Here is a 72089-nt window from a genome sequence, read left to right on the forward strand (position 1 = left end):
TTTCATGTCGGCTCTAAGTATCATCATTAGTTTCAAGGGCACACAAAAGAGTATAAAAAATAAGGATTTCTAAAGAAATTTGATTACATTTGCCTCAGAAACATCGTAATAATAGTCTTGAGATTTTATTGTAAATATTTACACAGAAATATTGAAAACGACGTTGAGGGTAGTAATTTATGTGTTAATTAGCTACTTCTGTACAATTTTGCTCAGATAAAAAATAAATGAAATTTACAAGAGATACTTTTTCTGGTTTTGCAGCCTCATTGTACCACTTCAGTCAATAATATTCTGGTCATCTTCTTCAATAGGATTTCTTTCCGAACTTCCCGGTATCTTCTCATCAGCTTTTTTGTTATATATTTCACTTTCTTTGAATGTTCTGTTTTGTTTTACAAATTGTCAGTGTCTAAATACAGTTTTTTCATATCCTCCCCAATTTCCTTTTCCATCCTACTTGTTGCTCCATGTTCCCAAGTTCCTGTATTCTTTGTCTTGTTAATCTCTGTTCTGGTGACCTCATAATGCGGCAAAAGTAGAAATCCTTGTGTTCCGGTTAACATTTGTAATGGGATCCAGCTTGCTGTAGATCACTTCATTTGGCACTATCTGTCATTGTCGTCTTTTTGATACCTCTTATTTACCTATTCTTCTCTCTAGTCTTAGGGTTTTGTGAAGTCTGTTTTTCTGTGTGACTTTGACAAGAGTATCACTTCTGTATGTCACCTCTGACTGAACCACCGTCTTGTTAAGTCACTATGAGCGATTATTAAATATTTTTAATCATTTATGTGACATGCTGTCACTGACTGGAAAATCATTTTTAACGCCTAAGGCTTTTCCACATAACGGTATAGGAAGATTAGAATTAACTTTTCCGTTGACTATGAGGTCAAAACTGAAGCAGCAGCTCATTTGGGAAACCACAATAATATATTAGAAAGAACCGCCCCACTATTCAGAACAAGAATATTTGTGAATGATAAAATTACGCTATCTGATCAAAAGTATTCGGAGACCGATATGAAGTGCAGAATTGACTACTAGACGTTACAAGAGGCTGACACGCCAGTATAATAGGAAGCGGGGAGCATTGAGTTTTAGTAGAGAAGCAGTAACAACATAATGGGTGACCAGAAGTGCTCAGTGACTTCGAACAAGGACTAGTCGTTGGATGGCACATGTGCAACAGATCCATCAGGAACATTTCATTACTTCTAAGGTTAGCCAAGTCGACTGTTAGTGATGGGAGTGTGAAGTGAAAACGCGAAAGAAGGACCACAGTTAAATCAAAACCTGACAGACTCATATACTGTGAGCACTGCAGAGTTTGGCTGTATAAAATGGTATGAAATAAGAGGAAGGTAGCACTCGTTAGTTAACAAGTGCTACTAGCAGTCCAGCTGGAACAATAACAGTGCATTGGTTTAGGTGACAGACTCCATCTCTGCAGCAGCACATCAGAGCACAGTGTTTAGTTTGTGAGTTGTACCAACTTCTGTCTAGAAACGACTTAGTTAGGTTCAATGAGTGCATTTTAGATTAATCTGATAAATTTTTAGGCATTTGTGTATTAGCATCCACTATTTCAAGCTTTAATAACTATCTACAGCTCCACTGCCTTTAGAATGGGTAATAATTGTGATTACAGTGTTCAGATGCGAACTGAGTTGGTAACCCTTTGCTGACAGCTCCACACAATGCTAACTCTGGTCATGCAGCTTGTGGCTGTCATCAATAGACATCACTATGGGGGTCCGAATGTGGGGATCAAGGGAATCTCCAGCACATCCTACGTGTCCTCCGACTGGTCCACTACCGTGAACGTCCAGGTTTACTGCCCGAATTGAGGACGATCTGTCACCCATGCTCGAGTGGGAGGTCGTTTCAAGGTGTGCAGGCAGCGAAAGATATTCTGCGGGGACGATCGTCCTTGATACCAGTAGGCAGTAAAAAAAAATGTTCAAATGTGTGTGAAATCTTATGGGACTTAACTGCTAAGGTCATCAGTCCCTAAGCATACACACTACTTAACCTAAATTACCCTAAGGACACACACACACACACACACACGCGCGCCCGAGGGAGGACTCGAACCTCCGCCGGGATCAGCTGCACAGGCAGTGACTGCAGCCAATAGGCAGTAAAGTCAGTTCTTTAACACTGCATGAGAACTCCATGTCATGTTCAGTAGTGCCAATGATTGCATTGCTAATTACTTCTTCATCTCCTTTCCTGTTAATACAGTGAGGGAGACGTATTATTTCAGTATTTCTGGAGGATTTTTAGCTGGCTCAGCAGAGAATTAGAAGAATAGAAGTGGCACAAAGTTGTTCGGTGCTAAAAGCCATTTCTGGGCAGGTGCAGAGCAGCGAATGGCAGTCTGCTGTGTCCGAGCAGCAGGAATGCTGAAGAGGCTTGGCTTCGTACCATTAGAATTGTATTATGGAAAAAGCGAGAAGGAGTTATTTTTACCTAAATATAATCTGTAGGCCAGGTGAAAACGCAGAGCTTCAGAACTGGGGACCAGCCGATGAGCACTGTCATTCTACGCACGAATCTTTGTTCACATCCGACTTAGGAATTCTTTGAATGGCTTACAGTAACTATTTCAGTGGAAAGAACGAGTTCCCGCATGTGCATACGTGCAAAATATGTTGCTGGACTTGGCTGGCAGTGGGAGACATTTTCTGCCTTCTTTCCCCGTGCCATACTTTACTGGCTAACCACGACGAAATCTGTGAGAGTAGGGTATCGTTAAACTTGTATAAATTTAGTATTGGTCGGAACTCCAAAGGTCTGCTGCAGTTGGGCGGCGAGGTTCCGACGCTAGCAGAACCACTAAGTTTCCTAAAGTCAGAAGACACTTGCGTCAGGGAGATCAAAGAGAGTAGATGCTTCAGGGACGTCTTCGACAATGCATTTCGTCTTATACAGCCGCTGAAGATATCACAGAGGGAGATGTCTCTGACTTACAGAAAAGAACGGAGGCTGAGTGGTAATCCGTATTTCCAGCCACTGCTGGAGCCATCTCCTACAATTGCACAGCTTAAGAGTGATAAGCATGCACCGTCGATCCAGCCACCGAGGCGAGGGGGATGTGAAGCTAGTATTCGTCTGATGACTTATGACAGTAAACCAAACTGTTATAGTGTCTGCTAGTTTCCTTTTGTAATTTGATGGATCCCCTCTTTAATATATCATTGTGAGGTGCGGTATCCACACTTTCATGCTTAATTGGGCCACCAGGAGTAATTTTCATTGAATAAGACGTTATCCACTGAGTGACACTGTTTCTCTTCCCTGTAAGTCACTGGCGATCCGCCCCGTAACATCTTAGAAGTACGCCATACAGTTCAACCGTCACCTCACAATACGAACACAGTTTACAGCGTAGTGCAATGGGTACAATAGATGAACAGTTCGGGGACGATGATTATATCAGTTTGACAATGCTTCCTGTCATAAAGCAGCATCTGTGAGGCAATGATTTGTGGACAATATCATTGCTGAAACGGAGTGGTCTGCCCAGAGTTTGACCTGAACCCAATGGAACACCATTACGATGTACCAGAACGTAGATATCGCTCCAGACACCAGAGTCCAACATCACTACCTTGTCTCGTTTCAACTCTTGAGGAAAGAGGGACCACGATTTCTCTACAGAATCTTCATTGGGAATGTGTCTGTTAGAGTTCTAACTCTCACCACACACGACATATTGAGGTTCAGTAACAGGAACCTGATACTTTTGGTCAAATAATTCATGGGCCATGGTCTTGGTGTCAGCTGCATATGACATACTCTGAAGAGCCAAAAAACTGGTATGGGAATGCGTATTGAAATACAGAGAGATGTAAACAGACAGAATACGGCGCTGCGTTCGGCAACGTCTATAGAAGGCAATAAGTGTCTGTCGCAGTTGTTAGATCGTCTACTGCTACTACAATGGCAGGTTACGAAGATTTAAATGAGTACGAACATGGTGTTATAGTCGAAGCACGAGCGATGATACACAGCATTTCCGAGGTAGAAACGAAGTGGTGATTTTCTCGTACGACCATATCACGGGTGAAATGAACATGCGTAATCCGGTAGTACATCAAATCTCAATCACTGCGGCCGGAAAAGGATGCTGTAAGAACGGACCCAACGACGACTGAAGAGAATCTTTCAACGTGACAGAAGTGCAATCCTTCCTCAAATTGCTGCAGATTTCAATGCTGAACCATCAGCAAGTGTCAGCGTGAGAACCATCCAATAAAACATCATCGATATGGGCTTTCGCAGCCGAAGGCCCACTCGTGTACCCTTAATGACTGCATGACACAAAGCTTTACGTCTCGACTGCTCCCGTCAACACTGATAGTGGACCTTTGATGACTGGAAACAAGATGCGTGGTCGGACGAATCGCGTTTCAAATTGTATCAAGTGGATGGACGTATAGGGGACGGGTATGGAGACAACGTCATGAATCCATGGAACCTTCATGACAGCAGGGGTTTATTAAATCTGTTAAAGGCACTATAATGGTGTGGAGCGTGTGCGGCTGGAGTGATGTGGGACCTCTAGATACGATTCTGACAGGTCACACGTACGTAAGCATCCTCTCTCATCAGCTGGATCCATTCATGACCATTGTGCATTCCGACGGACATGGTCAATTCCACCGGGCGGTGTGGCCGAGCGGTTCTAGGCGCTTCAGTCCGGAACTGCTCGACTGCTACGGTCGCGGGTTCGAATCCTGCCTCGCTCATGGATGTGTGTGATGTCCTTAGATTAGTTAGGTTTAAGTATTTCTCAATTCTAGGGGACTGATGACCTCAGATTTTAAGTCCCATAGTGCTCAGAGCCATTTGAACCATTTGGGCAATTCCGGGAGAACAATGCAACTCTATACGCGTCCAACATTGCAACAGGGTGATTCCAGGAACAATCTTCTGAGTTTAAACACTTCCGCCGGCCACCAAACTCCCCATACATAAACATTATTGAGCATATTTAGGATGCATTGCAACGGGCTGTTCTGAAGAGATCTTCACCGCCACGTACACCTGCGGATTTATGGAGAGCACTGGAGGATTCATGGTGTCAGTTCCCTCCAGCACTAATTCAGACATAATATGAGTCCACGCCACGTCGTGTTGCGGCACTTCTGCGTGCTCGCTGGGGACGTACCAGTTTCTTTGGCTCTTCAGTGTAATACATCTTACTGCGAGGGGATGCACACTTCCAATAAAATAAGGTATGGTAAACTAACAGGACTCTGTGACAGGTAAGCTACAGGTAATGGCACACGCCTCGTTGACATATGGCTGCAAACACTGAACAATAGTGAAATCAGAAAAGAAATCAAAAACCGTCTAGATGTGATCTGTAGGGATCTGCGGGAAGATATACCCTCCTGAATAAAAACTAAGTAATGACACATAGAAGGAACTGAAAATTTTCAGTGAACTGAATCAAAGAAGCATACTGACCGAATGGGCAGCAAAATAATTGTAAAGGTTGTTTGCTTACGTACAAGCCAATCGGACGGCGGAGTGAAGGGAGATAATTCAGTAGGTGGGACAGTTACTCTCTTAGAAGTAATAGTTCCACTTGGTAAGCCTGAACATGATGGCTCACTATACCCTTGAACAATAACACTTTGTTTTATTTCACTTATGCAAAGTGGTAAAATCCTTTCTACGTCTATATCTGCATCCATACTCCGCAAGCCACCTGACGGTGTGTGGCCGACGGTACCTTGAGTACCTCTTTTGGTTCTCCCTTCTATTCCAATCTCGTATTGTTCGTGGAAAGAAAGATTGTCGGTATGCCTCTGTGTGGGCTCTCTCATTCTATGCTCATGGTCTCTTCGCGAGATATACGTAGGAGGGAGCAATATACTGCTTGACTCCTCGGTGAAGGTATGTTCTCGAAACTTCAACAAAAGCCCGTACCGAGCTACTGAGCGAATCTCTTGCAGAGTCTTCCACTGGAGTTAATGTATCTTCTCCGTAACGCTTTCGCGACTACTAAATTATACTGTAACGAAGCGCGCTGCTCTCCGTTGGATCTTCTCTATCTCTTCTATCAACCCTACCTGGTACGGATCCCACACCGATGAGCAGTATTAAAGCAGTGGGCGAACAAGTGTACTGTAACCTACTTCCTTTGTTTTCGGACTGCATTTCCTTAGGATTCTTCCAATTAATTTCAGTCTGGCATCTGCTTTACCGACGATTAACTTTATATGGTCATTCCATTTTAAATCACTCCTAATGCCTACTCCCAGATAATTTATGGAATGAACTGCTTCCAGTTGCTGACCTGCTATATTGTAGCTAAATGATAAAGGATCTTTCTTTCTATGTATTCGCAGCAAATTACACTTGTCTACATTGAGATTCAATTGCCATTCCCTCCATCATGGTTCAATTTGTTGCAGGTCCTCCTGAATAAATCACGGAATAATGTAGATAGAGAGGTACAAATTGACACACATGCTAGGAATTACATGAGGTTTTATTAGAACCAAAAAAAATACAAAAGTTCAAAAAATATCCGACAGATGGCGCCTCATCTGATCAGAATAGCAATAATTAGCATTACAAAGTAAGACAAAGCAAAGATGATATTCTTTACAGGAAACGCTCAATATGTCCACCATCATTCCTCGACAATAGCTGTAGTCAAGGAATAATGTTGTGAAAACCACTGTAAAGCATGTCCGTAGTTATGGTGAGGCATTGGCGTCGGATGTTGTCTTTCAGCATCCGTAGAGATGTCGGTCGATCACCATACATTTGCGACTTCAGGTAACCCCAAAGGCAATAATCGCACGGACTGAGGTCTGGGGACCTGGGAGGCCAAGCATGACGAAAGTGGTGGCTGAGCACACGATCATCACCAAACGACGCGCGCAAGAAATCTTTCACGCGTCTAGCAATATGGGGTGGAGCGCCATCCTGCATAAACATCGTACGTTCCAGCAGGTGTTTATCAGCCAGGCTGGGGATGATGCGATTCTGTAGCATATCGGCGTACCTCTCACCCGTCACGGTAGCAGTTTTGCTGTCCAGCGCCATCTGTCGGACATTTTGTGAACTTTGTTTTTTTTGGTTCTAATACAACCCCATGTCATTACAAGCTGTATCTACATTATTCCGTGGTTTATTAAGTTTTCAAATTTATACTGACTTTTTGATCACCCTGTATATTGTGAATAGCAACGGTGCTACGACACTCCCCTGCGGCATACCTCTCATTTTAGAATGACATGCTGCGTTCTGTTATCTAGGAACTCTTCAATCCAATCACACAATTGGTCTGATAGTCCAAATGCCCTTACTTTGTCCATTAAACGACTGTGGGGAACTGTATCAACCGCCTTGCGGAAGTCAAGAAACTCGGCATCTACCTGGGAACCCGTGTCTATGGCCCTCTGAGTCTCGTGAATGAATAGCACGAGCTGGGTTTCACACGATCGTCGTTTTCGAAGCTCATGCTGATTCCTACAGAGTAGGTTTCTACTGTCCAAAAAGGTCGTTATACTCGAAAAGAAATACGTGTTCCAAAATTCTACAACTGATGGACGTTAGAGATAGAGGTCTATAGTTTTGCACATCTGTTCGACGTCCCTTTTTGAAAACGGGGATGACCTGTGCCCTTTTTCAATCTACGCTCTTCTAGAGACCTACGGTACACCGCTGCAAGAAGGGGAGCAAGTTCCTTCGCGTACTCTGTGTAAAATCGAACTGGTATCCCATCAGGTCCAGCGGCCTTTCCTCTTTTGAGCGATTTTATTTGTTTTTCTATCTCTCTGCCATTTCCAGTGGACATATTGTAGATACCGTGCGACGACTAGTAAACAGAACCTCATTAAATATAGCAGTTTAACTTCTAAAGTTAATTTTAAACGAGATTTGTTGAGATACACCTAAGCGAAAAGTACTTTTGTTGTTTCACACTCGTTTGGAATTGACTTGTTTTAGCAGTTGTGACGCAGCACACCTTGCCTCCTGTAACCTAATCCAGCGAGGCATGCTTCTTTGCCTGCACACACCTCGCACTAATTCCGAACGCGATGGAGAGCGAGGCTGGAAGGGTAGCGGCGCGACTGCCTCGCGCCTTCCGCAGGACTCAGCTCGCTGCCCGCGTGACTCGGCGTACGCGACGGCGCAGCTGAAATACGGTGGCAGGGCGAGCGCCCGGCAGCGGAGCCGGTCGCCCGGTGTTTCCCTCCCCCTCCCGCCTCCCCACAGTCTGCTACCCTCCCCCCACCCCCACATCGCTACAAACTCCGGGGCGGGCCGGCAGCTACGTATTACCGGGGAGCACAGTATATTTTCGTCATGTCTTGATTATATTCGTCCCGCGGGCGTCGCAAAACGCGATATAACTCGCAGTAAACGTCGCTAGGCCTCGCGTCAACCCCACCCCGCTGCCTTTTCGGGCTCCCAGCGGCCCCTTCTAGCTCCGGCCATAGGAGCCGCCTGCCTCTTCCGTCCGAGGAGGGGATGTCTCGCTCTTGTCCCACGACGACGGAGAATGGTCCTAAAAACGATGCGCGAGTGTCGTTGTCAGATTAAAAGTCTTACAAGGAGGTCTTAAAGATTAACCCACTCTAACACAAAGAAGACAACTAGCACGAAGGAGTTACGGAAACTGGTCACAAACTTATATTAATGTAATTGCGGACGGGGAACGCATGACTGTAAATTTTGGCGGCCAATGGATGAATGTGTGACGCTGAGGTGCAGTTTCACAGCGCAGCTGGCAGAGATACTAAACAAGGGCTTTGTCGACACCAGAACATAAAGTCTTCGCGAATTTCATCCCGTGTACTCAACTCGACAGTAACTATGCCTCGTAGTTAGGTGCGCCAACAGTATAAAAAGATGTTAGCTCTTGAGAGAGTGAGGGTAATTGAGCTCTTAGAAGTCGGCTCCAGAAATAGGCGACTCGCTTGACATCTGAATAGGAATGATGCCATTACTTGCTGATGTTGGCAGGAGTGTGTGAATCATGGCCGAACAAAGCGTCAAGGAGAAAGCAGTCGACCTACGGAGACAGATCGTGAGGACTAAGCAATAGTCTGAGATGCACTCAGAGCCCAGGAGTCATTATTATCACTGATTCGACGTGCATCTAGTTCAAAAATGGCTCAAATGGCTCTGAGCACAATGGGACTTAACATCTGAGGTCATCAGTCCCCTAGAACTTAGAACTACCTAAACCTAACTAACCTAAGGACATCACACAGATCCATGCCCGAGGCAGGATTCGAACCTGCGACCGTTGCAGTCGCGCCGTTCCGGACTGAACCGCCTAGAACCGCTCGGCCACTGCAGCCGGCGTGCAAAAGTGCCTCATTGACCACAAGGACCGTTAATGGGCGTGTCACAGAAAGGGAACTAGGCTCACGGAACCCTTTGCGCCGACGACCATTTACCTCTCTAAACCAACAAGCCCATTTGTAGCAGTGTCGGACACATTCGGTTTGCAATCTCGTTGTCTAAAGAAGAAATGTCTTCAGTGATGATTCTCACTTCGACGTGAGGTTTGATGACCAGCGAAGATGTGTCCGGAAATAACCTAGTCAGTGATGGGATACCAACCTGACTGTCGCCCGCCATAAGACCCGACAACCAGGACTGATGGTCTGGAGCTATATTTCATTTCATACCTTTCGGGTTTCAGTCGAAGCACATTTACATCACATCGCTACGTTGACTATATCCTACGTCCGCTTTCTTCCCCATCGTGGGAAGCCTAACTGGTCTTACATAACGGCGAGATAACACTCGCCCTACTACTTCTCTTCGTGCTTGACAAACCCTATCTCGGTCAGCAGAGACGTCGAATCTCTCCCCAACTGGGAACACATCATGGGCACCACCCTCCAACCAGCTCGAGATTTTGACGATCTAAGGCGTCACCTGGAGAGAATATAGCACGGTATCCCTCACGAGAGCGTACAACAACTCTGTCAATCATTGTCAAACCGAATAACTGCTTGCTTAAGGGCCAGAGATGTACCACCGCGTTATCTCCATCTACATCTACATATATACTCCGCTAGCCACCAAGCGGTGTGTGGCGGAGGGTACAATTCACGCCAAAGTCATTTCCCCCCCCCCCCCCCACACCCCTCTGTTCCACTAGCGGATCGCGAGAGGGAAAAACGACTGTCTGAGTGCCTCAGTACGAGCTCTTATTTCCCTTATCTTTGAATGATGGTCATTACGCGATTCGAAAGTTGGTGGCAATAATATATGCTCTACATCCTCGGTGAAGATTTGTTTTCGGAATTTTGAGAGCAGCCCCTTCTGTTTAGCGCGTCGTCTATCTGCAAGTGTGTCCCACTTCAAACTTTCTATGAAATTTGTAACGCTCTCGCGATGGCTAAATGTACCAGTCATGAATCTTGCCGCTCTTCTTAGGACCTTCTCAATCTCCTGAATCAGACCCAACTCGTAAGGGTCCCACACAGACGAACAATACTCTAAGACTGGACGAACTAACGTATTGTAGGCTATTTCCTTTGTTGAAGGACTGTATCGCTTCAGGATTCTGCCAATAAACCGCAATCTAGAGTTCACTTTACCGTTACTTGAGTAATCTGATCATTCCATTTGAGATCATTTCGAATAGTCACACCCAGATACTTGACGGATGTTACCACTTCCAAAGACTGATCATTTATTTTGTACTCATACATTAATGGGGATTTTCGCCTTGTTATATGCAGTAGGTTACTCTTACTAATATTGAGAGCTATATGCCAGTCATTACACCACGCATTATTTTCTGCAAATCCTCACTGATTTGTTCACAACTTTCGTGTGATACTACTTTCCTGTAGACTACAGCATCATCGGCAAACAGTCTAAGGCCGCTGCAATACCATCAACCAGACTGACTTGCTCATTCTCAAGCTCTTTCTCTTCAATATATCATCCAATTTTTTTGACACTGTAATCATTTCTTTGTCTGTAGATTAGCGTCACACGTACCGTTTTCCGTTCCAGTAGGATATTTCGTTCGTGATGCAAGGGCTTGGACATCAGTTTCACGAGCCATTATCTCCAAAAACATTCGAATAAATTGGTTTTCAAGATTTCCAAACGATTTAAGACAAAACAATTCAGAGCTTGTTGACAGAACCGTTCATACCTGTGTGCGTAATGTTGTAGTCCCGTAACCACCATAGCGCTGGTTCGGCTTTCAGTAGAAGCAACTTTTACTTCAATCGATGTTCACTATGAAACTGAAATATTAAGCAACTGATATTAATTTATATTTTTAATGAATATTTTAATTACTAATTTAATGATATTAAGAGTAATCATAATACACTGCTCTCTAAAACTTAAGGACAAGATAGATAAATTAACATAATATATGAATGATTTCGTGGGTATGAATAAAGTGCAAGAGCATGTTCCCAGAGGTCTCCCAGTCGTACACAGAACTCTGGACGTCACATGACGCGAGGTCATAGTGACTATAGCGCCGAATGGCGCTGGCCCCGCATTTCGAGTCAGTTGAAAGAACAGGGAAAGGCAGTGTGTAACGTCAGCGAGTGGTTACGGTTCTCTGAGGAGGTGTTCTACATTACGGCACGACCAGGAGAACACATATAGATGACTTCACACGGGGAACAGTGGGATTGCGCGCGCGCTCTTCTCCAGTCAGAGCAGATGCGACCTGAGTAGTGGTTCTGGACATACCCTGATATCACGAGAGATCAGAACACGTACTGCACCGGGGAACATTGTCGAATAAGATATTTTTGGTGGTCCAGTGGGTATGGTTTGGGGAGGCATAATGTTGAGCGTACTGACCTCCAAATCACTGATTCGCTACACTTATCGGCCAATGCTATTGTGACACTAGTCCTTCCTCATTTCCGTATTTTCACGGATTCATTCCGCTCAGACTTTAATTTTAGTGATGACGACGCCTGATAGCGTCAAACAGCGCAAGTGTAGCGGCCTTTGGAACGAGAAGATATTCGGCGGAAGGGCTGGCCTACCCGTTCCCCCACTTCGATGCCATATACCATGTGACGAGATTTATTGCAGCTGGTTCGAATGCACCACGGCCCTACCACAAGAACTCCTTACTAACCTTGTAGCCCGTATGGGAGCAAGTGTCAGAGCGTGCGTTGCCTTCCATGGTGCTAGGGCACTCCATGAAAAACCATGTCCCACGTTCTGTAAGGTCCAGGAGAGCATGGCAAATAAATGTTACGTCAGCGTAATAATTGCTTTTAATGAAAATGTGATTTCAGTTTGTTTCATTGCATATTTCTTCAGTTACCTTCTTCACTGCTCTGTGGCAATTCTATCTATGTATGGTCCAAGTTTTATGGAGCTACGTCATTTACATGTGATATATCATACGACTGAAAATTTCGTGATTAAATTCTAAACACTGGTGCGAATCCAAATTTTGTACTAAAACTTGGAATATTTATTACTGCTTTGATACTGTGTTATTTGTCTGTAATGTCTACATATAGCTGAATATCTGGCGTTGCTCTTCTATTTGTCCCTCTCCTCCTTCTCCATCTCTCTGTCCATCTCTGTTACCAAACTCTCTGTCCAGCTTCTCCACCCCCTCTCCACACTACATCCCCCTGCCCCTCTCTGTGTCCATCTCCTCCTCCACCCTCACTCTGTCAATTTAATTCTCCCCCCTCCGTCCATCTGCTCCTTCTCCCTATGTCTATCTGGGCCTACCCACTCTAATTCCATCTCCTTGTCATTGATAGTCTTCCCCTAGTTCATATAGACCTTCCCCACTGTCTGACCATCTCCTCCCCTTTCCCTGTTCACCTCCTCCCCTTTCCTTTCTGTGTCCATCGCCTCTTCTCTCCCCTCACTTTCTCCTGTCCTCTGTATGTTCATATCCTCCTAAAATATTTTCCTATTTCTTCCTTCCCCTGTCTTTATCCATTTCCTCCTCTTCTTTCCATTTATTTCTCTTTCCTTTCTCTGTCCATCTCATCGTCTCCCCACTCTCTCTCCATTTCCCCTCCCAGCCTCCGTCCATCTCTTCCTGTCTGTGCCTATCTCCTCCTTTCTCCTTGCTGTCTGTCCACATCCTCCTCCTCCCATCCGCCTCCATGTTATCGAGCTCATCACAGTAGAAGCCTCGTGGTTATTACACCTACTTCTCTTCAGAATGTAACTAATATGTACACGAAATTTGACTGTTATCATTCCAGGTGTGACTCTTCACGCATACGCACATGTCAAATATAATTTGCACATATACACTGAAGTGCAAAAGAAACTGATATACCTGTAGTGCCAGTGCGAGCACGCAGAATTGCTGCAACACGACGTGGCATGGACTCGACAAATGTCTGAAGCACTGCTGGATGGAACTGACCCCATGTATCCCATGTATTTCTGATATTCACAGTACACTCGTGAAATGGGCGTACGGGAAAGTCCCCAATTCATCGTTACCTCGGAGATAAAAACAAACAAACAAGCTCCGTCCGAACACGCCTTGAAGGCCCAACTGTACCTACCTGCTACCATGTCATCCTACATCTACATCTACATCTACATACATACTCCGCAATCCACCATACGGGGCGTGGCGGAGGGTACCTCGCACCACAACTAGCATCTTCTCTCCCTGTTCCACTCCCCTACAGAACGAGTCAAAATGACTGCCTATATGCCTCTGTACGAGCCCTAATCTCTCTTAGCTTTGTGGTCTTTCCGCGAAATATAAGTCGGCGGCAGTAAAATTGTACTGCAGTCAGCCTCAAATGCTGGTTCTCTAAATTTCCTCAGTAGCGATTCACTAAAAGAACGCCTCCTTTCCTCTAGAGACTCCCACCCGAGTTCCTGAAGCATTTCCGTAACACTCGCGTGATGATCAAACCTACCAGTAACAAATCTAGCAGCCCGCCTCTGAATTGCTTCTATGTCCTCCCTCAATCCGACCTGTTAGGGATCCCAAGCGCTCGAGCAGTACTCAAGAATAGGTCGTATTAGTGTTTTATAAGCGATCTCCTTTACAGATGAACCACATCTTCCCAAAATTCTACCAATGAACCGAAGACGACTATCCGCCTTCTCCACAACTTCCATTACGTGCTTGTCCCACTTCATATCGCTCTGCAATGTTACGCCCAAATATTTAATCGACGTGACTGTGTCAAGCGCTACACTACTAATGGAGTATTCAAACTTTACAGGATTCTTTTTCCTATTCATTTGCATTAATTTACAGTTACCTATATTTAGAGTTAGCTGCCATTCTTTACACCAATCACAAATCCTGTCCAAGTCATCTTGTATCCTCCTACAGTCATTCAACGACGACACCTTCCCGTACACCACAGCATCATCAGCAAACAGCCGCACATTGCTATCCACCCTATCCAAAAGATCATTTATGTAGATAGAAAACAACAGCGGACCTACCACACTTCCCTGGAGCACTCCAGATGATACCCTCACCTCCGATGAACACTCGCCATCGAGGACAACGTGCTGGGTTCTATTACTTAAGAAGCCTTCGAGCCACTCACATACTTGGGAAGCAATCCCATAGGCTCGTACCTTAGTCAGGAGTCTGCAGTGGGGCACCGAGTCAAACGCTTTCCGGAAGCCAAGGAATATGGCATCCGTCTGATACCCTTCATCCATGGTTCGCAAGATATCATGTGAAAAAAGGGCGAGTTGCGTTTCGCATGAGCGATACTTTCTAAAGCCGTGCTGATACATGAACAGTAACTTCTCTGTCTCAAGGAAATTCATTATATTCGAACTGAGAATATGTTCGAGAATCCTGCAACAAACCGATGTTAAGGATATTGGTTTGTAATTTTGAGGAACCGTCCTTCCACCCTTCTTTTATACAGGCGTCACCTGCACTTTTTTCCAGTCGCTCGGGACTTTACCTTGGGCAAGAGCTTCGAGATAAACGCAAGCTAAGTAAGGAGCCAATGCAGTAGAGTACTCTCGGTAAAACCGAATAGGAATCCCATCAGGACCTGGCGATTTATTTATTTTCAACCCATTCAGCTGCTTCAAAACCCCAGGGATGTCTATCACTATGTCCTCCATACGGGAATCTGTACGAGACTCAAACGGCGGTATGTTTGTACGATCCTCCTGCGTGAAAGATTTCTCAAATGCAAAATTTAAAATTTCAGCTTTCGTGCTTGATTTACATAACAGCCCTTATGCGTCACCGGAGGCAGATACGGGGGGGCATGTGGTCAGCACACTGTACTCCCGGCTGGTGTCAGGTTTCGTGACAGGTGTCGGCAGTTCTCAATCAAGTAGCTCCTGAATTGGCCTCATAAGGGCAGAGTGCACCCCGATAGCCAGCAACACCCGGACGGTGACCCCACACAAGCGCTAGTTAGGTGACCTGACGGGAACCAGTGTTGATGATGATGATGATGATGATGTTTGGTTTGTAGGGCGCTCAACGGCGCGGTTATCAGCGCCCGTACAATTTCCCAACCTTCGCTCAGCCCAATTTCGCCACTTTCCTGGATGATGATGAAATGATGGGGACAACACAAACACCCAGTCATCTCGAGGCAGGTGAAAATTCCTGACCCCGCCGGGAATCGAACCCGGGACCCCGTGCTCGGGAAGCGAGAACGCAACCGCGAGACCACGAGCGGCGGAACCAGTGTTACCATTGCGGCAAGGCCTTGGCATAGCATAAATATAGGATGTATAAAACTGTTATGTAAAATCTGAGGACGCTTTGTTCGCCATTGCTAGATGACAACCTCATCGGAACAGGTTTAGGAACGTTCTACTTTGGTATTGTTATTCAAAGAACATACTGTAAAATATTATCGATGAAAATTTACATTTTTATAGGATATTCCGCATCTGTTGCAAATATATTTTCTCGAGCGAATAATTGGTATATAGATTATGCATTATGCAGCTCAAACAGATTTCATTTAGCGAAGTCCCACCGATTGATATGAGAGAAGCAGCTACATCATGCTCGGTCACGGAATGCTAGAAATTTACGCGTGCACACCGTGACGCATGCGTGCGGTCCCGTGATCGGCCTATCTCGGCACGTCTCGGCTTCGCTCTGCCCTTCTCGAAACTACTTGGAATAGGGCGACATTTTATTCAGTAGAGCGAAGTGATACTGTTTTTTCCGGTATTTGGTGCAACATATTTCGGTCGTCATTACACTCTCAAGTTTGGCGACATTCTGGTATTAGCAGTGTTTATCTTTCGCTGTTTGCTCGTGGTATATAGGAGGTTGATGGACTTATTGGTTGTTTGCACAAAAAGAGGCTGTCTAGTGATCTATCGTCCAAACCAGTAAAATGTATGGAAATCACCGAAGAGAACGATGAATACTGTTAATATCTATCGTGCAGTCGCATGATTGACGGGTACTGCAAATTTGCTATGGGACGCCATAACATCATCACTCATAAATATTTTAATGATTGAGTTGACAATGAAAGAGCAAAAGCTTATAACGATCGACAGACTACTTGTGCGGGATTTATTGCTATGTACATCCAGAAGTACTTTTCTCTAAATTGGCAGGCATAGAGTACGTGACAAAAATGGTAGAACAAATAGAAAATTTTCTGAAGTAGCACGCGGAATTACTGCTTTTGACAGAATTGAACGAAGAGTATGGAGAGGTTATACATCACAACGAAATGCGTTAGTGAAATTCAAATTGCTCTGAATACTATGGGACTTAACTGCTGAGGTCATCAGTCCCCTAGAACTTAGAACTACTGAAACCTAAATAACCTAAGGACATCACACACATCCATGCCCGAGGCAGGATTCGAACCCGCGACCGTAGCGGTCGCGCGGTTCCAGACTGTAGCGCCTAGAACCGCTCGGTCACACCGGCCGGCTGCGTTAGTGAAGTCAAAAGACATGCCAAGAACGAATTTTCGACTTAGGAACTGTTATTGTTGGATTTATGGGGAAAAAAGGAAAGCAGGAAAGAAAATTAGAACCCCAGGAATGTAATGGAGTACTTGCATTTCATGTAGACTGCTGCTGAAGGAATTAGAGGAATAGATTTCTAAACATTTTGAGGACACTGCCAATCCTACATATGTTTTTCGGCTGTTTTCGAGGCCGTTTGCCATTTACGCTGAAACCGCCCCTCTGCATGTGTAGAGAATTGAACAATCTACATGCCATTCACGTTTAAAAAACAAATTCCTTTACGATGATGTAGTCCATGAGTTGTACGTTGTCTTCTTCGGCCTGAGTTTCCATCTCTCCCTAATGAACTTGCAAACGTTATAAAAAGTTTTGATCGATCTGTGTGCATGAAAGGCTTTTTTCGATTATGAAACTAATTAAGTCACGATTCAGCCGCAACCTGAATCACAAAAAATGTGCGAAAATGTCTTTGTCTGTCCGTAAAACTACAGTTTGTACCAAATGTAAATTTTATTTTGTCTTCAATGCGCCAGAAATAATTAAATAACAATTAAATTTTTTGCTTGTGATATATATATTAATGAAGTATGAAACGAAGCCGCTCGGAAGCCTTTCAGTGACCCTTGAGCAACTGCACTGCCATTTAATTGTGATGCATTCGCGCTCCTTACCTCTTTCCCATTTTCGCACTTAGATTGTGTGGTGTGATAGACGGGGAGGTTAGGTGGGCAGAGCTCCGCACGCAAGCTAGAGTAATGCAGAGTGCAGAATTCTAGGCTGGCTCTAACTGATTAGATTAGATTAGATTAATACTAGTTCCATGGATCATGAATACGATATTTCGTAATGACGTGGAACGAGTCGAATTTTCCAGTACATGACATAATTAGGTTAATTTAACAACATACTTAAGTTAATATAACAACTTTATTTTTTTGTGTTTTTTGTTTTTCTTTATTTTTATTTTTATTTCTTTTTTATTTTTTTAATATTTTTGTTCTGTTTTTTTTTTCTTTTTTTTTCCTTAATTTATATCTAAAAATTCCTCTATGGAGTAGAAGGAGTTGTCATTCAGAAATTCTTTTAATTTCTTCTTGAATACTTGTTGGTTATCTGTCAGACTTTTGATACTATTTGGTAAGTGACCAAAGACTTTAGTGCCAGTATAATTCACCCCTTTCTGTGCCAAAGTTAGATTTAATCTTGAATAGTGAAGATCGTCCTTTCTCCTAGTATTGTAGTTATGCACACTGCTATTACTTTTGAATTGGGTTTGGTTGTTAATAACAAATTTCATAAGAGAGTATATATACTGAGAAGCTACTGTGAATATCCCTAGATCCTTAAATAAATGTCTGCAGGATGATCTTGGGTGGACTCCAGCTATTATTCTGATTACACGCTTTTGTGCAATAAATACTTTATTCCTCAGTGATGAATTACCCCAAAATATGATGCCATATGAAAGCAATGAGTGAAAATAGGCGTAGTAAGCTAATTTACTAAGATGTTTATCACCAAAATTTGCAATGACCCTTACTGCATAAGTAGCTGAACTCAAACGTTTCAGCAGATCATCAATGTGTTTCTTCCAATTTAATCTCTCATCAATGGACACACCTAAAAATCTGGAATATTCTACCTTAGCTATATGCTTCTGATTAAGTTCTATATTTATTAATGGCGTCATACCATTCACTGTACGGAACTGTATGTACTGTGTCTTATCAAAATTCAGTGAGAGTCCGTTTACAAGGAACCACTTAGTAATTTTCTGAAAGACAGTATTGACAATTTCATCAGTTAATTCTTGTTTCTCAGGCGTGATTACTATACTTGTATCATCAGCAAAGAGAACTAACTTTGCCTATTCATGAATATAGAATGGCAAGTCATTAATATATAATAAGAACAACAAAGGACCCAAGACTGACCCTTGTGGAACCCCATTCTTGATAGTTCCCCAGTTTGAGGAACGTGCTGATCTTTGCATGTTACGAGAACTGCTTATTTCAACTTTCTACACTCTTCCAGTTAGGTAAGAATTAAACCATTTGTGCACTGTCCCACTCATGCCACAATACTTGAGCTTGTCTAGCACAATTTCATGATTTACACAATCAAAAGCCTTTGAGAGATCACAAAAAATCCCAATGGGTGGTGTTTGGTTATTCAGATTATTCAAAATTTGACTGGTGAAAGCATATATGGCATTTTCTGTTGAAAAACCTTTCTGGAAACCAAACTGACATTTTGTTAGTACTTCATTTTTACAGATATGTGAAGCTACTCTTGAATACATTACTTTCTCAAAAATTTTGGATAAAGCTGTTAGAAGGGAGATTGGACGGTAATTGTTGACATCAGATCTATCCCCCTTTTTATGCAAAGGTATAACAATAGCATATTTCAGTCTATCAGGGAAAATGCCCTGTTCCAGAGAGCTATTACACAGGTGGCTGAGAATCTTACTTATCTGTTGAGAACAAGCTTTTAGTATTTTGCTGGAAATGCCATCAATTCCATGTGAGTTTTTGCTTTTAAGCAAGTTTATTATTTTCCTAATTTCAGAGGGAGAAGTGGGTGAGATTTCAATTGTATCAAATTGCATAGGTATGGTCTCTTCCATTAACAGCCTAGCATCTTCTAATGAACACCTGGATCCTACTATATCCACAACATTTAGAAAATGATTATTAAAAATATTTTCAACTTCTGACTTTTTGTTCGTAAAGTTTTCATTCAATTTGATGGTAATACTGTCTTCCTCTGCTCTTGGTTGACCTGTTTCTCTTTTAATAATATTCCAAATTGTTTTAATTTTATTATCAGAGTTGCTGATTTCAGACATGATACACATACTCCTGGATTTTTTAATAACTTTTCTTAATATAACACAGTAGTTTTTATAATTTTTGATAGTTTCTGGGTCACTACTCTTTCTTGCTGTCAGATACATTTCCTTTTTCCGGTTACAAGATATTTTTACACCCTTAGTAAGACATGGTTTGTTACAAGGTTTCTTACGAGTATATTTAACTATTTTCTTGGCGAAGCAGTTTTCAAATGCATTTACAAAAATGTCATGAAATAAATTATATTTTAAATTGGCATCAGGTTCACGGTACACCTCATCCCAGTCTAACTGCTGTAGGCTTTCCCTGAAATTTGCAATTGTTAAATCGATGACTGAACGTACTACTTTGGAGGACTGTTTAGTATTGCTGAATGGAGCTATGTCATATATTGTAACTAGCTGTGCACCATGATCAGAAAGATCATTCTCAACAGGCTGAGCATTTATCTGGTTAAACTTATCTTGGTCTATAAAGAAGTTATCTATCAGTGAGCTGCTATCCTTCACCACCCGAGTAGGAAAATCAATAACGGGTGTCGCACTTAGACTGTGTGGTGTGATAGACGGGGAGGTCAGGTGGCAGAGCTCCGCACGCAAGCTAGAGTAATGCAGAGTGCAGAATTCTAGGCTGGCTCTAACAGTAAGCTAAATGATCTGTACATTCCTTCGACATCGTGTTCTAAAAAATTATCTTAAATACCAGACTTGGTAGATATACAAACCTGTTATTAACTTGGCATGGAGAGATGCGAAATTTTTCGAATATGTTTGGGGGTCTTGGAAATCCGAAATCTCCAGAGTTCATACTTGTGAAGAAACAACAGGAAGATATTCACAATATTTTCTAGGAAATTCTATGAGATGAAGGCAATGTGAGCAGTTGTTGAAAAAATTGGAACTGCGTAACGAACTCCGTAAAGGCTGGAAACAGCTAAGATCGCTTTTAAGATTTTAGATCCATAGTATCTCCATCATATGCCCTTTGTATCTTGTTATGTCACAAATGTATGTGTAACGACCGTGAAGCACATTAGAGGTCGCCATGTTCCACGCTGTTTTACACATACGTTTGCGATATGACGCGATAGAAAGCATTAATGTTGGAGATTTATGAGTAATAAAGTTGAAGATCCGACTATGTTAACGTACTCCTACCGAAATCAGTCATCTAAATAAAACAAAATGTTCAAATGTGTGTGAAATCTTATTGGACTTAACTGCTAAGGTCATCAATCCCTACGGTTACACACTACTTAACCTCAATTATCCTAAGGACAAACACATACACCCATGCCCGAGGGAGGACTCGAATCTCCCCCGGGACCGGCCGTACAGTCCATGACTGCAGCGCATGAGACCGCTCGGCTAATCCCGCGAGGAATCTAAATAATAAGTACTTTACCTGTGGTCTTGGCTGTTTGGAGTTTCTCCGGAGTTTATTATACTACAGATCACCCCCATTCTGGCAACGTGAAAAATATATAGGAACTGTGTAACATCCGTTTAACAGTAACTCAGAAAGAAAGCACTTCCGAACACGGCACTTTTCCTTTATATGGCGATCAGAAACAGCCCTCAATGTTATTGAAGCAGCTGCGGTATAACCAGTCAATAAATAAGCTACGTAGTCCTGTAACGTGAAGCGATTAAATAATTTCCAATGAGCTTAAGAACTGTTTTCGTAGTGCAGAAAAAATTCACAGTACTTCTGCTAAGTAATTGATTATCTTAGCACTGCAAACGAAATTTGGTCTTGACTATCTTAGTTTTGGAATATAGTGACTTCCTCATTTTGTATACCGCAAGATACAAGCTCAGCTCATTACACTAATGATACTAGAGCCATAGAAGTCGGTCCTCGGATTCTAGTCGGCAGCGACCAAAGGCCTATGGAGAGTGTAAAGGTTAACTTCAGAGTCCATACCTGCACGAAAAGAGGGTGCAAGCGTCCTAAGAGAAGCGGTGACTCAACTGCTTCGTGGTGAGTCAACCGTTTCGACGATGATTGTGATATCTGGTTCATGGGGCGGTGAGCTGCGTGGCTGTCAGCACTCGTAAAAATTCGCAATCTTTTCACTTTCCAGTGTCGCCGCTTTCATGAATGATGACGAAATGATGAGGACAACACAATCACCCAGTCCCGGGGTCATCCGTTTCGTGAACACTGGAATGTCCGTCAACAGAAGAGTATGTGCCGCCCAAAGACATATCCATACACTGTCCAGATTAACAGTGAGGCCATAAAGAACTGGATAGTATGCCGCGTTTCGAACGGCTTCACATAGCAGAGTGATCTGGCCTGGCTTTGTAGGCCGCCAGACGCCGGAGGGTTCGCCCAGTGCAGTCCCCGTCTGTAGCGGCCCCCGGGATCTGCGCGCAGCCTCTGTGACGCACTGGCTCGCAACGGTGTGCGCTGTGATCGTTCGTATTGGTACCATGGCCTGGCGATAAATCAAACATCTCTGTGCCTTCGTCACTACCAGATGGGGATAGAACACACCGGGACTGAACTACGCTTCAGAGATGGATTTGGGTTTTCAAATGTGCCGATACCTTTAGCTGTCGTCATTGATAATAAAGAAAAAGTCGAACTATTTGAAATACAAAGTACGATAAAAGTTTAAGAAATTAGGTGAATTATAGCACTGCTCATCTAGAAAACAGATGCTTAAAGCAACAGACGATCTTATACTGAGGTGACAAATGTCACAGGATAGCGATACGCACACGTGCAGATGACGGTCGTAATGTGTACACAAGACATAAAAAGGCATTGAATTGGTGGAGCTGTCATGTGTACTCCGACGTGATTGTGGCCGTAGCCCTGGTAGCTGAGTGGTCAGCGCGACGGAATGTCATGCCTAACGACCCGGGTTCGATTCCCAGCTGGGTCGGAGATTTTCTCCGCTCAGGGACTTGGTGTTGTGTTGTCCTTATCATCATCATTTCATCCCCATGGACACGCAAGTCGCCGAAGTGGCGTCAACTCGAAAGACTTCCATCATGGCGAACGGTCGACCCGACGGGAGGCCCTAGCCACACGGCACTTCCATTTCGGAAATCATTAGGGAATTTAACAATACGAGACCCACAGTGTCAAGAGTGTGCCGGGAACACCAAATTTCAGGTATTACGTCTCACCATGGACAACGCAGCGGCCGATGGCCTTCACGAAACGACCGAGGGCAGCGGCGTTTGTGCAGAGTTGTCAGTGCTAACAGACAAGCAACAATGTATGTCATAACTACAGGAATCAAAGTGGAACGTACGACGAACATATACGATAGGACAGTGCGGCGAAATTTGGCCTTAATGGACTACGGCAGTGGAGCACCGACGCGGGAGCCTTTGCTAACATCACGATATCGCCTTCAGCGCCTGTCTTGGGCTCGTGACCATATCGTTTGGACCACAGAGGACTGGAAAACCATGGTCTGGTCAGATGAGTCCAGATTTCAGTTGTTAAGAGCTGATGATAGGGTTCGCATGTGTTGCAGACTCCACGAAGTCGTTGACCCAAGTTACCATCGAGGCACTGTGCAAGATGGTGTTAGCTACGTAATGACGTGGGCTGTGTTTACATGTAGTGGACTGTTCCCCGGCTATGTTCTGGTACTTGGACACGATTTGCTGCTATTTATGAACTTCACGTTCCAAAGCAAGATGGAATTTTTATGTCTGACAATGCGCCATTTCACCGAGCCACAATTTTCGATTGGTTTGAAAAATTAGGCAACCCAGATTTCCCGACATGAATCCCATCGAACATTTATGGGACGTAATCGAGAGGTCAGTTCGTGCACAAAATCCTGCACTAGTAACACTTTTGCAGTTATGTACGGTTATAAAGGCAGCATGGCTCAGTATTCCTCTAGGGGACTTCCAACGACTTGTTGAATCCGTGTCACACCTAACTGCCGCACTGCGTTGTGAAAAAGTAAGTCCATGATATTAGGAGATATTCCATGACTTTTGCCACCTTAGTGTAATCTAATTAGTAATAACGGAAATTTCTGTGTCCAGTCAGATAACTGGCACAGTTTCTTGAGTTCCATTTATAAAAGTAATTTCAGTATGAAGAAGACGACAAATACATTGTTTCTATTTTGTCATAGTTACTAAATCGTACTGTCCCTGCAGTTATATAAAAAAGTAATACCTTTATGTATATCCGTGACTCTATCCTATCGGACCTATGAAAAGATCTTGAGCGCCAACATACACCAGAAACAGTGACTGACTTGAAGAGGATGACATACGTAGAGTAAAAATTATCCACTATACACGGTGATTCTTATTAACGTTTAAAAAATCCCGGAGCGACGTAGTTGACGCGTGACGCAAGTAATTTAAGACAAATGGGACCGTAAATGTCGGAAAATACCGCAAAAGTGGGCAGCAAATGTTGAACATGTGACGCCACCAAATGACGAACCTTGCCGCACTTGCAGCAATTGGGCTTGTCGATACAACCCTCGCTGGTAGACAGCAGTGGTACACGTCGTTCCGCTAGGATACTTGGTTTCTGAACACATTTTGTTAATGTGATCGATTGTAAACGTGGAAGTTACTAAATTGTTGTCTTCGCTGTAACCAAGCAAAAGCTATTCATATGTTGTGTTTCTTTCCTTTTGTCCATTCTCTTTTTTCTTTACAGGTTTTAGTCAATAAAGAAGACGTAGGTCATTGACTGGTAGCGATGCAATTCGGAAGATGATGACATAGTATGGAAGGTTATTGTTGTATTGGAGTTTGCAGTTAACCAGCGGAGACCGCGAGACCAAGAAGTAAAATAATGAATATTACCTAAATCTAAGCACATAAGTATCCAACGCAGTGCAAAAAGTACAACATGACGACGCTAGACCCGAACCCTAAGCCCCATGTGCTAATGTCGCATATAGCCCACAGCCGCAGCACGTAAATACTTGACTTTGGATGGGATGATCAGGCTTAAACGCTGTAATATTCAACGTTTGTCATCCACTTTTGGGGTATTTACTGACATTTGCAGACCAATGTGTCTCATTTAAATTACTAGTCTCAGCATCATCCACAACGCTTCGGCGATTTTTAAACTTTAATAAGAATCACTATGTGTAATAGCTTACGTGTTACTTGTGCGATAGTTAATGATGTATCAAAAAGGAAAAGTCTATCTATAATTTGCAGAAAGTAGCATGTAGCTAATATCTTGAAACTTAGTCTATAAACAAGGCAGAGAAGTGATTGAGAAGTCCACTACCAAAGAATTGTGGGTCGTAATGTACGCAGGATTACTAAGTTTTATGACAAAGAGGATATAGCGTAAATATAGCCTATTGTGACAAGTAGCAGTACTATAGGGTTTGACGAAATTTAACAGAAATGCCGGCTGGGGTGGCAGAACGGTTCTAGGCGCTACAATTTCGAACCGCACGACCGCTACGGTCGCAGGTTCGAATCCTGCCTCGGGCATGGATGTGTGTGATGTCCTTAGGTTAGTTAGGTTTAAGTAGTTCTAAGTTCTAGGGGACTGATGACTTCAGAAGTTAAGTCCCATAGTGCTCAGAGCCATTTTGAAAAGATCAACGCTGAACTTGAACAGGTCTCATGGGACACCAGCCCCTGCAAATGCAACGAACAATAACGAACAAAATGAGATGAAAGTGGTCAGCACGGCAGAATGCTGTGCGAAGAGGCCCGGGTTCTATTCTCGGCTGGGTCGAAGATTTTCTCCGCTCAGGGACCGGAGTTGCGTTGTCTTCATCATCATATCATCCCCAACGACATCCAAGTTGCCGAAGTGGCGTCAATTAAGTAGACTTGCACCAGGCGACCGTTCTACCCGACGGGAGGCCCTCGCCACATGACATTTCATTCCATCGACCATTCACGTGAATTTCTTCACTGAATCGCTTCGCGTTAGGTTCATATTGAGAGCAACATGTCTTGTCATCGATCTTCATTTTTCGTGAAAAGAACTGTCCGTGTTTTGCGTTTCAATCAAATGGTGAAAGGCGTCCACGTGTCGTTATTTTTGTTCCGGGGTCAAGGTGTCCGCAACAAACTTTGCACATACTTTCCTTTTCTTTTCTTCGAAACATTCTGGAGAATGTCTCGAACATTTGATTTAGAGATACTGCCCCACTGCTATTTGTGAGCCCGCATCTCGTGGTCGTGCGGTACCGTTCTCGCTTCCCACGCCCGGGTTCGATTCCCGGCGGGGTCAGGGATTTTCTCTGCCTCGAGATGGCTGGGTGTTGTGTGCTGTCCTTAGGTTAGTTAGGTTTAAGTAGTTCTAAGTTCTAGGGGACTGATGACCATAGATGTTAAGTCCCATAGTGCTCAGAGCCATTTGAACCATTTGCTATTTGTGACACAACAACGCTGACACACTTCGGCCACACGTCAACTTCTTAACATTGCCTGCCCACAACTGACTGCTCAAACGCACATTTGTTGTGTGCAGTAGTTGGTTCACGTGCCACCGCACTTACTGTCCTGACGTCGCTTGTTTGCCAGGAATAAACCCATCTCTGAACTTCTTGGACCGTGTCTATATGTGTTCAATTCCGCATAGTTTTCGGTACGAATGTGTAAACAATGCGTATTTCAGTGTATGTTTCTGTGACAGAGCGTTTAAATGTAAATAAGCAGCAGACATACAATAAACGCCGTGCTTGCACTAATTGATGCATCTCTCTCTGTTCCAGTAACCTCCGGCGTGAGCTGGGAGGAATGGTGGACCTACGATGGAATATCAGGTAAGTCATAGAAAAATATGTTAAATATTCTTCCGTCATATAAAGTAGGCCATCAGACGCATGGTACAATTTACTAATTTTCAGCGTTTAAACCGCCAACACTACTCACGTTTCACTGCGTGTGCTTTGAAGTCTGCGATAGCCGCTGCAGAAAATTACAGTTTTTGTAATAAAACATGTTTTACGTTCCATTCTTTTGTAAATACGAGAGTATACAGATGTTTTTCTCGTAATAATAACTTTAGCTGTGAGCTGCTGAGCAGATCATTGACGTTTCGTGTCAGGTAATTCTACTGGAACGAAGCAGCCAATGTTCGTATTTTCGTCCTAGTTGTCAAGAGAATACCGCTACAATCTCATTACGGGTCAGTAAACTGCTTCAGAGGCTGAACTGACTGAATTTCGCGGAACAAAGTGGAGTAACGCTAAAAATAATGTAACCCGATGTAGGTGCAAAATCGGGAACAAATTACACCGTACAGAGTGTGTCCTGCGTTTAATGAATTTTTCACTACGTACTCTAAACGCGCGGCACAGAAGTCCAGATGCACTTTGAGTGAGCTCTCCATCCTACACAAAGTAATCACTGTATTTTACGCTCTTTAAGATACATTAAAAACAGCAAGTAAAAAGCTTCTTCACTAGTAACTTCGTAGAGGACGAATCCTTTACATGCTTATTACAGATATCTTGAAGCTTCTCCTAGAAGTGGCAGACCACATCATTTAGCAGTTGTTGTGTGTAGTGGTTGTTAAATGAATGTTAACGTGCACGTCGAGAAATAACAATTAGAACAAAATACATATTACAGAAAATCCTAAGAGGTGTCCTTACTTTCAAGGTATTCAGATTAATAGGAGAAAACATCATTAATTGTAGGAATTTCAGCATTTTCTGAATTTACTGACATCTAATATACGTTTTATAAGTGAAATGCTAACAATGTGAAGACCATTCGCTCAGAAACACATGCCGAAAGGTTCGAAAATAATTTTTATACAATTTAAAAGATATAACGCAATAGGTGGAGAGGGGGAAAATGGTAGAGTTTATTGGCAGGCCTTCTAAATTGTACCACTGGTATTTATATATTGTACCACTAAGGACTGTCTCAACTTTAGCAAGAAAGACAGAAATTTTTTGAGGTGACCATTATTTATTTTAATTTTGAAGTCATTTGCAAACAAAAAGGAACCCTTAATAGATACTAATTATCGAATGCATTAGGTACTTCAGGAACTGCAGTGAACAGTTTCAATATTAGCTACTCATTAAGATTTGCAACTATTAAAATAAAATACTTTTTTCTTTACACTTACTTTCGCTCGCCAGGCGCAGAACCATACACAACATTTGAGGCACTTGATCGTTTCTTCCTTCCGGTCAATTTTTAAGACCTTGTAGAACCAGCTTATACACAATTTCGACTTTTGGTTCCTGTAATTTTTGTTCTGTTACACGTATTTTTCACGTTCTAAGAGTTTTTGTCAAGCAGAAATATCTTTTAGGGATTACTGGTCTCAACGGCATGTGATGCAGCTCTGTTTCTTTTTAATTTTTTAAGAGCAGGGATATGGGAAATATCTTTGGGCATACTGACCCTGTCTTCCTGTAGGTTTGTTTTGTGGGAGCTGAAGGATTCACAGGGCATCACTTGCATTAGTTCGTGCTGATGTTCCTTGGGAGTATTGAGTTATCTGTTCAAACGTTTCCTCTTCCTCATATCTTGGTTATGATTCTGGTTGGGATTTTGTCGCCATGGAATCCGAATCCTGAAAAATACACTCCGGATAACTACACTACTGGCCATTAAAATTGCTACACCACGACGATGACGTGCTATAGACGCCAAATTTAACCGACCGGAAGAAGATGTTGTGATATGCAAATGATTAGCTTTTCAGAGCATTAACACAAGGTTGGAGCCAGTGGCTACACCTACTACGTGTTGACATGAGGAAAGTTTCCAACCGATATCTCATACACAAACAGCAGTTGACCGGCATTGCCTGGTCAAATGTTGTTGTGATACCTTGTGTAAGGAGGGGAAATGTGGACCATCACGTTTCCAACTTTGACAAAGGTCGGATTGTAGCATATCGCGATTACGGTTTATCGTATCGCGACATTGCTGCTCGCGTTGGTCGACATCCAATGACTGTTAGCAGAATATGGAATCGGTGGGTTCAGGAGGGTAATACGGAACGCCGTGCTGAATCCCAACGGCCTCGTATCACTAGCAGTCGAGATGAGAGGCATCTTATCCGCATGGCTGTAACGGATCGTGCACCCACGTCTCGATCCCTGAGGCAACAGATGGGGACGTTTGCAAGACAAACACCATCTGCAGTAACAGTTCGACGACGTTTGCAGCAGCATGGACTATCAGCTCGGACACCACGGTTGCGGTTACCCTTGCCACTGCGTCACAGACAGGAGCACCTGCGATGGTGCACTCAACGACAAACCTGGGTGAACGAATGACAAAACATCATTTTTTCAGATGAATCCAGGTTCTGTTTACAGCATCATGATGGTCGCATCCGTGTTGGGCGACATCGCGGTGAACGCACGTTGGAAGTGTGTATTCGTCATCGCCATACTGGCGTATCACCCGGCGTGATGGTATGGGGTGGCACTGGTTACACGTCTCGGTCACCTCTTGTTCGCAATGACGGCACTTTGAGCTGTGGACGTTACATTTCAGATGTGTTACGACCCGTGGCTCTACCCTTCATTCGATCCCTGCGAAACCCTACATTTCAGCAGGATAATGCACGACCGCATGTTGCAGGTCCTGTACGGGCCTTTCGGGATACAGAAAACGTTCGACTGCTGCCCTGGCCAGCACATTCTCCAGATCTCTCACCAATTGTTAACATCTGATCAACAGTGCCCGAGCAACTGGCTCGTCACAATACGCCAGACACTACTGTTGATGAACTGTGGTATCGTGTTGAAGCTGCATGGGCAGCTGTACCTGTACACGCCATCCAAGCTCTGTTTGACTCAAAGCCCAGGCGTATCAAGGCCGTTATTGCAGCCAGAGGTGGTTGTTCTGGATACTGAATTCTCAGGATCTATGCACCCAAACTGCGTGAAAATGTATTACATGTCAGTTCTAGTATTATATATTTGTCCAATGAATACCCGTTTATCATCTGCATTTCTTCTTGGTGTAGCAATTTTAATGGCCAGTAGTGTAGGATGAAAGTATCTTTCAGAACCTCCAGGTACCGTTCCGTAGTCATCGCGGAATATCGCGCCGATTATTCTGTGACTGGACTTTGCACACCGTACAGCCACCTGTTGAGAATGAAGAGGCTTTTCGATCGCGAAAAGTGGATTCTCAGTCCCCCAGATGTTCCAATTTTGCTTAGTGATGAACCTATCGAAATGAAAGTGGGCTTCGTCGCTGATTCATGCTAATACCCATTATGCTCTGCTGCCTAACGTGGACTATCCAGAAGTTATGACGATTTTATTTCATGTAGTTCAGTAATTGTCACGCAGTAAGTCAAATCAGCTGTAAACGTTTATCATGAACATTGCTTTAAAGTACTGGTACACCAGTACAGTTTATAAGAACACTCGTGGTGCAATTCATAAGACGATGCCATACTTCATAAACTTATTTCTGACTGACAGAACCTAGGACGTTTTTAAACGTTCCTGCTCTACATTGGCATTAATTAAGTGTAGTTACATGCTGTATCATTTACCATATAAATAGACTTTACTCATCTTTAAGTGAACTGATGCGTAGCTTCACAAACAAATACTTACTTGAATGAGATTTCCACTCTGCAGCGGAGTGTGCGCTGATATGAAACTTCCTGGCAGATTAAAACTGTGTGCCCGACCGAGACTCGAACTCGGGACCTTTGCCTTTCGCGGGCAAGTGCTCTACCTACTGAGCTACCGAAGCACGACTCACGCCCGGTACTCACAGCTTTACTTCTGCCCGCGAAAGGCAAAGGTCCCGAGTTCGAGTCTCGGTCGGGCACACAGTTTTAATCTGCCAGGAAGTTTCAAATACTTACTTCCTTAGTCCACAAAATAAACTTGAACCACTATACTCCAGGAGTCTCAACAGTGCGACAAACTGGTCACGTACAACAGCTAGATAAAATTTAATACACATTCCGAACAACAGATAGCATCACCATGCAGATAGTTTGATAGGTATGTTGTTGGTACAGTAAGACATTACCCCAAACTTTTGTGACTCGGAAGGGCAATATCAAGGAACATTCATTTACAATGTACCAATAAAATGTGATGAACCTCCTACTGACCGTTTCTAGACGTTTGTAGAGAACTCTTAGAAGATAAAGCCTTCCTTAGGAACGTATGACGGTAACGATTCATTTCTACTTAACACAAAAATTTAATTACCCAAATTATTTATTTACGCACTGATTGTTTACGTTTCTTACACCGTATTTCTGTACGATAGGCCGATAGGCCAGCTTGATAGAGTGCTTACGTGATTCGATTACATGAGATCCTTTGTGTAAAAACTGCATATGCCTTCTCACCCCAACCGCGGCTCGTGGTCTTGCGGTAGCGTTCCCGCTTCCCGCGCACGGGGTCCGGGGTTCGATTCCCGGCATGGTAGGAGATTTTCTCTGCCTCGAGGTGACTGGGTGTTGTGTGTCTTTCATCATCGTTTCATCCTCATTCACTCGCAAGTCGCCGTAGTGGCGTCAAAGAACTTGTGGAGCGGCGGCCACCAATGCCATACGCTTATTATGCCTTTTACCCCAATGATCCATGCAAAGTTAGCTACAATATCACCAAAATTTAGGTAGACTGCATATTCCCATTTCACTATAGAAGGGCAAATCGTGTATACTGCTAGTTAGAGCGCCACGTTGTCATCACAGCAGCAGGGGGCAGATTGTGTCTCTGTACTCTGCCACAAGGCCTCGTGAAAACGAGTTCCTATTAAACGACGGAAGCTGAAGAGACGAAGATGAAGGGCAACCGAAGCTTCTGTGCCTCCGACGATAGTTAGTTAAAGAAAAGAAAAACAGTCACCACATGAAACTTCCTGTTAGATTACAACTGTATGCTGTACACAGTTTTCATCTTCTAGGAAGTTTCATGTTAGTGCACACTCCGCTGCAGAGTAAAAATCTCATTCCAGTCACCAGATGCTCGGCCACAGTTGCAATATCCTGCCTCTGGATCACAGAACGGTTAGTTCGTTTTTGATATATGATGAGGCTATACCCAGAAACCCTTCCAATAAGCAAACCTCCTATAGATTACAAAATTGTTGAGGCTGTCTTGGTCACTTGTTGACGCACTGCCTCATAGCTTTCGTCTCCGGATCCGTTGCCGAAAAGTTGGTGACTGTTGTTTTTTTTATGACACGCAGCGAATCTACACTTAGAAAATTTTTACTTTAACTGACTAGCGTCGGAAGTGTACACCGCTACAAAATGCATTACCTCCGCTGACCCTTTAGAGCAGAACTGAATAGGGCAACCAAGTACTAATTTAATATTTCTTATCCTATGTAAATTGAAAGGTTTGGCCAGTGTTGTTTACCGGAGTTAGTCATAGTTTCTCGACAGTGATTAGTCTTTTCTGTTGCTTTCTATATGTTCTTTTCGTTGTCAACAGAGACTGAAGTTGCAAATCTTCACTGTTATTTCACTGATCAATATATTCATGTCTGTAGAAGCCTCATTCACGTTGAACTGCGTCTGATACCTAACTGGACGCCCCCTCCCCCTTCCCCCCGAGGAACCACGGAACTGCCGTCGTTAGGGAGGCTTGCATGTCTCAAGGATACAGATAGCCGCTCTTTAGGTGCAATGACAACGTAGGGGCCAGACAAACGTGTGGTTCCTACGGAGGGACAGCAGCCTTTTCAGTAGTTGCAGGGGCAACAGTCTGGATGATCGACTTATCTGGTCTTGTAACATTAACCAAAACGATCTTGCTGTGCTGGTACTGTGAACGGATGAACGCAAGGGTACACTACAGCACACAGCTTTACTGTATGGTTAAATGATGATGTCGTCCTCTTGGGTAAGATATTCCGGTGGCAAAATAGTCCCCCATTCATATCTCCGGGCGGAGACAACTCAAGAGAATGAAAACTGGCGTTCTACGAATAGGACCGTGGAATGTCAGATCCCTTAGTCGGGCAGGTGGGTTAGAAAATTTAAAAACGGAAATGGATAGGTTAAAGTTAGAGATTGTGGGAATTAGTGAATTAGTGACTGGAATACTCTCTTTCAAATTCTGAAGGTGGCAGGCGTAAAATACAGGGAGCGAAGGCTATTTAAGATTTGTGCAGAAAGCAGATGGCAGTTATAAGAGTCGAGGGACATGAAAGGGAAGCAGTGGTTGGGAAGGGAGTGAGACAGGGCTGTAGCCGCTCCCAGATGCTATTCAATCTGTATATTGAGCAAGCAGTAAAGGAAACGAAAGAAAAGTTCGGAGTTGGTATTAAAATCCATGGAGAAGAAATAAAAACTTTGAGGTTTGCCGATGACATTGTAATTCTGTCAGAGACAGCAAAGGACTTGGAAGAGCAGTTGAACGGAATGGACAGTGTCTTGAAAGAAGGGTATAAGATGAACATCAACAAAAGCAAAACGAGGATAATGGAATGTAGTCGAATTAAGTCGGGTGATGCTGCGGGAATTAGATTAAGAAATGAGACACTTAAAATAGTAAAGGAGTTTTGCTATTTGTGGAGTAAAATAACTGATGATGGTCGGAGTAGCGAGGATATAAAATGTAGACTGGCAATGAAAAGGAAAGCGTTTCTGAAGAAGAGAAATTTATTAACATCGAGTAGAGATTTAAGATTTAAGTGTCAGGAAATAGTTTCTGAAAGTATTTGTATGGAGTGTAGCCATGTATGGAAGTGAAACATGGACGATAAATAGTTTAGACACGAAGAGAATAGAAGCTTTCAAAATGTGGTGCTATAGAAGATGGGTAGATCACATACTAATGAGGAGGTATTGAATCGAACTGGGGAGAAGAGGAGTTTGTGGCACAACTTGACTAGAAGAAGGGATTGATTAGTAGGACATGTTCTGAGGTATCAAGGGATCACCAATTTAGCACTGGAGGGCAGCATGGAGGGTAAAAATCGTAGAGGGAGACCAAGAGTAGAATACACTAAGCAGTTACGGATGGATGCAGGCTGCAGTAGGTACTTGGAAATGAAGAGGCTTGCACAGGATAGAGTAGCATGGAGGGCTGTGTCAAACCAGTCTCAGGACTGAAGACAACAACAACAGTGAAGCTCGGTGGCAGGAGGAACAAGACTTCTGGTCAGGTGAATACAGGGATATAAATACAAAATCAAATAGGGGTAATGCAGGAGTAGGTTTAATAATGAATAAAAAAATAGGAGTGCGGCTAAACTACTACCAACCGTGTAGTGAGTGCATTATTGTAACGAAGATAACCACAGTAGCACGAGTTTATATGTCGACTAGCTCTGTAGATGATCAAGAGATTGAAGAAATGTACGATGAGATAAGAGAAATTATTCAGATAGTGAAGGGAGACGAAAAATTTAATAGTCATGGGGAACTGGAATGCGATAGTAGGAAAACAAAGAGAAGGAAAAGTAGAAGATAAGAATTTGGCACAGAGCATAACTTAATCATAGCTAACACTTGGTTTATGAATCATGGAAGAAGGTTATATATGTGGAAGAGGCCTGGAGATACTGGGAGGTTTCTGACAGTGTATATAATGGTAAGACAGAGATTTAGGAACCGGGTTTTAAACTGTAAGACATTTCCAGGGGCAGATGTGCACTCTGACCACAATATATTGATTGCGACCTGTACATTAAAACTAAAGAAACTGCAAAAAGGTGGAAATTTATTGAGAAGTGACCAGGATAAACTGAAAGATCCAGAGGTTATAGAGAGTTTTTGAGAGAGAATTAGGGAACGTTTTGCAAGAACAAGGGAAAGAAATACAATAGAAGAAGAATGGGTAGCTATTAGAGCTGAAATAGTGAAGGTAGCCGAGGATCAAGTAGTTAAAAACACGAGAGTTAGTAGAAATCTTTGGTAACAAAAGGAATACTGAATTTAATTGAGGCAAAAAGGAATACAAGCGTCTCAAAAACGAGATCGACAGAAAGTGCAAAGTGGCTAAGCAAAGATGGCTAGAGGACGAATGTAAGAATGTAGAGGCATAGGTACTGCCTACAGGAAGATTAAAGAGACCCTTCGAGGAAAGAGAACCACTTATATGAATATCATGAGCTCAGATGGAAAGCCAGTCCAAAGCAGAGAAGGGAAAGCAGGAAGGTGGAAGGAGTATATAGAGGGTCTATATCAGGGTGATGTACCTAAGGGCAATATTATGGAAATGGAAGACGACGTAGATGAAGATGAAATGGGAGATATGATACTGGGTGAAGAATTTGATAGAACACTGAAAGACCTAAGTCGAAACAAGGCCACGGAAGTAGACTACATTCTATTAGAACAACTGATAGCCTTGGGAGAGCCAACCCTGACAAAACTCTACCATCTCGTGAGCAAGATGTATGAGATAGGCGAAATACCCTCAGACTTCAAGAAAAATATAATAATTCCAATCGCAAATAAAGCAGCTGTTGACAGGTGTGAAAATTACCGAACTATCAGTTTAATAAGTCTCGGCTGCGGAATACTGAGACGAATGCTTTACAGACGAATGGAAAAACTGGTAGAAGCCGACCTTGGGGAAGATCAATTGGATTCCGTAGAAATGTTGGAACACGTGAGACAATACTGACCCAAGGACATATCTTAGAAGATAGATTACGGAAAGGCACACTACGTTTCTAGCATTTGTAGACTTAGCGAAAGCTTATGACAATGTTGACTGGAATATTCTCTTGCAAATTCTGAAGGTGGCAGGGGTCAAATAAAAGGAGCGAAAGGCTATTTAGAATTTGTTTCAGGAACCAGATCGTGGTTATAAGAGTCGAGGGGCATGAAAGGGAAGCAGTTGTTAGGAAGGGAGTGAGACAGGGTTATAGCCTATCCCCGATGTTATTCAATTTGTATAATGAGCAAGCAGTAAAGGAAACAAAAGAAAAATCTGGAGTAGCAGTTAAATCCACGAAGAAGAAATAAAAAGATTCAGGTTTGCCGATGACATTGTAAATCTCTCAGAGAAAGTACAGAACCTGGAAGAGGAGTTGAACGGAATGGACAGTGTCTTGAAAGGAATATATAAGACGAACATCAACAAAATCAAAACAAGGGTAATGGAATGTAGTCTAATTAAATGAGGTGACGCTGAGGGAATTAGATTAGGAAATGAGACTCTTAAAGTAGTAGATGAGTTTTGCTGTTTATGGAGCAAAATAACTGATCATGGTCGATGTAAAGAGGATATAAAATGTCGACTGGCAATGACAGGAAAAGCGTTTCTGAAAAAGAGAAATTTGTTAACGTCGAGTAGAGATTTAAGTGTCAGGAGGTCTTTTCTAAAGGTATTTGTATGGAATGTAGCCATGTATGGATGTGGAACATGGACGATAAATAGTTTAGACAAGAAGAGAATAGAAGCTTTCGAAGTGTGGTGCTACAGAAGAATGCTGAAGATTAGATGGGTAGATCATGTAACTAATGAGAAGGTATTGAATAGAATTTCTGTCACAACTTGACAAGAAGAAGGGATCGGTTGGTAGGATATGTTGCGAGGCATCAAGTGATCACCAGTTTAGTATTGGAGGGCTGCGTGGAGGGTAAATACCGTAGAGGGAGACCAAGAGATGAATACGCTAAGCAGATTCAGAAGGATGTAGGTTGCAGTAGTTACTTAGAGGTGAAGAAGCTTGTACAGGATAGAGTAGCATGGAGAGCCGCATCAAACCAGTCTCTAGACTGAAGTCCACAAAAACAACAACCTTAATGGATGTCATCCTGGATTCGAATAATGTTGAGTAATGTACTGCCTCACATAAAATTCCATTTTTGGCTGCACGTGTTTGGCGTATGATTTTTAACAAACATTGTGCTAAAAGTCTGGTATACAACTATAAGGAAGGCAGATTAAGGATCAACATTTTGTCGAATAGGAAGTTATCAGAAAAGGAGCGCAAACTGGAAAGATACAGAATTGGATAGTGAAATCTGCGCTTTTTCATACGAGCTATTCAAGCGTTTATATTCAGCGTTGTAGGAAATAGACGAAAAATCGAGATACGGATTATAGGACGGTGATCTGAATACCGATTTTTTTTGGAAGCAATTGCCTTGCTCATTGGACATGAAGTCAACTAGCTCCTTGGCGTAGTATTATAAGGCTTCGCTTAGCGTGCCTATACAGTAATGATGTAAATGCTTTCACCAGCTTTTAATTCGTCGAATAACCCCTTTATTGATCAGTAGCTAGTTTCAGGTCTGTATGTAGCTCATACTGTTTCACTCCTAAAAAAATATTCTCATATTTTGAATTGAAAGCTGTCTGCTGTTGCAAGCCTGTAGAAATAGTATTAGTCAAATAAGAATGAGGTATAATAAATTTTCGTCTCGTCAGTCGACGTTATTTTATTTTCGACCTCTAACAGCCGTGGTCATAATGAAACCATCACTGGATAGGCTTGAATGTTCTTGGGGGGTATGGCATCGCATAGTGTGGTGGAACCTGCACAATATTTCAACGTGATAAGCTGTCACGCCTGAACATAACTGCTCAAGCAGTTATAACGCCGCGCATGCATTAGACAGCAAATCGATATATATATATATTGTGCCCATGAAACGAAATTCTCAGCTGAAAATTGTTCTTACTTTCCAGTACGCTTTTGACAAGAAAGATCCATACATATTATAAAAATGTATGCCAGTGAGAGCCTGTTGTGTGGGTATATGTGTGTATGTGTGTGTGTGTGTGTGTGTGTCCGATTTCAAGCAAACTTGGTAGACACATATATATCCCTTACTGTCAGACAACAATCGCTATGAGGTAAGAACCACCTACCTGTTATAGCTCCTGAGATATGCCGTCATAAACACTGAGATACGTGAAAAAAATGTCGCATCACGTATAATGTTTTGATATATTTATTCTTTACTACCAAGACACTGGTACAGTCGAGTGAACTTGTAGAAACCCCTAATAGCTTTCAACTGCGAAACGCAAATGGCTGTAGGCGAAACCAATAGCCGTATTTAAGGATATGAAGTGAATTTGTCATAGAGACATTTACAAAACGGCGTGGTAGAAACGTGAAGCAACTGCGCCCAGCGTACAGAAACTGTCCGGAGTCGTAATCTTTAATATAGAGACTTTACTTAGGAATTTGTACTTTACGCATATTTCTTTGTACGACTTTTCATAATTTCAAAGGTGTATTGAATACGAGGAAAGGAAATTTTTCGATATTTCACTTCAAAGACAGCTCACTTTTTTATAGTTTCTAGTAGAAAACTGGCAAAAGGAATATTTAAAAAAATTTCTTTATTCAAATTAGTATAATTATACATATCAACCCACTACCTAAGTACATTACTGAGTCCTAATTTCATATTATTTTACATTTCTGCAGCTTGATTTCTAACACTACAGGTATAATACTGTATTCCTTCACCACTACAGGGATCTCTAGTCTATTGTTATTCAATTTATGCATGTATCTAAGTGCTAGTTAATTTTAACTTCCTCTAAAACTATTATTGTTACAGTGCAACTTTATTTATCATATTGATCTACACTACCTGCAGCGTTACAGGTGTGTCAGCAATCTACAAACCTATGTTATTGTTGGCCTTGCCCACCGAGTTAACCCCAGTGGGCGTGCCCCTGGCACTGTGCTGGCCCATGACTTTGATTCGCTGCAGTACTATGCTAATAATTATTCCTTTCTAAATCTACAACTAACCTATTTGTAATATCTACTGTCATAGTTGGTGCTTGTCACAAGTCCAGGCACCGTCGGAACCGGGTAGGTACACGGAGTCTAAGTCAAGTATTGATTATTGATTGATTGATTGATTATTCCTTGAGAATTCCCTAAGGTCTTTTCTGGAAATTTCCTCTGAAAGTTTGTCCAGGATGTAAAATGTGTCTCTTGCCTGAGCAGGTGGTGCGTATCGTGGTTAGGAAGTTGTTGTCTAAGCTGATGTGCAACATCGTCGAAGAGTGGTCAGTCGTACACCACGTGGTCTGGAGTGCCTTGCACAACAGAACAGTCACACTTCGATGTAGCCCGCTTCCAAAAGCGACGCAGGTATGTCGGGTAGGGTCAGTGTCCAGTAACAAATTGCAGCAGTCCTCTGGATGGTTTGACGTACGTAAGCCTTGAACGTTCCGCAATGTTTGGCAGCAGCTCGTAAGTTCGTCGCCCAGTTTCATCATTATCCCATTGATATTATTTCCTGTATTTTGTCCCTCCTCCCCTTCTTCACCCAGTACCAGGCAGCCTGTTCCCTAATTTTTATGTCCAGTGGACAGAGCCCCATTAGCACTAGAAGTGTCTAACCAGGAGTTGTTCTGTACGCTCCTACTGAGCGTAGGAGCATGTTTCGCTGCACCCTTCTTACGGCCATGGCAGGCGTAACTCTCGTGAGCCTGTGTGCCCAGACCCCTGACCCGTATCCTACTATCTTAGTTAGGATGCTATTGTGGTATAATTTAATTAGGTCAGGTGGGAGATGGAAGCGTTTGTGACCAATTCCGATGAGGTCATTTAACATTACCAATGATCTTTGTAATACGGTGTCAATGTGTGATCCATAGTTCCACCTCTCATCGACGACTACAAGTAGGTAACGGGCATCACGGCGCCGAAGATCTGGTGAGCCGTTAATTCTTACGGTTGGCCTTTGAGTAGCAAATACATGGATTTTCTAGGGCCGAAATGTTCTCAGTAGTTCTGTTTATTACTAGTTGACAAACCCGACATGTTGCTTGTTGTGGTCTTCAGTCCTGAGACTGGTTTGATGCAGCTCTCCATGCTACTCTATCCTGTGCAAGCTTCTTCATGTCCCAGTACTTACTGCAACCTACATCCTTCGCCGGCCGGTGTGGCCGAGCGGTTCTAGACGCTTCAGTCTGGAACCGCGCGACCGATACTGCCGCACGTTCGAATCCTGCCTCGGGCATGGACGTGTATGATGTCCTTGGGTTAGTTAGGTTTAAGTATTTCTAAGTTCTAGGGGACTGATGACCTCAGATGTTCAGTCACATAGTGCTCACAGCCTACATCCTTCTGAATCTGCTTAGTGTATTCATCTCTTGGTCTCCCTCTACCATTTTTACCCTCCACGCTGCCCTCCAATGCTAAATTTGTGATCCCTTGATACCTCTGAACATGTCCTACCAACCGGTCCCTTCTTCGTGTCAAGTTGTGCCACAAACTCCTCTTCTCCCCAATGCTATTCAATACCTCCTCATTAGTTGTGTGATCTACCCATCTAATCTTCAGTATTCTTCTGTAGCACCACATTTCGAAAGCTTCTATTGTCTTCTTGTCCAAACTATTCTGCCTCGTGATGAGTGGGTGTTGTGTGTTGTATTTAGGTTAGTTAGGTTTACGTAGTTCTAAATTCTAGGAGACTGATGACCATAGCTGTTAAGTCCCATAGTGCTCAGAGCCATTTGAACCAATTTTTCCATACTATTTATCGTCCATGTTTCACTTCCATACATGGCTACACTCCATACACATACTTTCGGAAACGACTTCCTGACACTTATATCTATACTCGATGTTAACAAACCCGACATACACCGGCAAAATTAATTTGCGGGATATGTCGGGCCTGTCAGCTAGTAATAAACAGAACTATTGAGAACAATCTACGAGGCAGGAGAATGGTAATGAAAGCTGCGGGAGAAGAAAATATTCGTTATCGTAGATTCAAAAACTATTGTTAAATACTTGGTTGTTTAATACAGAGACTATAGAGAACTTAAAGCCCCAAAGCTCTCTAAAATCAAAAGAGCATCTTTTTATATACTCAGGAAAGTAATGTCATGTCTGGTTAGACTGACTCCGCCACTAGCCTAAAGCGCAGTTTGTTAAACCTTTAGTTACACTGACAGCGAAAGATAGAGATATCGCATGCGGAGGTCCACAGACCATATATTTGTGTTCTAAAAAAAAATCTATTCGAAGCGCGGTACAAAGAACAGCGAAAGCGCATTTCTTTGTCAATGCAATACCCATAAACAACTCGCGCATAGTCAAACAGGCCGGTTACTATTCAGGTAGTCGTCGTACTGGGACAGGACGGGGTAGGGGTGGAGCTAAAAAAAAAATAAAAAGAGAAAAAGAAACGGCCAACGAGTTGCTGTTAGTTGTTCTGCTTTGCATAGCGTATAAATACGCAAGCGCCCGCGGCGGCGGGCTGGCGAACAAAACGCAGGTGGCGTGCGGCTCACCTCCGGCAGCGGCGCGCCACATTCCTGGCGCGCGTTTCCGCCTACTCGCCCGCTCAGCTGATGCATACGCTCCGCCAAATAATATATTTCGCTAGCGAAAGCTGGAAGCTAAAGGAGGGCACTGTGCTGCAGAAAGGAAGGCGGAAGGCTGAGAATTGCTAGGGTCGGAAGAGGGGGGGGGGGGGGAGGGAGAAGGGTGCTGCGTATGTGCTGCGTTGGGGCATGAGTAGATGTGAGTGTGTGTGTGTGTGTGTGTGTGTGTCGCAGCATAAATCCACTGGCTACCTGCCGCCTGCGCGCACGTCACGCACGTGAGCGGCGCCACCTTGAAGTACGCCCCCGCGGTATGCGCCGTGCCGCGCCCTGCCCTGCCGAGCGCCGTGCAGGACAAACTGAAAACATAAAACACTGGCGTCCGCTGCGAATGTTCGGCCGGCGCTGCTTTGCATAATGCGACCCCCGAGCCCGCCGCGCCGCGGCCCGCCTCGCTGTTCCCGTTACTGTAGCAGAGAACGGCACAGCACGATTGCCACAGCTTCCCTCGAGTACGCTATGTCGTGTCGGGATGGCAAAGAAGAGAAAAAGACAACAGAGTCAAATACAGAAGCTGCAGTGTCCTTGCGCAGTTTCACTTTGTTCCAGCTATATTACTAACAAGGAAACCGCTTGAGCTCAATCTTTAGTAAGGCTCATTTGAAAGCGTTGTATTAACAATTATGGCAGGAAAGGTGCTAGCTAGTAATATATACTAAGATGGTATCTGTTCTTTCGGACATGTCAGAAAGAACAGATACCATCGGTGACCATGCAGCTCATTAGAATGAAATTAGAATGAAATGAACACCCTTAGCTGCTTACAGGCGTTGACATACTTCAACTGGGACAGATGAAAATGTGTTCCCCGACCGGAACTCGAACCTGGGATCTCCTGCTTACATGGCAGGCGCTCTATCCAGCTGAGCCACCGAGGACACAGAGGATAGCGTGACTGCAGGGATTTATCTCTGGCACGCCTCCCGCGAAACCCAGGTTCTCAACGTGTAGTCCCGCACTACATTCGTAGTGGCCCCGCCCATTATACTAATTACTCGCGGCGCGTTGCCGATTCCCGTAAGAGTTCGGGCACTGTTTGTGCATTCGCACATAAGAAGAAGATGGTCAAGTGGCCGGTGACCCTTAACTATATATATACTAAGATGCCATGTAAGCAGGAAATCCCAGGTTCGAGTCCCGGTCGGGGAACACATTTTCATCTGTCCCCGTTGGCGTATGTGAACGCCTGTAAGCAGCTAAGGGTGTTCATTTCATTGTAATTTCTAGCTAGTAATCACTCACAATGAGCGTCAGGGGGCGACAGAAAATGGGTGCCCGAAAGGTGCAGAGGTCAACCTTATATGGGATCTACGTACTACACTACAAAAAAAGGACATTGTTGACTTTCAAGTAATGTTCTAGACAAAACATTAACTTGCGCCACGAACACCGAATGAAAAATGGCACGCCATAGTGTTTACAGAGGTTCGCAACGTGGAGATTGAAGCTGGATTTCTTGGGAATTACAAACCGCCCATGGCGTTCAACTAGGTATCCACTCTTACCGAATGTATATAGAATCACATTGGTGTAACGGGGTGAAGAGAGCTGATGGAATCTGATGGCATGCAGTCGAATGTTAAATAGTCTGTCGTGGAGATTATCGTGATACTGGCTACCGTTTAAGGGGCAGCCGCAGGCAGTGCCATAACAAGTTTCATAGACAGCGTAAAAATAAACATCCAGAAGATCAGTTTGTCCAGTGGTCCCAGGCAATACAAACTGAAATGGTACTTACTTTTCACGAATGATAGTTTGCTCTAAAGAAGTATGATTTTTATACATAGACCAAGAATCAATTATTATTATTATTAGCACTCCGTCGTCAGGCCATGAGTGGCCCACCGGGACCAGTAGAGGAAGCGGATAGGAGGGGCGTGGGGTCAGCACACCGCCCTCCTGGTCGTTATGATGGTATTCTTGACCGAAGCCGGTACTATTCGGTCGAGTAGCTCCTCAGTTGGCATCACGAGGCTGAATGCACCCCGAAAAATGGCAACAGCGCATGGCGGCCTGGATGGTCGCCCATCCAACGGCCGACCACGCCAGACAGCGCTTAACTTCGGTGATCTCACGGGAACCGGTGTATCCACTGCGGCTAGGCCGTTGCCTTAGACCGGGAATGAAGCAAAAGCAAATTATTTTGACCAGCTATTGGCCAAAATCAGTGCCCATATCATTGTAGTAGTTATCTTACGCCCACTTCCCCACTCTTGCTTGCTGTGACGTAGATATACCCTCCTGCCCTTGCAAGATCAAGCACACGAGAAAGAATCGTAGAGGGCAGAGAAAGTCCTACTTGTTGCAACACAATAAATAACTTTCCCGACAATTTACCATCCAGACTAACAGTCAGCTTAATTCTAACCGAATGCGTTAAGGCGCTGGTGTTAGTTGATGTTTATATAACTGTCTTGGTATCTCTTATTTCCAGGGTTCCTTTCTTACGCATTTTCTCATCAAGACACCATTGTTGCAAACAAATTCCTTAATCAACTACAGGATAAGTTCGTTTAGCTCATTTACGAATATCCGGGCCGATTCCGCAGTTTGTTGTGCCTCGTGAAATCGACGCTTTATTTGAAGTATCGTTATCTTACATCTTCTAGTTCTGCAGCACTGTTTGAAGTTGTGCAACCATCCACTGCTTGCTTTTATATCACTGTAATATGTGTCGCGAGCAATTTGATGCTCATAACGTAGTAGATCGCTAACATGCACATCCTGTAAATTTTTTTTTATTTTTTTAATTTTTTTATTTTATTTTATTTATTTATTTATTTATTTTTTGCTATGCTACGAAAGATCTTCCATGTACATAATTACGTTTAGTACCCACCCCTTGGACAGCGATATTCCTTTAATGTGTTTCACTGGAGACGGGATTTGTGGATCCCTGACCGACAAGGATGATGAGCTACGTGGCTCGACACCTTTTTCAGTATCACTTTTACTTGTTAAGGACGTATCATCATCATTCTACCCCTCATGAATATTGACCGCACAGTTGAGCGTATACGTCATCCCAAATGCCACCGGCTCATCTCGCAGAAACGCTACTAGTTCGTCTGCCACTTCTTTCTCACTCTGCAAAATTCCTTAGATTCCTTTCTGATGTAATATCAGTCTCGAAAACTGTCGTAGGTGTAATGCAATGTTTGCTTTGTTTATCGCTGCTGTTGCTCTGCTTTTTATCAACACTAATACCACTACAGCACTGTTGTGACTTGCTCATTGACTAAGCAGTTCAGCTACGCTCCATCGCCTTATGCTGTGCTCACCACTGGATACCTGCAGTCCACATCCCGTTGCCACTAGCAGCAAATTTTGTGATTAATCGCGGGCAATATGTTGGGCGTCGAATGCCGTAAACATCATTGGCTTTTTGCGACATCAAAAATAGCGACACTCGGAAAGAATGGGAATAATGAAACTTAACTTGCATGATTATATGAACAGAGTGCCAGTAAAGAATGATTAACATTGAAGACGGATGACGTACAAATAGTACCGTGTGATATTGCCTTTTGCAAAGGGGCAAGGTTAGATAGCAGTTGTTTTGTTTAAGTTAACTGTCGCATCATGGATGCAGGCAACATTGATGATGGACAATAATCTCTTTCAAGAGCACCGTATGATGCAGATCACTAGAATTTTTGTGTAACTCTGACTAAAGGTCGCGTCAAACACATCAATGACGCGAAAGTAACCGACCCGTTATACCCCGACGCAAGCATTTGAAGGTATTGTTCTAAGAATTGTTCACATTCGCTCGTGGCGAGGCCGTTACAGTGCAAACTGTGTTTCCGCCGATGCCGTACCGTGATCAACGTATTCTATGCGGCCGATATTTTCTCAGTTCACGACCGCAGCACAGCCTAGTTGTTGTGTTGCAGAGCAGTAGTTCACCTTCATAAACATGAATGATGAAAATCATATTGAATTAGTGCGCAACTATCTTGTGTTGTGGGATTAGCCGAGCGGTCTCAGGGCGCTGCAGTCATGGATAGTGCGGCTGGTCCCGGCGGAGGTTCGAGTCCTCCCTCGGCCATGGGTGTGTGTGTTTGTCCTTAGGATAATTTAGGTAATTAGTGTGTAAGCTTAGGGACTCAAGACCTTAGCAGTTAAATCCCATAAGATTTCACACACTTTTGAACGTTTTTATTGTGTGATCCTTCCAGTCCCTAATACAGGACGAAGAGCTAAAGAATACACACTGGAATAAAACAGGAACAGAAATAGAAACAACTATTCTGTACATACTTGAGTACGTGTGGCAGTGTACTTGAGTGACCGGAATGGTGAAGTTCTCGACGACAATCACATGCCGATTTCGGTGATTCTTGATGAAGAAGACGGAAAGCATGTGTGAAAACGGGAGAGGGTTCATCAGGCGTGGAAAAATAAGGCAATTGAAGAGCTATTTGGCACTCTGTACAGTGAACAGTGGACGAGGGGGCCAAGTTCTACGAATATTTCAGAACGTCAGAATACTCTTGCAACTTACTATTGAACAAATGGGAAGTTAATCTGACAAAGTGATACACACATTAGAGAATAATTCATAAGAGCAAGAGAATGTCTGGCATAATGCATGAAATTAGTTAGTATATAACATAATTAACAGACAATTTTACCGTTTATTGGTAATTCAATATATGCAATCAACATCTATCATTACTGGTTTCTGTTGCTTATTCTTGAGAGTTTTCTTCAGCTTCGCGAGATATTGATTCATTACGACTAGACCACCTCTCAAATATCCGTATTGTCTGGATTTCTTAGATCTTTTGCCATTGGATATTCGCTAAACACAATTTCACTCATTTGACACCTGGGGCATAGTACGATTAGCAATATTACGCGAGACACCTGCAAGATAAGTACAGACAATATGATGGACGTATTGATACCCATTGGGACAGAAGAAGTATGGAAGAAAATCGCTAAGGGCTTTTATGAAATGTGTCATCTCTTATAAATTTAGGCTACAGGAGTTTTGGATGGGAAATACATAGCTATTCAGCATTGTGGCCAAATTTTTCAAGATGTCGGATCCAACATGGTGGCTATAGATATGGCAACGTCGCAATGGCGTCATGACGTGAAGTTTAAATTTTGGCGGGAAAATAAGTCAATTGGGCTACCTCGCCCATCCCCCATAAATGGCGGGAAGTTCAAATTTTGGTGGAAGAAAGGTGAGTTGAGCTTCCTCCACTAACATGAGAAAATGGCTGGAAAAAATGTCACTTAGGCTATCTTCACTAACCTAAATCATCCGACCGCCAACTCCTCCTAACAACTGACAGGGAAAGGACTCAGTGTATGCTGTGCTGCAGGATAGGATGGGTATAAGTCTTTATTTTGCATGCAGTAATAATCGAAACAATTTGAGGCAGTAGCTACATTCAATGTTATCACCATAAAATCATTAGTCCAACTGACCTAGTACACAGTACTGCCACCAGAGGGTGCTCTCATCTCATGGCAGTCTGGGGGGAAAATGGATCGAAAACGACTCAGCCTGCAGTGGGCTGCTGGAAGGAGGAAAGAGTGTACTTTATTTATTTTGTGGCGGTGTTCGTAGCGACAAACACTTGGCTGTAGAAATGGCTTACGAAGTCACCGCCACACTTTTAATAGCGGGCCAACCGGTCCGCTGGAACAGTGAACAGAAAGATGAATACCCAAACACTCTGATTAAATAAAAGTCGGTACTTATCTTTACTGATGAAGATACAGTAACACAGTAGTGAACTCGGTGTCTACAGAAATCTGTCTAGTTCGAGTCGAAGCGGCTAGGTCAGCGTCGGCTGACGACAAACAACAACTCTGCTGCGATGAACACACAACTGACTACCAAGTACACAATTCGGAGGCGAGTGTACAACTGAGCGGCGAATGCAGAACTGTCCTAGCGCTCGCGACTCCAGCGCTTAAGAAGCCAGAAGCCAGCGGTGGCGCGCGCAGACTTGCGGCGATTTCCTGTATCGCTGGCGCTGCTTATACGGACGGCGTCCGGACTTTGATGCTGCCAACCTTTTGGCAGCGGGCTCGGTTGGCATTACTGGCTAGGACATAACAATTTATTTTGGAACAATTTATTTAGGGATGGATTTCACATAGTTTATTTATTACACTGATACAAAATACTCTCTCTTATGTACTTGGGGTCATAACACACAGCCTACAGACCTGCAACCTATTCGTAAGCCACCAACATAATGCAGTACACTGATAAGCAGACACACAAACAACTCATAAATTGTCAAAATACTGCATGTATAACACTCTGCAAACAAATTCCCTAATTCTAAACTGTCCGAATAATGCAGTACACAGCATAACGACCTGCAAACTACTCGTAAATTACCGAAATAATGCAGTACACTGAAGTACAGACACGCAAACAACTCATAAATTGTCAAAATAATACATGCATAAGGCTCTGCAAACAAGCTCGCAACGCTTAAACAGCCAAAAAGAAATTCTCTGAAGATGGCATCTGTTCCTTTAGACATGTCCGAAAGAACAGATGCCAGTGGTGACCGATCAGCTCTCGAGAAAGATATTACAATTAAATCAACGTCATTAGCTGCTCACAGGTGTTGACATACACCAACGGGGACAGCTGAAAATGTGTGCCCCGACTGGGACTCGAACCCGGGATCTCCTGCTTACATGGCAGATGCTGCATCCATCTGAGCCACTAAGGGCACAGATTATAGTGCGACTGCGGATATTTATCTCTGGCATGCTCCCTGTGAGACCCACATTCTCAACTTATAGTCCACACACTACATTCGTAGTGCCCCTGCCATTATACTCATTACTCGTGGCAGACATTCCACCAAGTCCGTGAGATTTCAAGTATATCCTGTGCATCTGCACTGTAGGAAGTCATCAGACGGTTAGCCTTAACGATATGAATAGCACCAAGACCGCCCGCCAAGTCTAACATGCTCAACCAATGGACGGATCACTGTTATCAGTGTCGCATCTCGTCAGTGCATGAGACGTTGAGGAGGGTTTTGGATTTTAATACAACACAATTGCGCAGAGCCTAATGATTAAGAACTTCGTGGCACCAGCCCTAGTTGTCACCTGTGTTTGATGTAACCCGGCAGATACACACCCTAACACCAGCTATGCACGATGTTGCTAAATTTCGGTAAACTTGGATAATCACCGAGGCAAGGCCGTTGGCTAAAAGAGCTGTAAGTATCGAAAAGAACACACTTTCTTCCATTACTGCAATTATCAGACAAGTTTTACGGATTTGTATGAGACGAAGAGAGAAACGTCCTATTAGCCTACATAATTGAGAAGATTCATGGTGACATTTCAAAGGAAAATTACCAGCACTCTACACTACTTCAGATAATCAGCAAAACAGACATGTGACATTGAGCATCGGTGTGAAAGACATGTATCAGTTTTAGAATAAATTACTCTGGGAAAAAATTGCAAAAACCAAAAATTAATTAATGTAGGTTAATGAAATGAAGGAAATATATTTGTCTAGGTAACATATTTAAGTGATTAAGACTGCAAGATCATAGGTTAATGTAAGCGCGAGATAAACCATTGCAAATGTGAAATGCTGGTACATTTAATAACAGGTGTAACCACTGGCAAGGATAGAAATGTGCGAGCATTGTATTGTACAGGTGCCGCAGTCAGTTTTTGGTGTGGAGTTCCATGCCTGTTGCATTTGATCGGTCAATACAGGGACGGGTAATGTTGTTTGTGGATGGCGCTGCAGTTGTCCCATGATGCCCCATGAGTGGTCGATTGGAGACAGCCTAGCCTTCCCCCCCCCCCCCTTCCGCCCCTTCCCGTCATCACGACGCCAGAAGAGGACGTAAAACACAAGGAATGAAAAAGCATAATAACCACTTCCTGCTTCGGATCTCGTCAAATTCGACAAATGGTTTTGAAAGATCCATAATTGTTGCACCCCTTGCACCGGATCAAAAATTGTTGTCACATTACACTTCAGAGGGGTGCGATAAAGTTCAGTGGTGTCGCACGCCCACGATGTCCATAATCAGGGGTCGGGTCGTCTGGGAGATTGTCAGCAGAGCGGAAAGTTGTCAAGAACGTCGTCCCGTTGCTCACTGGATGGAAAACTTTCGTTTCCGCTCGGCAAATGTGTGGGAATCGACGGCCCAATGGAAGGGGAGATTTTATTGACACCCTTTACGCACCATCCGAGGCCTTTCCACTTCGACTCTGAGCGTTGGTGTGTCTCAAATGTTTTCATTAGCCATCCAAAAGAAAACCACGTGATTTCTGCGCTGGCGTTAAGAGAAGGGATTAATGTGGGTGACAGCCTTCCCATTGTGTGAAACTGGGTAGAAATGTGGTGAAATTTGGTGCCAGTGTGACATCATTAGCCCACCGTAGATCTCCGTGAACTTCTGATCTCAGGCCTTTTGTCCCGCATTTGTCAAAACCCTGGTTTTTGAAGCGTCGCCGACCTTTGAACCAAATTTGAAACTTCTCCTGCACAATGGTAGAAAATTGCAGTGTTTCGAAGAAGTGACGCTTAAATTCTGTTGAGCTGGTTAATAACAAAAGGAACGCTTCCGATATTGAACTCTGAAACGTTGGAAATAGTTTTCCTCACTTGCAGGTTGCCGGAAGAATATCAGAAGTGTCGGAGAACGAGAGCGAGCAAGAGAGTAAAGACATAGAGAGAGTGAAAGATGAAATATTTGTCCGGAATTTCACTTCCTAAACCACACGAAAAACAGGCACCGTAGAAAAGCGGAAAATTCAATTTGTAACAGCAACCTATTTTTCTTAACCAATATAAATTCCTGAGTGTACTTGTGTAACATTATCTTATTATTAACGCTAGTACAACTCTGAAACTGTCACACGAACTGCACACTAGAGTCACACGACCGTCAATTACTGGCTCGAGAAAGTACCTGAACATAGAATATTTTATAATGAAGCTGAAGTCTCACATAATAAATGCATTTTATTTCACCTCTATCGCGTTCGTTCTCAAACAATATTAGTATTAATGCATCCAGTGTTCAAAGCAATGCGTTATGGAAGCTTTTTAATAAAGAAACTTAAAAGGATCTAAAGTTTTTATTTGCAGTTTCATTGGATGAAGGTGCTACTCATATAATGAAATGTACATATTACAGAAATATCTTGAGATGTTCTGAGCTGTATATAAATCCATTCATTTATTATTTCTACGCTCTTGGAATATAGACTACAATGTTATTGGCAACTGGCTGGCCACTTCTATTGGGGACACCTCTGTTCTAACAATGACCATTCTTATCGCGAACGATTGTATTTCCTTCATCGCTTTCTGAAGATTCAGCGGGCTGATCATTTCTGGCATTGTCCATAACTGCTGCAAGAGCATCATCTTCAGAATCATTTCCATCGGGAACGTCACTTACACCACTTTCACGATTGAGTTCTTCTAATAATGATTTCCGTAGAGCATCTTCCAATAATAAAATGTGATTTCTACGTGCCATTTTCGCGAGCAAGTGCTTCACGCTCAGTATTAGAACCCTTCAAACTACATATTTGGCAAAATAATGAAACAACAGTGTCTCACAACTTCGAACGTCCGTCCTCTGATGAGTCCACCGAGCGAGGCGGTGCAGTAGTTAGGACGCTGGAGAACGACAGTTCAAACTCGCGTCCAGTGATCCTAATTTACGTTTTTCGTGATTTCACTAAAGATTTCACTACATCGCTTCGGGCCAATCCTGGGATGGTTCCTTTGAAAAGGCACTGCCAGTTTCCTTCCACATCCTTCCCTAATCCCAGCTTGTGCTCTGTCTCTAATGACCTCGTTGCCGACGGGACGTTAACCACTAATCTCCTCCCCCCCCCCCCCCCCCCCGCCCACGCTACTACACCTCTCTCAATATTGAATTTACATTGGTTGCAGTGGTCTGTGCATCTGCGGTGGGGTTGGGGTTTGGTTGTTTGGGGGAGGAGACCAAACAGCGAGGTCATCGGTCTCATCGGACTAGGGAAGGAGGTCGGCCGTGCCCTTTCGAAGGAGTTATTTAGGGAAATGACGGAAACCCTAAATCAGGATGGCCGTAGGCGGCCAAATGCGAGTCCTGTGTGCTAACCCCTGCGCCACCTCGCTTGGTGTGCGGTGGATCATGCGCAGTAACAAACAAAAGACTCCATTGTTTGATAGGCCCAGGTCTACACTTTTAGGGTTAAAGAACCTGAAAGCTACGTCACGCATCGCTGTCCAATCAGAGCGTCGAGATAGCATTACCGTTGTATTCTTTTCTGACAGCATGATGTTATCAGGGACAGGAATTTAACTCATATGCGTAGCAGGCTTTGATAAACAAAGAAAATCAGTGACGTGATTTGAACGATAATAATGGTTCACAATTGAGTGGTCCCTTTCAGCTGTTACTTTTTCCCATCGGTGACGAGAGGGAACTTGACAAGTGTGAAGAGCAACTCACTACGTGTCAGTTTACAGATTTACAGCTTTACGCCGATAAACAGTGAACGCTAAAAAATTCAAGAAGCCCATATCGATATAAATTATGCAGCTGCAGTTCTTAGCTTCCATAACTGGGTGTCGCGCCAATTTGCAGTGCGCGAGTGGTGTGCCTACATTATTGATGCCGGACGCATCAGTCACTGCTCAGTGGGCTCAGTTCTCCGGCCGGCTCTGCGTTAATAAAACACGATGACTGAATTATTTACGCCGATACAATTATAATACTCGGACGCCATCACATAATCGAACAAATGCTGAGTGCGTCCTATCTATCATCACGTCTGCGCCCCCTTAGTCTGATTCAAGGCACCCAAAAGTAAATATGCTGTCAAAATGAGAGTTTCAGTTGCTATTTACTCTATACTATTCACTGAAATACATTACCGACTAGTAGAAAAAACTATTCAGGTCAACGGTACGTTCATTCCATGTTACAAAGTTGTACGTGGAATAGCCACTGATGTGTAACATTATTATATTACGTACACATTATAAGAAGAAGAAACATATAACATTTCAGTAAGGCAGGGAATGCTAGATACCTGTAAAATGTATGGTACAGTTGGTAAACAGCAAACGCGCTGAGCTCAGATTAAGAGCTCTCGAGGAAAATAAACAACGAAGATGCACAGGCTACATTATTTCTAAAATATTTCTTCTTAATAACCCACCAGAATATTCTGAAAATAAAATGACAAATTTATATTTAGACGTCGTTGGTTTGCTGCTGCATCTGAGGTAAACCTGATTATGGAAAAAATGTTTCCGAAATCCGTCGTAAACAGTGTTTGAAAATTTAGTGACAGATTACGTTGTGCTTTATTTATATTTTAGCTATAAATAAATTCACTAGGTAAGTATAAATTCGTTGTCTTCCAGTAGTATTAACATCCCCTCTATAGTTTTCTTATTCTAGGACCCAGCATTAAAAAAAAAATGGTTCAAATGGCTCTGAGCACTGTGGGACTTAACATCTGTGGTCATCAGTCCCCTAGAACTTAGAACTACTTAAACCTAACTAACCTAAGGACATCACACACATCCATGCCCGAGGCAGGATTCGAACCTGCGACCGTGGCAGTCGCGCGGTTCCGGACTGAGCGCCTAGAACCGCTAGACCACCGCGACCGGCTCAAGCATTCAAGGACAGTCGCAAAAGCTGTAGCTTCTACACTCTCAATAATAGCTTCTAGTTTGAGCAAACATTTTTCATTGTTAGAAGAACCTGATGAACAGTTAAAGCTCAGCCCACAGTTTGTCTGCAGTAGAGACAACCATATTTGTTCCTTTTACTGAACCATTCCGTTTGACATAGTTCTTCTTACTGAACTACTTTGATGAACGTTCCAGTGGACTACGTAGTTCAGTTTTAATTCGTTGCATATTATGGGCTGTGGAACAAGAATTTAAAGCTGTTTTTAATACTTAAAAAAATACAATAATAAAAACTTAAACAGATGAGAAAAGGGCTATGGCAAACAGATGATATAGTTTCGATATTTTTAAAAACTTAATTTACTAGACGTATTCAAATTTTCAAATGTTTTGTTATTATGTATAATCAACGGTTCGTTGGTGGTGTCCAAATTATTACGAAATTGATATCATTCTGGCTGCCTTGGTCGCAGATTAATCGTACCCTTTGAACGAGTTGTGGTGGGTACTGAAGGCATGCAGATACGGATCAGTGTGATTGCTTCCTGTACACGCTGCGTCCCAGGTTGCCATCAGGTTTCCGTTTCATTAGCACGTCAAGAAACGGAAGGGCGCCATCCTCTTCCACCTCCAACGTAAATTGGATGTTGGGAAGCAGCGAGCTGAGATGTTTGAGAAATTCGATTAAGCTATCCCGTGCATGTGACCAAACGACAAACGTGCCGTACACGTAGCAATAGAAACGATTTGGTTTTAAATGAGCTTGTTCCAGAGGCTTCTCCTCCATGTTCTCCAGGAAGAAATTCAGCACAGCTGCCGGCAGATGACATACCATGGAGATGCCATTTGTCTGTTCATAGTTATTTCCATCGAACACGAAATTCTTTGATGTGAGTACAATCTCAAATAGCCTTATCAGGATGGTGTTGAATTTCTTGCTTATCCGTCCCACGGTGTCGGTCAGCGGTACCCTGGTGAAGAGGGACACTACATGGAAACTCACCAAAAGGTCACAATATTGAAGGCACATTTCTTGTAGATGTTTTACAAATTGATTGGAATTGTGAATGTGATGTTCGCATTTTCCCAGGTGTTCCGCGAGTCCATATGTTGCTGCCTGTGTGTTACTAACTGACGGACGCAGTGGGATATTCTATTTATGGACCTTGGCAGCCCGTACAGAGCTTTTTGGCAGTTTGCGCGTCAAGGATACTGCAAATATGTTCGGTGATCATTCTCTGGAGGCGACTTGTCGGGTTTGCTTCTATCTTCTTGCAAGTCGCGTGATCGAGAACTTCATAATATAAAAACTGGCCATACTATGAATCACGAAAACACCAAAATGCGTAGGCAATCCTTCTCCTTTTGAGACTGTATAATTAAGGAGACCATTGGAATCAGATTGCAAGATGGTTCAATTAAAAAAATAGTAGCCAGCGACTCAGTCAGGTATAGTACTGCACTGGAAGTAAGAAGCTTGCCAGGACACTGTAGCCCAGAACGGGGATCGAGGCTCCACTTCCACCACGACCGCCACCGTCCTCCACGGCGGCGACGTGGACAGCGAGCGGAGCGAGGTAGTGGAAGGGGTAACGGCCAGCATATATATAGCACGCCTGGAGGAGCAGCACCCACAGCTATCCACTACCTCATATCCATCTATAATTCTTGTCTCGAGCACAGTCACTTCCCCACCCAACGGAAAACCACAAAAGTATCACCATCCCCAAACCTAACGAAAACCCCTTGTTCCCGAAACACCATAGACGTATATCACTCCTAAGCTTCCTAGGCAAAATCTTGGGATACTTAATCCATACCTCATTGTATACCTACCTCAACGACAAGCAGATTAATATCCCAGATCAAATCAGCTTTCGTGCTGAGCAAGGCACCACATACCAGACCACCCGGGTGGTTGAGCTGGTCTGCAAGATCAGGACAGGAGGGCACAGCACCGGCACAGTATTTTTCGACATCGGAAAAGCCTTTGACCGTGTCTGGCACGACGATATACTACTGAAGCTCCACCAGTATGAATGTCCCCTCCACATCATCGGGATGACAGCTTCAATTTTTAGATAATAGGAATTTCTTTACATGTGTAATAATCAGGTCTACTGCCGGATGTTTGTGTCGCTCTGGCACAATATTTCGACCATGTAGCTCGTTACCTTCTTCAGGTGCTACCTGAGATGCCGTGTTGGAGTATCTTGTCCAGTATTTATGCCCAGAGGGCGCTGGGTGCTCTCTTTGCCGTCCGCACCCGCCTGGCGCTGCTTGTAATGTGTTGTCTCTTCCCCGGTGTTCCCTTGGACGTCCGCGCTCGACTTGGGCGCCAAAGAGAGCACCCTCTGGGCATAAATACTGGACAAGATCCTCCAAAACGGCAGTCTCAGGTAGCACCTGAAGAAGGCAACGAGTTACGTGGCTGAAATATTGTGCCAGAGCGACACAAACATCCGGCAGTAGACCCGATTATTACACATGTCAAGATCTCGCCGGGAAAGCCTGAAGAGTTACATAGGAATTTCTTTGTTAGGCTAGATAAATGTAGGCACTAAAGCACATCAGTTAGTGGCCAATCCACTCATCACCTGCTTCCTTGTCCTACGTGCTCAGTCAGGCAGGTTCCAGAACAAGAATCCATTGTAAATTCCTTTAAGGCATAAGGTGGTTTCATGACGTCACATTGGCACCGAATTTAACCACAATTCTGCAGAATGCTGCTGTTAGTACGTCGCAGATGGGAAGGTCGTTTCACCTCTCTCATCCATGATTCAGCCCTTCACTTGACACCTCAGCGAGGGAGGTCAGAACCACGATGTGTAGCTTGGGAATCACGTTGTATTGTCATGGGTGGCAGAAGAAAATGTTTCAGGCAAATTACCGCTCACAATCGACATGAAAAGGCCTCATGGGGACGCACAACAGCGCCAATGAAACCATCCCTTTCCTTGGGGCGTTGTTTCCTACAGATTTCGCGGTTGAAAACGACTGTGTCGCTGTGCAGTGAACAACTATCTCTTAGGGTATAGTCGGAACGCAACCCCAATTAATGAGATAACACTCCGTCGGAGTGTAGCGCGAACACATATTTCGTTCTGGTGTACAGGATGGAAACATTAGGGACCGTTCAAAACAGCTCGACTGAATTGCAAAGTGTTCCGAAGCAGAAAAGGATGTTTATGCTTTTTTCAGCAATGCAGTGTTGTGATCATGGAGGGGGGATTCAAACATTAAGATATGTGCGAATAAAACGGCAAAGGGTCCATGTTCGAAAATGGTTCAAATGGCTTTGAACACTATGGGACTTAACATCTGAGGTCATCAGTCCCCTAGAACTTAGAACTACTTAAACCTAATTAACCTAAGGACAACACACACATCCATACCCGAGGCAGGATTCGAACCTGCGACAGTAGCAGTCACGTGGTTCCGGACTGAAGCGCCTAGAACCGCTCGGCCACCGCGGCCGGCTCCATGTAAGAGTCCCAGTGTGACATCACCTTCGATGCTACCCGTGCCGCCTTAATGAAGGGTGTCAAAGGAGTTGCACCTGCAGGCAACTAGGAATCCCTTACGGCCTGTTTCTGAAGGTTTGTGAATAGTACCGAGGATGTTCCCGAACAGGATCGTCCTATAGGACCATTTCCAACTACCGTTTTATTCACGCACATCTTCATTTTGTACCCGCTCCCGCAGCACCCACCCCTCTTCCCGTAGGGCACTAGGGGGCGAAGAAGTTTGCATGGAAAAGCAAAACAACGTATTTTTACTTCCTACTTCAGATCGCGCTGAGATTTCGTCAAATCGTTTTGAGTGGTCTGTACTGGCTCCACCCTGCGTATCGGGGCAAAACTTACAATCACACTACACTCCAAAGGACTCAGATCACGTTCAATAGTTTTGCAGCCTCACGATGTCATTAGAACAGGGTTGAAACGCCCAGAGGTTGGCAGTAGTATGGAAAGTTGTCAAAAACATCCACCTGTTGCGCAACGCACTGCGAACTGTCATTTTCGTAAGCGAAATATATGGAAGTAAATGCTCCAAGGCAAAGGGTGGTCTCGTTGACATCATCTATGCCACCTCCTGCGGACTTTTCGAGGCGATTCTGAGCGGCGGTGTGTCTGAAATTTCCTCCTCGCCCACCCAAAAGACAGCAGCCTGATTTCAGAGCTGAATGTCGTGGCTGTGACGTCCATTGGAGAGGGATCATAATAAGGAGCGAGACGTGATTAAGAGGACGTGTTATGCCCCTCACATCGTGTGACACTACCACGGTGGTGATGGGCAGAACAGTAGTGAAATTTGGTGCCACACCTGACACCTCACACGAACTTCTAAGCTGAGGGCTTTTTTCAAATATGTCCGCTTTTTAGTGTTTGAAGCGTCGCTCAGCCCGAGAGTGACGTTGGCGCGTCCCATGCTCCTGCACAACTACAGAGCAAGATCGTAGGCATATTTGAGCCAAATTTCAATTCTCTATTACTCCAAACACATACACACACACACACACACACACACACACACACACACACACACACACACACACACACACACACAGACACTCTATTAGTTTTTAAAGTCTATTCCGAAATGATGATTATAGATGTTCTTGGTGAGTGTTGGTAGTGGAATTTTTGTCGGCAACATTAGATATGCTGATGCTACTGTTTTACTTTCAACAAGGCTGGAAGACTTCCAAGAGCTACTGAACACTTACGAGAGCAGTACCATGGGGTTACATTCGAAGGTCAAGAAGACAATATGGGTGCCTGTCACCAGAAACGGAGTTGAAATTCATGGAACTATGGTATCGGTAACGATAAAATCGAAAGTGTTATGATCACATAAACAAACGGTTCAAATGGCTTTGAGCACTATGGGACTTCTGAGGTCATCAGTCCCCTAGAACTTAGAACTACTTAAACGTAACTAACCTAAGGACATCACACACATCCATGCCCGAGGCAGGATTCGAACCTGCGACCGTAGCGGTCGCGCGGTTCCAGAGTGTAGCGCCTAGAACCGCTTGGCCACTCCGGCTGGCGATCACAGAAACATTTTCTGTGTCAAATCAAATATCTATCGGACCTATCTCGCTGAAGAACTGAATACACCGCTATTTATTTCCAGAAAATGGGGAAAGTTCTGACAGTCGTGGCAAAGTATTTCATTATGCACTCGGCTCTTTAGATGCTACGTTTTCTGTGTGCAGCTTTATGGTCTTGAGTCATGAGCACTTATTGACGTATTTGGTAATATTTTGCAGATATTGGAAATGTGGGCTTATCGAAGGATATCATGGACGCATAACGTCAAAAGTGAGGCTGTCCTGCTGCATCTCAGAAAAGATTTATAAATTCCCGATACCATCAAGGAATAAAAACTAGACTATTTTGGAGATATAAGGCAAAAAACTAGTACAATTTGTTGGAACTAATACTTCAGAGAAAGACTGATAACACATGTGGTCCAAAACGTAGAATATTATCCTATCTAAAAAAACTTAAGCTAGTGGTTTGGATTGAGCAAAGAATCTCTGCTCATAGAAGCTGTGGGTAAACAATAGACTTTCTTACTCATGACCAGTGTTATTTGAGAATCAAGCACATATACAAGAAGAAGAAACTCACTCTGAACTTCACAACTTGAAGTTCAAATTAAAAATGAAAATTAATAGGTAAATGCGTAGAACGTGGCATACCAACGAGAAATGAAAACTTATCTCTGTAACTGCAACCAAAAAGTTGGACACATATTACTTGGATAGCGTTATTGAAATTAATCTATACAAGCGCATCACTAAAAAATATACTACGGCGGGTGATCGTTAAGTAATGCAACACATTTTCTTTCATTGGTAATTTCTGTTGAAAAAATTCGGAACGCGTTGTGCAACATCGTGGAATATTCATGTTTCAGCCAGTATACCAGGTGTACCGGTATGAAATGAGCGTTTTTTTTTGTGAAAATGAAACACTTATTTTGAATTGAAAAGTAAAAACATTTTATTCAAAGCACTGGCCATTGCTTTCTATACATTTTGACCACCTTTCTGGCTATTTGTGGACACCACGCCAATAGAAATGTTCGTCTTTTGAAGCAAACCAATCAGACACCCAATTTTCGACTTCTTCGTAAGAATCGAAATGTTCCTCAGCCAGTGCGTGTCCCATTGATGAAAACAAATGGTAGTCGGAAGGGGCCAAGTCTGGTGAATACGGCGGGTGGGGTAGCAGCTCCCAGCCAAGCCTTTTGATTGTATCCTGAACCAGTTTTGCTTTGTGTGCAGGTGCAGTGTCATGTAAAAAAATTGCTTTGCCATGTCTTCTGGCCAATTCTGGTCTTTTGTCGATCAATGCATAGTTCAAATTGATCATTTGTTGTCTGTAGCGATTAGTATTCACCGTTTCACCGAGGTTTAGAAGCTCATGATACACCACACCTTTCTGATCCCACCAAACACAGAGCATTGTCTTCTTGTCGAATCGATCTGGTTTAGCAGTCGATGTTGATGATTGTCCTGGATTAACCCATGATTTTTCCCATTTAGGATTCTTAAAATAAATCCATTTTTCATCACCAGCAACAATTCGATCCAAAATTGATTTTCTTTCATGTCTTCGGAGCAAAATTTGACAAATGGTTTTTCGGTTTTCCATCTGTCTTTGATTCAGTTCATGTGGTACCCATTTTCCTCACTTTTGGATCTTCCCCATAGCTATCAAACGGTCAGAAATTGTTTCTTGTGCAACATTTAGCATTGCTGCTATTTGCTTCTGACTCAAAGTATGATCTTCATCCAATATTGCTTGCAATTCGGCGTCTTCGAACTTTTTTGGTGGTCTTCCACTTTCTTCATTTCTTACATCGAGATCATTATTTCTGAACCATGGAAACCATCTTTTGCATGTTGCTTCTGACAGAGCATGATCACCATATGCCTCGACAAACATTAGATGCACTCTGCAGCACATTTTTTCAAATGAAAACTAAAATTTAATGCTTTGTGCAAATCATCACCTCCTGGTACAAAATTCGACATTGTTAACACCTTTAAAACATATGATTTTGTTTGTTCCATGACTTGATGTATACTAAATGCCTATGACAGATGTCATACCAACCAAAAAAAAATTAAGGCTCGTTCACAACAAATGTTCCCTATCGATACATTTGTATCTTAACGCTCATTTCATACCGGTACACCTGGTAGTTTCATGAAGTTCCGATAGATGACCTTCTTTTGCATGTTGCTTCTGACAGAGCATGATCACCATATGCCTCGAGAAACATTAGATGCACTCTGCAGCACTTTAAAAACTAATAGAGTGTCTGTGTGTGTGTGTGTGTGTGTGTGTGTTTGGAGTAATAGAGTATTGAAATTTGGCTCAAATATGCCTACGATCTTGCTCTGCCAGCAAGCGTGTCAGCACTATCAACAAAGACGTCTAGTTGAGTATCGAGGTGTTTAATTGTGACCCGTCATCCACCACGAATGAGAATGTCACAACATTGCAGGAATCACAGCTGAGTGTCGCCTTGCCCAACGACTCGACGTGCTTTTGTTCGCTGCCAGGTGTTCGTAGGCAGTCTGCAATCGCCTGTGTTTATCTACTAAGCTCTGGTTATCCGCCAGAGGAAACTCAGTGACAGCGCTCTGCTTGGAACGCATCTCCGTTGCAGGCGCCACATTGAAGGTTACTTATAGCGCCGTCATCTTGCTTGCTGGCACTGAAAGGCGTGTGCCCGCTGGGTTCCACGCCCCCTAAGAGCATAAAGATCTACGAACGTCCGACTTTGCTGAATTTCATACGCGTTACGAGACTGATCGCGACGATGTTTTGTCGAATATCGTCACAGGCAATGGGTTGAACACTTCGAACCGGAAAGAAATCGGCAGTTCCTGGAGTGGCGCCACACAACCCCTCCTCCGAAGAATTTTTTTAAAGCTGCACCCTCAGCCGGTACAGTCACGTTGACGATTTTCTGGGACTCTGAAGGCGTTATTCTGTTTAATGTCCTCCTATGCGGTGTAGTAAACATCTCTGAAGCGTATTGACTGAGGAAACGACTTCAGCGTGTTCATCGCCACAAAAACGCAAACCAATTTCTCCTTCTCCTTGACACCATAAGTCTGCTCACCCGAAGAGGAGCTCACAAAACTGCATTGGGCTATTTATCCTCATCCACCCTGCAATCCAGATCTCGCACATTCCGACTGATATCCGGTTGGCCCAATGAAGGATGCACTCCATGGGAAGCAGTAGCTGGGTGATGGAGATGTTACTGCGGCAGCAAGACGTTGGCTCCATTGTCGACCAGCAGAGTGGTACCCCCCGAGCACACAGACCCTTCCGTTAAGGTCGCCTTAGGTCGCCGCATTGAATGGAGATAACGTAGAAAAATAGGGTTTTGTACCAAAAGAGTGGTGAATGTTATGGTTATTGAAATACTGAGTAAAACCAAACTGCTTTCATTACTTATTGAACGCCCCTCGTATTTCTTCAGAAAATCTACAGTACTGGCCATTAAAATTGTTACACCAAGAAGAAATGCAGATGGTAAACGGGTATTCATTGGACAAATATATTATGACATGTGATTACATTATCACGCAATTTGGGTGCATAGTTCCTGAGAATTCAGTATCCGGAATAACCACCTCTAGCCGTAACGACGGCCCTGATACGCCTGGACATTGAGTCAAACAGAGCTTGGATGGCGTGTACAGGTACAGCTGCCCATGCAGCTTCAGCACGATACCACAGTTCATCAAGAGTAGTGACTGGCGTATTGTGATGAGCCAGTTGCTCAGCCACCATTGACCAGACGTTTTCATTTGGTGAGAGATCTGGAAAATGTGCTGGACAGGGCAGCAGTCGAACATTTTCTGTATCCAGAAAGGCCCGTACAGGACCTGCAACATGCGGTCGTGCATTATCATGCTGAAATGTAGGGTTTCGCAGGGATCGAATGAAGGGTAGAGCTAAGGGTCGTAACACATCTGAAATGTAACGTCCTCTGTTCAAAATGCCGTCAATGCGAACAAGAGGTGACCGAGACGTGTAACCAATGGCACCTCATACCATAACGCCGGGTGATACGCCAGTATGGCGATGACGAATACACGCTTCCAATGTGCGTCCCCCGCGATGTCGCCAAACACGGATCCGACAATCATGATGCTGTAAACTGAACCTGGATTCATCCGAAAAAATGACGTTTTGCCATTCGTGCACCCAGGTTCGTCGTTGAGTACACTATCGCAGGCGCTCCTGTCTGTGATGCAGCGTCGAGGGTAACCGCAGCCGTGATCTCCGAGCTGGTAGTCCATGCTGCTGCAAACGTCGTCGAACTGTTCGTGCAGATGGTTGTTGTCTTGCAAACGTCCTCATCTGTTGACTCAGTTTCGAGACGTGGCTGCACGATCCGCTACAGCCATGCGGGTAAGATGCCTGTCATCTCGACTGCTAGTGATACGAGGCCGTTGGAATCCAGCACGGCGTTCCGAATACCCTCCTGAACCCACCGATTCCATATTCTGCTAACAGACATTGGATCTCGACCAACGCGAGCAGCAATGTCGCGATACGATAAACCACAATCGCGATAGGTTACAATCCACCCTTTATCAAAGTCTGAAACGTGATGGTACGCATTTATCCTCCTTACACGAAGCATCACAACAACGTTTCACCAGGCAACGCCTGTCAAATGCTGTTTGTGTATGAGAAATCTGTTGCAAACTTTCCTCACGTCAGTACGTTGTAGGTGTCGCCACCGGCGCCAACCTTGTGTTAATGCTCTGAAAAGCTAATCATTTGCATATCACAGCATCTGCTTCCTGTCGGTTACATTTCGCGTCTGTATCACGTCATCTTCGTGGTGTAGCAATTTTAATGGCCAGTAGTGTATTAAGTGGTGGGCCAGGATCCACGTAATGTAGGTGTAAAAGCAGCAGGGGAAGACCAAGGCTGAAGTACAATAAACAATTTCAAATGGATGTAGGTTCAGTTGTTATTTACAGACAAAAAGGCTTGCTCTGGTTAGCTGCATCAAAGCAATCTGCTGACTAAAGATCCCAACAATAATAACGTATCGACGCTTTTCTACGGGTTCAGCGTTTCTTGTAACCAGTAGCATGCTAACCCTGCAGCGGGCGGACAAGAGCAAGTGAGCCAGCAAATGAGCGTGGGAGCCGCGGTCGGGCTATTAAATCCGCACTTGTGCGTCCGACTGCGGCGGCTGTAAAAGCCAGCAGTTCCGCCCCCCCCCCCTCCCTCCCCACCCCATCATATCTCCAGCTGGCGGGCCACGCACGCACACTGCGGGGGCAGGGCAAGCGGCCAGCAACCGACCACTTGCGCGGTGATATATATGCGGGGCGGACCCCGCTGTGCAGCAACTGGTTTTCATAGGACCGCCGCCCAATAGAATATATTTGCCGTTTGGCGCCGACTGTCGGCCGCATAGTCCTCGGAGTCGCTGGCACTGGCTTCCACCCGCTTCCGACTGATTTCCGTACAGGCGTCTCCGTAGGAAACTCCGGAAATGAAGCACGCGGAGAACAACAGTGCAGATGTCAGGAAATGGTCAGCCTTACATTAACAGGTAGCGTCTGAAAACCTGATTAAATGGATCTATATTTAATAATTTATTTATTTATTTAACCTGAACAGATTAGGGCCATCAGGCCCTCTCTTACATCGGACCAGTGTTTTACACATGCAGCATTTCACACATCAGAGTTACATCATGACAATAGTTTAAATAAGAAAATGAGATTACTCTAGTGACAATATGAATAAAGAGTAATGACTAACAAGGGGAAGGCCTCAGACACGGCCAACCGATTCGGCTCTGGTTTGGCAGGTCGCTTGTGTACAACCTAAAGCGAAGGACTCTAAGATATTTTTGGTCAACACCCCCGCAATTTTGAGAAAATCACCCCTAAAGGTTATGACGAGCAATCGACTCAAAATTGGCGGGATCGATAGATAATTGTAAATAGAGCATTTTTCATCATCGGGTATGGGGTCAACAAACGCAAAATTTTCCAGAAATCGAGGAAAGAAACTTTTATAACTGCCGCTTCTGTACCCAGACGGTAAACGCCTTTCGCCGACAGCGCCGATAGTGCTATAGCCAAGGTAATTGGCTGGGAATCGGAAAACCCGGGTTCGAATCTCGAAGAAACGTAGCGGATGTTATTCTTTCCGTTTGTATATTTCCATATCTCAGTTGATAGGGATAGGAGGATTAATAAGGTAAGTAAATCAATAAGGAATGATAATAATACTTACCTTATTAACCCTCCTATCCCTATTAATTGGGATATGGAAAAATACAAACGAAAAGAACAACATCCGCTAGGTTTCTAAGAAATTCGAACCCGGGTTTTCCAAGTCCTAGCCAGTTATCTTCACCGCAGTTGTAAAAGTTTCTTACCTCGATTTCTGGAAAAGTATGCATTTACGGACCCTATGCCTGATGCTGAAAAATGCTCTTTTTACAATTATCTATCGATGCCGCCAATTTTGAGTCGATTGCTCGTCATAACCTTTAGGGGTGATTTTCTCACAATTTCGGGGGTGTTGACACAAAATAACTTAGAGTCCTTTGTTTTAGGTTGTACACAATCGACCTGCCAAATCTGAGCAGAATCGGTTGGCCGTGTCTGAGGCCTTCCGCTTGTAAGACGTAATAAAGTAAGTACTGGCAGTATTTTTACAACAGGTGCTACACATACAAATTATGATAAAATCAATAATAGTAACAGTAAAAATCAAATAATAATGATAAACATGAGAAAAATTGGCAATAGTAATGAAGATTTGTGCAGATAAATATCTTGGTGTGCAAAGTAGATGTTTACTAGTATAGCGAGTTTTGGGGAAGGGAGGTTTAAGGAGGGGGAAAGAGGGAAGTAATGAGGTGAAGTGCATTCATGTACACAGGAAGGCATTACTGTTGCTTAAGTAGATCCGTCATTAACTGTTTTTCGAAGCCGGACATGTTTTTAAGTTCTCTAACATAACGAGGGAGGTTATTCCAGAATCGGGTTCCCGCTACTGTAAAGGACTTGGAGAAGGTGACTGAGCGATGCAGTGGAACGGAGATAATTTTATTGTGATGGGAACGTGTGTTTATGTCATGTTGTTCCGACATAAGCGTAAAGGACAACGAGAGATATGAGGGACAGTGTACATATATAAGGCAGTAGATGAGACAGAGTGTACGGAAATCTCTGCGTTTGTCTGCACGCAGCCAAGACAATTTTGCATATGCTGGTGAAATGTGATCATAAAGTCGAACGTCACAGATATATCGGACGCAGGCATTCATGACCAGTTCCAGACGTCGCGAGTTTTCCTGAGAGAGGCCTTGTAGGATAATATCGCTGTAGTCAATGATTGGGAGTATAAGCGTTTATACTAATTTCTTTTTCAGATCGAAAGGGAGGCGTCTTTTATATTTTTGTAGGACATGAAGGGATGCTGATGCTTTTTTTGCACACTGCAATTACGTGCTCTGTCCAATTTTGAGCCGGCCGAAGTGGCCGCGCGGTTCTGGCGCTGCAGTCTGGAACCGCGAGACCGCTACGGTCGCAGGATCGAATCCTGCCTCGGGCATGGATGTGTGTGATGTCCTTAGTTTAGTTAGGTTTAACTAGTTCTAAGTTCTAGGGGACTAATGACCTCAACAGTTGAGTCCCATAGTGCTCAGAGCCATTTGAACCATTTGAACCATCCAATTTTGATTCTTCATCTATTATTACTCCCAAACTCTTTGCTGAGGGAGAGAAATTAATATTCGTTCCATTTAGGATAAGAGATGGTACGAATTCCCGATGTTTTGGGCTAATGAGCTTAGAGTCACCAACAAGTGCCGCTTGGGTTTTAGATGGGTTTAGTTTTTGTCCTATGTCCTGTGCCCGTTTTGATAGTGCATCGAGATCAGTATTGAAATTTTCAATAGCTTTCTTAAGATTACTTGGTTTCGCACTTAGATCCAACTGAAGGTCATCAGCATACATATGATATTTGGAATAAGTCAGAACCGATGGCACATCATTGACATACAGAGAGAAGAGTATGGGACCTAGTACTGAGCCTTGGGGAACGCCTGACACTACCTGCCGCCATTGTGATTTTATATTCCCGGACAGGACGCGTTGCTGACGGGACGTCATGTATGAGCGAAACCATTGCACTGCACTTGGTGAGAAATCGTCACTCGATTAATTACTAGAGAAATTCAGAAAATACATCAACACTTTGTTTTTCTGAAAGGCAAGTGCTTTTATTCAGGGTTCTAGTATGCCGTAGTATTTCCCGCTATTATGGCTTTACATTCTATTTTCCAACCATTCAATGCGAAGGCCTTACCCTACCCTACTGAGAGGACCAGTATGCCTGCATGGTAACATTCTACTGGTCGATGCCGGAACCAACGTCTTCTGGCATCAGTAACGTACTCATCATCCAATACTGCTTCCTGCGAAGTGCATTCTTCGCTGAGCCCACAGATAGAAGTCGGAACGTGCTAGATTTGGACTATAGGGTGGATGAAGAAGAACAGTCCAATGAAGTTTTGTGAGCTCCTCTCGGGTGTCCCAGCACTAGCAACAGAGGGATTCAGATGAGCTGCGACGTGTTTGATGGCGATCCATCAATCTGCTCGAATGAGAGTGTCCACACGTTCCAGCACTGCAATAGTCACAACTGTGTGCGGCTGGTGGGCACGCGGGAGATGGGACAGCTTTGCACGTCCCTGTTTCGATGAGAGACGCCTCCTCCAACAGTTCACCGAGCCTTTGTTCACTGCCAGATCTCCGTATACATTCTGCCAGCGCCTGTGAATATCTGTGATGCTCAAGTTTTTCCTTAAAGAAACTCAATGACAGCTCTCTGCTTGGCAAATGACTTCGTTACAGACGCCATTTTGTAGGCTGGGTATACCTCCGCCACATATCGGAACTTCATGAAACTTTAGGGGCTACAGCAGGAATATTCCAAGATGTCCCAGAACCAATTCCGCAGTTTTTCAACCGAAATTGGCCGAGAAAAAATTTGTTGCGTTACTAATAAAAAAGCCCCTCGTATTACTGTATGGCATGGTCGGCTGAGAGACGCCGAGGGCTAAGTTAAGCCACCTAGTTAGAAAGGTTATTATTGATATTAAGAATGTATCAGCCTCAAACTGCTGTTAAATGATCTTCAGTTTCATTTTGACATGACCGATTTAGAGGTTTCCAGCCTGTTCTTCAGAAATACGGTCGGTGACAAAATTCGCGAAACACATACACGAAATCTATATCTGGTATACTTATCTTGGGACTACATCTAGCTGTCCTCCGTCGTCCTGCACAATGTAGACTGTCAAACAAGGAACCAACGGCACGTCTACGGACTAAGATAGATAAAAGTTCCAATGAGGGTTTAAGGCAAGAACCATGTGAAAATAAATACAATTTTAGCGATGCCCTACGATCTCCAGTAATGCACTACTCTGTAACTGCTGTTCGGTAAGATCGTTCTGAGGGAAAAGTAGTGTTCGTGAGGTAGTAGAAACAGGATATACACCTGTTACCCCAAGTAAGTTCGTCGGCTACCTAGTGTTCTTTTATTTTTTGTTTTTTCACACGCAACGGAGATAAATTTCAGTGTCCGTCGAGCGACTGTCAACTAATGTATGTCGGGAAACGTAGTTGAATTCTCACTAATACCAGTAATGGAAGGATCTCGTAAATAACAAAATTATATTCACTAATTAAAAATGAATTGAGTTTTCCATTTCCAATAGTGCATATGAGGCTTCAGTTAAATCCCCCTGACAATAGGATCTACTACACCGCTGTCGCAACCGTACGATCTGCGAGCCGAAAAAATAAAATAAAAAAATAAACTAATATAATACCAATTAGTTACAAGCCGAGTCTTTTATAATAAATTTACAAGTTGATATTCAATGCAGTAACCGATCTCCGTAATAAGGCAGAGAGATAAACAAAGAAAAAAAAACATGTAATAGAAGACAAATAAAGAAGCGTTATTAGAAATAACTGAAGAGTATCGTCGACAGTGAGGTCATTAGAGACGGAGCACTAGCGCGAATTGTTTCAAGGATGGGTAAGGAAGCCAGCCATGCCTTTTCAAAGGAACCATCCCGGCATTCACACGAAAACCCGTAATCAGAATGGCCAGATGTGGCCGGAAGGGAATTTGGCCGGCCTATCTTGAGAACGTAAGCCCAGGGTCTTCACATTTGCACCAATTTCACTTGGTACACGCTGACTGCAATTTAAAGAACAAAATATAACATTATATTCTTGCGTAATCAACACAAAACATATATTAGTTACTGTTTTTTTACATATTGTTTGTAAAACTGCTAAGACGTTGTTCGATTTTCTGTACCTTACTAACAGCTGTATCATGCTGGTAACCTAGATGTTCACTACCTCAGAAGACGTTTGTGTAAAATGTTCCATACTAAGATTTTATCCCAAAGTGCTGCTCATTTACTGAGTCTCACTTGGCACGTAGGAAAATCGAGAGGCCACTCATGATATTTCACCTTGCTACGGAATTTTTGCTTTTATAACATCCCTGAATGTCCGTCGTACCAGCAAGATCACTTCGTTCAAAACAGTCAGCTTTTAACACTGACCACACCACATCACAAATCGAAAGGTGTCTTTCTCCTAACCACTCTCAGAACTCACAATAATATTTCTTAAGTTCCTCTGCAGCCACATTTCCGTCCACGCATCGCCAAGACCTTTTGTAAGCTCCAGCTTGTCTATCAAGACACGTTCTCCGGAATTCTTGCTGTTCTATACCCGGTCGGTATATGCTTATTAGCTGTCTGCTAGTAATTTTCGACTTCACATCTTGACTTGTAATTATGTTCTGGAGGACGTAGGGGTAAATATGACCGTAGTTTTTTTTTTAACTACTACAGCTAACACATGGAACCACAAGCATATATACAAAAGTCTCAAGTATAATCCTTCATTAAGTCAAGTGCCCTGTTGGCAGCAGCTACCAAAACACTATAATGGCCTTATCCTCTCACAAGATTTCGTACTAATTGAACTAGACCCCTATCATCATTTACTGTCAGTTACATTTATATCTTGTTGTGTACTCCGCAAATCATTGTGAAGTGTCCATTGTATCGCTCATTACGGCTTCTTCTCTATCCATACGCTCACACAGTGATGGAAGAATGATTACGTAAAGAACTCTTTGCGTGAGGTAGTTGATCTAGTCTCGACTTTGTGACCTGTACAGGAGCGATAGGCGACCGCTACGGACACAGGTTCGAATCCTGACTCGGGCATGGATGTGTGTGATGTCCCTAGGTTAGGTTTAAGCAGTTCTAAGTTCTAGGGGACTGATGACCTCAGATGTTAAGTCCCATAGTGCTCAGAGCCATTTTGAACCAGGAGCGATATGTCAACAATCGTAGTTTACTCCAAGACCCTTCACTTGGTGCTGTTGCTTGAATGTTTCAGCAGGCTTTCATGGAATAGTTGGCGTGTCCCTCTTCAGATGTATGCCAGTTCAGCTTGTTCTATATATCCGTGACGCTTTCCGGTGGATCAGACAAATTCGTGACCTTCCCAGCTGTTCTTATTTGTGTAGTAAAAAGTCGGCTATTAGTCAAGTGTGGTATAGGTCTACATATTGATCAGTGTTGCAGGACATATCGCACTTGTGCTTCTTAAGCAATATCCTTTGTAGGCTGATTGAATTTTTCCAGTCTTCTACCAATGAACTGTACTCTACTGCCTCCTTTACCTATGACTGATCATACGTGATAATTGTGTATCATATTCTACATCTACATCTACATCTACATTTATACTCCGCAAGCCACCCAACGGTGTGTGGCGGAGGGCTCTTTACGTGCCACTGTCATTACCTCCCTTTCCTGCTCCAGTCGCGTATGGTTCGCGGGAAGAACGACTGCCTGAAAGCCTCCGTGCGCGCTCTAATCTCTCTAATATTCCTACGAATTATTATACAAAGGTTTTTGTAAGAGTGAACTGACGACAAGGCACCCAGATATCGTTACTTCTGTCGACAGACAACTGTTATGTGACAACAGTGATGGGTAAATAAAACACAGAATTGCAGTTCGCTGTACTCAGGATACTCTTTCACAGAAATTCCCTAAAGAAATACTCTTGCATGAAATCAGATGATGTATGTAGTTGGTTGAACAGGAAGCAACTGCAGCCGCATTCAGTTGTTGTTGTTGTTGTTGTGGTCTTCAGTCCTGAGACGTGTTTGATGCAACTCTCCATGCTACTCTATCCTGTGCAAGCTTCTTCATCTCCCAGTAACTACTGCAACCTACATGCTTCTGAATCTGCTTAGTGTATTCATCTCTTGGTCTCCCTCTACAATTTTTAGCCTCCACGCTGCCCCCAATACCAAATTGGTGATCCCTTTACGCCTCAGAACATGTCGTACCAAACGATCCATTCTTCTAGTCAAGTTTTGCTACAAACTACTCTTCTCCCCAATCCTACCTATTCAATACCTCCTCGTTAGTTAAATGTCTACCCATCTAATCTTCAGCATTCTTCTGTAGCACCACATTTTGAAAGCTACTATTCTCTTCTTGTCCAAACTAGTTATCGTCCCTGTTTCACTTCCATACATGGCTACACTCCATACAAATACTTTTAGAAACGTCTTCCAGACACTTAAATCTATATTATTCCTCTTGAAGTCTGAGGGTATTTCGCCTGTTTCATACATCTTGTTCACCAGATGGTAGAGTTGTGTCAGGACTGGCTCTCCCAAGGCCGTCAGTAGTTCTAATGGAATGTTGTCAACTCCTGAGGCCTTGTTTCGACTCAGGTCTTTCAGTGCTCTGTCAAACTCTTCACGCAGTATCGTATCTCCCATTGTATCTGCATATACGTCCTCTTCCATTTCCATAATATTGTCCTCAAGTACATCAGCCTTGTATAGACCCTCTATACACTCCTTCCACCTTTCTGTTTTCCCTTCTTTGCTTAGAACTGGGTTTCCATCTGAGCTCTTGATATTCATACAAGTGATTCTCTTTTCTCCGAAGGTCTCTTTAATTTTCCTGTAGGCAGTATCTATCTTACCCCTAGTGAGATAAGCCTCTACATCCTTACATTTGTCCTCTATCCATCCCGGCTTAGCCATTTTGCACTTCCTATCGATCTCATTTTTGAGACGTTTGTATTCCTTTTTGCCTGCTTCATTTATTGCATTTTTATATTTTCTCCTTTCATCAATTCAATTCAATATTTCTTCTGTTAATCAAGGGTTTCTACTAGCCCTCGTCTTTTTACCTACTTGATACTCTGCTGCCTTCACTGCTTCATCTCTCAAAGATACCCATTTTTCTTCTACAGTATATCTTTCCTCCATTCTTGTCAATTGTACCCTTATGCTCTCCCTGAAACTCTGTGCAACCTCTGGTGTAGTCAGTTTATCCAGATCCCATCTCCTTAAATTTCCAACTTTTTGCACTTTCTTCAGTTTCAATCTACAGTTCATAACCAATAGATCGTGGTCAGAGTTCACATCTGCCCCTGGAAATGTCTTACAATTTAAAACCTGGTTCCTAAATCTCTTTCTTACCATTATATAATCTATCTGAAACCTGTCACTATCTCCAAGCTTCTTCCATGTATACTACCTTCTTTTATGATTCTTGAACCAAGTGTTAGCTATGATTAAGTTATGCTCTGGGCAAAATTCTACCATACAGCTTCCTCTTTCATTTCTTAGCCCCAATCCATATTCACCTACTACGTTTCCTTCTCTCCGTTTTCCTACTACCGAATTCCAGTCACCCATGACTATTAAATTTTCGTCTCCCTTCACTATCTGAATAATTTCTTTTATTTCATCATACATTTCTTCAATTTCTTCGTCATCTGCAGAGCTGGTTGTCATATAAACTTGTACTACTATAGTAGGCGTGGGCTTCATGTCTATCTTGGCGACAATAATGCGTTCACTATGCTGATTGCAGTAGCTTACCCGCTCTCCTATTTATTATTCATTATTAAACCGAATCCTGCATTACCCCTTTTTGATTTTGTTTTTATAACCCAGTATTCGCCTGACCAAAAGTCTTATTCCTCCTGCCAGCGAACTTCATTAATTCCTACTATATCTAACTTTAACCTATCCATTTCCCTTTTTAAATTTTCTAACCTACCTGCCCAATTAAGGGATCTGACATTCCACGCTCCGATCCGTAGAACGCCTGTTTTGTTTCTCCTGATAACGACGTCCTTCTGAGTAGTCAACGCCCGGAGATCCGAATGGGGGACTATTTCGCCTCCGGAATATCTTACCCAAGAGGACGCCATCATCATGCTTTC

At 43.4% G+C, this 72089-nt stretch overlaps 1 non-coding gene across 1 annotated transcript; it reads right to left on the reverse strand.

The window, feature by feature from the left end:
* Positions 1 to 41814: 41814 nt before the first annotated feature.
* Trnat-ugu lies at positions 41815 to 41888 on the reverse strand. The gene has a single exon. It is a non-coding gene; the product is annotated as a tRNA-Thr (tRNA).
* Between the last annotated feature and the right edge of the window lie 30201 nt (positions 41889 to 72089).

This window comes from Schistocerca piceifrons, chromosome 3, assembly GCF_021461385.2.
Source record: "Schistocerca piceifrons isolate TAMUIC-IGC-003096 chromosome 3, iqSchPice1.1, whole genome shotgun sequence".
NCBI lineage: Eukaryota > Metazoa > Arthropoda > Insecta > Orthoptera > Acrididae > Schistocerca > Schistocerca piceifrons.